Source organism: Salvelinus fontinalis, chromosome 2 (assembly GCF_029448725.1).
Source record: "Salvelinus fontinalis isolate EN_2023a chromosome 2, ASM2944872v1, whole genome shotgun sequence".
Taxonomy (NCBI): domain Eukaryota; kingdom Metazoa; phylum Chordata; class Actinopteri; order Salmoniformes; family Salmonidae; genus Salvelinus; species Salvelinus fontinalis.
In genome coordinates, this window is record NC_074666.1 from 26,981,593 (window position 1) to 27,045,631 (window position 64,039).

A 64,039-nucleotide genomic window follows, 5' to 3' on the forward strand; every position below is an offset into this window, starting at 1 on the left:
TCAAGGCTGTAATGAACTGAAAGGCCTATGACCGGATCACTGTAAATGGACTTACAAAACTATTAAAGGGGCAATCTACTTTTCAATTAACTATATACAGCCATTGATTATTGAAAGATATACTGTAACTTGAAAATGCTGCATGAGCTTATTTTAATGGTCTAACCCCATCAGAACCCAAAATAGAAATGCTTTTTACTCCATTGTTTGTAAACAATTGCATTGTAAACAAACAATTTACAGATTCAAAACATGGCTCAAACATCCTTATGTAATTTGTGGTCTACATTATTGGGCGAATTCTAATCCATCTGATTATTCTACATCAGAAATAACCTGAATGGCCTTGTACTTTCACCCTCGTATTAAAACATGAATATGCCATTGATATGTGACATAACATAGAGAACGTCATTGACATAATCTAGCCGTCTGGGATGCCCTACTGGATATTTATAGAACCAGACCTTCTGTATTTCTTATTCAGGGGGGTAGCAGGTAGCCTAGTGGTTAGAGCATAGGGTCAATAACCGAAAGGTTGCTGGATTGAAATCCCGAGCTGACACGGTAAAAATCTGTCGGCAGAGCCTCACCTGGCTAAAGCACCACACTTTTAGGTTTAAAAAAATGATATATACAGTATATATATGTACATACACATACAGTTGAAGTCGGAAGTTAACATACACCTTAGCCAAATATATTTAAACTCAGTTTCTCACAATTCCTGACATTTAATCCTAGTAAAAATTCCCTGTCTTAGGTCAGTTAGAATCACCACTTTTTTTTAAGAATGTGAAATGTCAGAATAATAGTAGAGAGAATTATTTATTTCAGCTTTTATTTCTTTCATCACATTCCCAGTGGGTCAGAAGTTCACATACACTCAATTAGTATTTGGTAACATTGCCTTTAAATTGTTTCAACTTGGGTCAAACATTTCAGGTAGCCTTCCACAAGCTTCCCACAATAAATTGGGTGAATTTTGGCCCATTCCTCCTGACAGAGCTGGTGTAACTGAATCAGGTTTGTAGGCCTCCTCGCTCATACACGCTTTTCAATTCTGCCCACAGACTTTCTATGGCATTGAGTTCAGGGCTTTGTGATGGCCACTCCAATACCTTGACTTTGTTGTCCTTAAGCCATTTTGCCACAACTTTAAAAGTATGCTTGGGCTCATTGTCCATTTGGAAGACCCATTTGTGACCAAGATTTAACTTCCTGACTGATGTCTTGAGATGTTGCTTCAATATATCCACATAATTTTCCTACCTCATGATGCCATCTATTTTGTGAAGTGCACCAGTCCCTCCTGCAGAAAAGTACCCCCACAACATGATGCTGCCACGCCCGTGCTTCAAGGTTAGGATGGTGTTCTTCGGCTTGCAAGCATCCCCCTTTTTCCTCCAAACATAAGGATGGTCATTATGACCAAACAGTTCTATTTTTGTTTCATCAGACCAGAGGACATTTCTCCAAAAAATATGAACTTTGTCCCCATGTGCAGTTGCAAACCGTAGACTGGCTTTTTTATGGCGGTTTTAGAGCAGTGGCTTCTTCCTTGCTGAGTGGCCTTTCCGGTTATGTCGATATAGGACTCGTTTTACTGTGGATATAGATACTTTTGTACCTGTTTCCTCCAGCATCTTCAAGGTCCTTTGCTGTTGTTCTGGGATTGATTTGCACTTTTCGCATCAAAGTACGTTCATCTCTAGGAGACAGAACGCATCTCCTTCCTGAGCGGTATGGCGGCTGCGTGTTCCCATGGTGTTTATACTTGCGTACTATTGTTTGTACAGATGAATGTGGTACCTTCAGGCGTTTAGAAATTGCCCCCATTGCCCCCAAGGATGAACCAGACTTGTGGAGGTCTCCATTTTTTTTAAGGTTTATTTTGATTTTCCCATGATGTCAAGCACAGAGGCACTGAGTTTGAAGGTAGGCCTTGAAATACATCCACAGGTACACCTCCAATTGACTCAAATGATGTCACTTAGCCTATCAAAAGCTTCTAAAGCCATGATATCATTTTCTGGAATTTTCCAAGCTGTTTAAAGGCACAATCAACTTAGTGTATGTTAACTTCTGACCCACTGGAATTGTGATACAATGAATTATAAGTGAAATAATCTGTCTGTAAACAATTGTTGGAAAAATTACTTGTGTCATGCACAATGTAGATGTCCTAACTGACTTGCCAAAACTATAGTTCGATAACAAGAAATTTGTGGAATGGTTGAAAAACGGGTTTTAATGACTCCAACCTAAGTGTATGTAAACTTCCGACTTCAACTGTATATACAGTTATAGAGTTATATTAGAAGTGCCCATCCAAGATGGCTGAAAGTCATTGGCCACAGATAAAATGACATCAAATCACGTTATATCTACAGCAGCTTTGATTGGACTGACGGACATTTTATTTCCAAAATCTTAGCTAGCAGTCATCATCAGTTGTCATCAAGTCGACAATCTACTGGCAAATCCTATTTAATCCTTGTCATATGAAGAGAAATGATGAAGAGAAATTATAGATAAAACTTATTGGTGCTCATCGGCCAATGTACACAAAGATTACACAAGTTGGAAATCGCAATTTCAAAAATGAGTTGTTTGGAAGGAATCTGTGGCTAACTGCAAGCGTTGCAAAGAATCTACTAACGTTAGCCTGCTATTCAATGGAGTGCCTGTGTTTTTTAATCCAGAGAATGCCAGACTTTGATGACAAAGTTTGATGACAACATTTTCCAATAATGGACTGCTGCTCCACCTTCACAAGGAGAGTCCAAAAATGTATTGTATGCTGCTGCATAAGTGATGTAGTGTGCAAGAGAGAAATGTATACTGTAGCTAAGAAAGTAATACTAAGTGTAGTGTTGTGTAGCTGTTAGTATCCCATGTGCATCACCCTAATAATTTGCTCTATTTTCACCAACGTGGTATTGTAAACACATCGTTCGTGGCCCGGAGTGTGCTGGTTTGGCTACTTTATTTTGTGCAGCTTTGACAGTGCTACTGATAGTAGTTGTGGTGCTTGGCTTGCACGTACAAATTCAGAACACACAACATTCTAGAATATAATTGGTTTTAGACGTGTCAAATTAAAAGCTTATTTAACACATCAAATAGTGTTATGACGTGTCTATTTTGACATGCAAAGACCCAAACGGTGTTCAATGTGCCTCACCCTAATAATTTGATCTATTTTCACCTCTTCATTTCGCCTACTGTTCTAACTTGGTGGTGCACAAATAGCCTATAATCTGTTTTAGAGAAATGTAATCATTGAATATTGTAAAAGCTTTCATTGTCTGTTTATATGCCCCATTTATTTATCCTACGGTTCGGATGTGTACAGGGAGTACACTGTAAGAACGGACCATGTTCTGAATTCTTTCACTGTACATTTCAAAGGTGCTGAACATATAGCTATATTGACTACGTCCGTCGTTGCTCATTAATGTCTTAAAAATTACGGATTGCCTCTTATCCGCGTGTCGTCACCTTATGCCATCGTTTGTACATCTCAATTGTCAGTAGAAACCACATTTGTTTAAGCAAGTCTGCCATATCAGCTATGTTTTTATGTGTATTGGCTTTGCTGGCATGCATGAGACTTTTTTGTTGTTGTTTGCCCCAACAAGATTTACAGGTTAAAATCGCCAATGTGAGGGATTAGTCCTTCTTCCTGCCTTGACAGACAGACAGGGGTTCCAGGAAAAGGTGACACTTACTCATCTATTCTTCAACTTAATCTGGCTCTCACATAACCATTCACTCTCACTATCTCCATACACCACTATTGTTTTCACACTAGAGGTAAAACTAAGGTCATGCAGTTCAGAAGCAGAAAATCTTGTAGAAGTAATATACCATTGAAATTGAAGTAGAAACTAAGCAAATTAAGTAGCTGGTGACTTCCACATTTTGGGAAGTAGCAACATAGTCATTTTAGACAGTATTTCTAATCTACCCCTGCTGCTGTTGTACTTTACAACAGAATATATTACAGAGGGACGCTAAAAATGGTTATGAACAGAGAGAGAGGGTGCCTGACCAGAACAAGAGGCCGGAAGAACGACTTGACTGTTCTCTAAAGGGGATCAAGTGAGCCCAAAATACAGTGGGGGGCTAATCCACTCTCCTTGGCAGTTGGGAGTCTGTAAAAGTCACAAGCTGGTTGATCCTAAAAAGTCTGGTGTGCCTCATCGCCTGCCCAATCCTCTGTCCCAAAACACAGGCTGCATTATCCATAAACTCTGTGACGGAGAACAGACAAACGCAAAGGACAAAACACTGAACAGTTGAATGGTGATATTTATAGCCCAGACATTGGGAAATAAAATGGAGATGGCTAACGCATTACACTGTAGCCTTAATCTTATAGCTAGGGGAATATGAAATGATAAGAAAGACCAAACCCAGGGACAGATGGTTCGGTCAAGGAGGGATGGCCTCTTACCAACTAATACAGCAAGCTTCCTTAATATTGCCAGCAGCATACCACCCTGCATCCCACTGCTGGTTTGCTTCTGAAGCTAAGTAGGGTTGGTCCTGTTCAGTCCCTGGATGGGAGACCAGATGCTGCTGGAAGTGGTTTTGGAGGGCCAGTAGGAGGCACCCTTTCCTTGGGTCTAACAAAAATATCCCAGGGCAATGATTTGGGATATTGCCCTGTGTAGGCTACTGTCTTTCAGATGGGATGTTAAATGGGTGTCCTGACTCTCTCTGTAGTCACTAAAGATCCCATGGCATTTATTGTAAGAGTAGGGGTGGTAACCCTGGTGGCTTGGCTAAATTCCCAGTCTGACCATCATGGTCACCTAATCATCCCCAGCTTACAGTTGGCTCATTCCTTTCCTCTGTAACTTTTCCCCAGCTTGTTGCTGTAAATGAGAATGTGTTCTCAGTCAACTTAGCTGGTAAAATAAGTGATAAATGAAGAATTGTACAGTAGGCCTACCCTTGTCATGGCCATTACAGAAAGCAAAACAGGGTACTTTGTTTGTCTGGCGGTCTGTTTAATGCACTTGTTTGTTATGGGATGGATACATTTACCTGAAAATGGGCAATTCTGTTTTAAATGCCATGAAAACAATTATTTATTACAGCTTAACCTGATCCAACAGAAAGAAAACGAAATGCTTTTAAGAGCCTTAGAGAAATTTAAATATAAGCTTTACTGAAGCTCTTGGGAACCAAGAACACTTGAGGGTAATATCCTATGAAAATTGTGGGGGGGGGGGGGGGGATTCAGAAAGCCTGCAGATCCACAAAGGCAGAGAGGAGTGAGTGGTGTGCTGCTGTCCTCATCATGCTGACAGTCCACAGAGGGGTGACTGAGCCTCCTCTTTCTACATTACCTTTCACCACTTCCTCAACTCCACATCCAGACACAAAGCAGCATCCCTGCAGCCCCTCAGCAGAAACAGCTCTGTCAAACTCAGTTAGCCTACCGCCTCAGAGGAGGGCTGCTTCTGCCTGCCTCTCCCTCCCTCCCGCAGCAACCAAGGAGCTTTTCACATCAAGCCATGCCAGTTCAGACGCCCCGGCCGTCAATCCACACAGCAACAAAGGTAAACAGCCTGCCGTCTCACAAACAGAGGCCTTCGGCAGTTTGATTACACTGTGAGTGTCTGGGGGCTGAGGAGGGCCGGAGGGAGGCAGGGAAGGCGACCCAGCCACAGGACTGGGAGAGCTTCATTAACAGAAGGTAATTGCACTGGAGCCATGTGGCAGGCAGGAAGAAACACTTTGTGTTGAGATCTTCAGGCATCTTAAAACCCTTGAGGGTTGTTGTTTACTCTCAAAATGAAGGTGACTATAAAGGAGTTGTATTTGGCCGATAGCAGTAAACAAAAAGTGAACGCGTCATCCCCAAGCTGGAGAGGTCAAAGGGAGCATCAGGCTCTGTGCTGAGTGCAGACACGGTTGTGCATGACGAGCCGTGAAATGACCCAGAGCAGGGGCAGTAAGCTGGATGACAGGCGTGACCATGGAGAGATCCACTTCAGACAACATGTTCACAACCTCCACCTCCCTAAGGGAAGATGAGTCCGCAAGGTATGACCTGTACCACACAATCTCTCTTTCGCTCTCTCCCTTTCTCCTCTCTCACTCACTATCTCCTCTCACTCTCCCTCTTGCTTCACTCTCTCTCTTTCTTCCTCCAATTCACTCTCTTTCTCTGTCAAATTGTTTAGAAACTGCCACCTCGGACACACCGAAGTGTGATTCCTACCATGAAAATACAAGGCACACCTCCACTACTGTAATCTTATTACAGAGGTTATACTCCAGTTGGTGTTTCTATGTTTCTGCTGCTTCTATGGTGTGTGTGTTTGGAGTGCTGTGCGAAATCCGGTGCTTTTATGGTAAATAAATAGCACAACAAAAAAATGATATCACTTGACAGAATCCCCCTTTCCTGGCCCTGTCTTTTGGAGGAATGATAAGAGACCGGCCTTGTTTATTTGAGTCTCTGCACCTGGACCATTATCTCTTGGCCTCTCCACACACCACACACTGACAGACAACTGTGATAGCAGCCCTTTGTTCTGATGAAAGGAGAGGGAGGAGGAAAGGGACGTTTTACGGGGAAATACAGCAAATTGTGCAAATTCAGGAAGCATATGAGAAAAAATGGATTGCGACATCAAGGACGTCTGCTCAAAGGATGCCTTCAGATGATCTTGGGCACGGTATTCGTTCCTATGTCCCTCAGCCAGTCTGATATAAACATCTGGGCTCCCCATATTAGCAGTTGTTTCAAAGAACTGTCTGCGAACAGGCACAGGAGATGTGTCTGATGCTACTGATGTAAGTGGTGAAAGGCATAACAGGGCAAAGACGGTACCATCTGCTAGACAAGCACATTTTTCATTTGTCTTCTTTGTCTGAGTGCTTGTTAAAACAACCAAGAGCAATTATTGTACATACTGCGTTTCTGGGCTGATATGATATGCATTTTGGGGCACCGGCATAGTCCATTAAAATGCTGTCTAAAATCCCTACTTTCCCCACCATTGACATAAAATGACTCACAATGTGACATTATGATGGATTTGAATTGAGACATGTCTCAATGGTAGGCAATTGTTTGTATTTACCTGACTCCCAATTGTAACGGCAAATCAGAGAAATAAAGCTTGTTAATTTCTCAAACAGGCAGACAAGAAAATAAGCATCATGCTATTTACCCCATACAGCCAGAGTGTGTTGTGTGTGAACCATGGGCTGCCCACTCACCAGCCCTGGCTAGGATCATCTCCTCTTTCTCTGTTTGCCTCCATAATCCAGATTTAATCCTGAGATGTACACACAGCTAAGGCTCATGGGCAGAACAGAGACTCCTGTATGGCTCAGTTTGTCCTGAATTGCAGTGGTTCTGCATGGTGCAATTGGTAGAGCATGGTGCTTGTAGCCAATGTTCCCTCTAAACTGCACACGTGCGCGCTTGCACAGTTCTTCCAGGACTGCCTCACAGAAATATTCGCCCCACAGAAATATCAGCCCTCAGAGAGAACCATGAGATTGAACTTCACTCAACTTTCTAGAGCAGTGGTCACCGGTCAATCGCCAAACATTTCGGTAAAAAAACAAATGATAAAGCCTTGTGTTCCTTTTTTTGTTGTCTCAGGCTGTTTGCGGTAGGTGCACCCGATTTAGGCAAAATGTTGCAATTTTCAACCATTTCATATGTCTGAAGGTACAAACACTGCCTTCCCGCTGGGCCCAGATGTTTAAGTTCTTACACTTTGTATTCAACACATTTATAAGCCATAAAATGGGTGTTCTTCCTATTTCCACTCAGCGCCACAACAAGCAGTGCAGCAGTAATGAACGAATAGGAAAGTCTATCTATAGGCTTGCGTTGTTGTTGTTATTATTAGCGGCTTGGGTCTTTTTTAATAGAGAAGATGATTTTACTTTCTCTGTTCATAGGAGTAACAATACGAATTTGTGCATGATGCAGAAATAATGCAGTGCAACTCGAGTTTTGCCATCAGCTGGAAGACAGTGTCCCTTTTTGGTCAGTGTCAGTGGAGGAAAGGGAGAGCGGAGGGATATTGAGAAGCGGACCCAGTAAAAAATGTTTTTAAAGCAAATTCTTTAAACGTTTTCTCACTCAGCTGTGCTTCACAAATAATACAACAATGGATCTAATACCGGTGTCATCATATGGCCTACCTCAAATTTTGAAATATATATATTTTTTAAGTGGCCTGAGCAATTCAAGAAAATACTAAATGTGGTGATAATGTAATGTGTAGCGTACTGCACAAACCTCATTGATACGGTACTGTTTTTCATTGGTTAATGTTGCATAGGTTTACGTTTTTTAAGTCATGTTAATAAAAATATGAGTGGTAGATCTCAGCATTCATTTTGACTCAAGGTGATCTTGACTCAAAGGTTGGTGACCACTGGTCTAGAGTTCTCCCTGTTAACACTATCAACATTTCCCTTTACTGTGGTCAAATCAATGCAATATATGCCACTTTCAATGCTACGTACCAAAACAAAACGATCTATGCAAGAGATTTTGTTGTACGCAGAACACATTGGAGTAGGGTTCTATTACATTGACACACACTACTCAGCCTGTCTCAGCCTGTACTCTACACAGACCGGTGTGGCAGTAGGCCTATATGCAAATAGACGATTGCCATATATGGATCTGTGCCATTTACTTTTAACTGGACTGTGTTTAGAGCATGAACGGTCGGGAGTAGCTGCGCTTGTTTTGAGATCAAAACAAGAACTGTGTCGTGTCTTTGGCTATGCCAGATTAATTGCTATGACATGCTATTCTATAAAATAATTTCTCCGTAATTAATATTACCTGATTGAACTAATCATGTAAATGTAATTAACTAGAGAGGGACACCACGAAAGAATATTTATAGAGCTGTTATCTTCCGAATAAACTCTTAAAGATTTAGTAATATTTTACATCCATAGCAGTCACATTAATCGTCATTTTATTCAGTCTCATCTGAAAGTGGTAAATCCTTGGTTATCTGCAATAATCCTGGCTAACAAGTTGAATCAGCAATACAAAATTGGGTTTAATAATTTATTTACTAAATACCTAACTAATTACACAGAATCACACATACACAATTAAATCATAACTTGATTACAAATTGCCGTCATACAGAAAAACGTCCCTAGCGGGCGGAATAGATATGACAGCTTGTTACACAAAGGGAAGGGGCTGAGTTTTAGTGAAAGCGCGGGAGACTGGGACAGAGGCGAAGCTGTACTATCGTAAATACAGTATCTTATGCATTCTAAATTACCGCCCATTTAGAAAAGGAAAATGCAATAAACATTTACTCTGAGCTGCGCTTCAGTAGGTTGGTGGTAGATGGAAGACCGTCTTGCCAACCCGAGTCCTCTGTCCTTTGAAGAATGTCTCTGGTGGTCACTGGATACGTTGGAGTAGCATCGATGTGTAGTAGACGGGATACTCTGACTGTCCTTCCTAACCTGCGTTTGTAGCAGCTGTTGCTAACTCAACGGCTAGGAGGTATCACTTCTGTAGTGAATACGAGTTCAAAGTTCATACCATTTGCAACCAAAGTCCATGCTGATGTTGGCTTAGTTCTGTAGTTATTATCTGAACCATTCTGACATCGGATCGTCATCCGGATGTACCCGGAACAGGAAGTTATATTTTTGTCAATGGCTTTTATAGTGGAGGGAGAGGGGAAAAGTTTGCCTGAAAAGTTTGTAACCCATGTCTCTTCACAGGGGCGGGCCACTGGTTGAGCAGAGGCCAAACTTATGAAAACCCAAATCTCTCATTTGGAAGCTAAAATTACATTTCATCTCTTCACAAATAATTTCGTATTCAAACATTTGAATTAAACAAAAATTCCATGTGAATCCGATACCTCTGACGTTTAGACTTTCCACAGTAGAGTTTATGTCATTCTATCATTGATGAGAATGTGTCAGAGGGCAACCGAACTGACATAAATTACCTTAAGTACCACCGCATATGTTCAGTTGGTCGGATTACCAGAATATAGTTCATTTCCTCCCAACTTCTGATGTTCCCAGAATCTCTATGTTAACCAATGGGTTTTCTTATGTCACATCAGTTATAGTAGGGAGAGGGAAAAAGGGGGAAAGAGGTATTTATGACTGTCATAAACCTACCCCCAGGCCAACGTCATGACAACTGCTTGTAGCCACATGTGCACATTTTGTTCATATCCTGTGCTAGTTAGTGAGTTATTAGCCCTGTGATGGCTTCCTACAAGAGCACAAGACACATTGTGTACATTTCTAGTACATTTCTAGAAATCTTTGAAGCGGCAGTGTTGTATTTTGAGGCAGGCTTGAATTAGATAAATAGCCAATAGGAAGAGGGTAGCATAATTTGTCTGATTCTCTGTAATAATGGTATGGGAATAATAAAGCATTTTATTTTGTAAAGTGGTTTCTTGCATCAAACAACACAACAACATTTTCAGTCACCTTCTTGTCTGAAGGACATGTGGATAAACAGGTTAATGTCAAGCCCTGCATGTAGGCCTACATTGAAGACCACATATTGGCTGCTACTGTAGGCTGAATGATAGAACAGCTATTTCCTTGTTAAAATGTTATGGGATGCATTTTCTGCATTGTTTTTGATGGTTGGCCACTCTGATAGGGCTACATTATGATTGAATAGCCACAGTAGCCTACTTGTCCACTGTTATAAGTGTAGCTTAAAGCGGGTACAGCCTCAGTGTTCACAGTAAACACAAGCTGGAAGTTACACAGAATTTTCACAAAGTTGAAGTTTGCACTCAGCAGACCTGAAATTTGCTCAGTGGCAAAAAATTGTTTTTGATAGAACATTGCTTGTAATGTCAGAATTGTGGGTTTGATTCCCAGGGCCCACACGTAAAATGTATAACCTCATGTATGACCTCATGACTGTAAGTCGCTTTGTATAAAAGCATCTGTTAAATGGTATATATTATTATTATAGACTCCTAAGACACACTCACCTTGTAACTCTCAATACTCCCCAGTCCCCACTATCCTCCTTTCTCAGCACAATGTTCTCTTATACTCATCTTGGGAAGAGAACAGCTCAGTGTTGCAATCTGTGTTCCCTTCACATTACTATAATAGACCTTTCATCATGATAAATAAACTGACACAAAAAGTGACAGTGATTTTAATGAAGTCCCCATTGTTGTGGTTCCTCGTAGGGTGAGCCTCTATCCTCTTCCTCACTAATCACCACTCCCAAACACAGACTAAGGGCTCTATTCAATCTGTAACGATGAAGATTCGCTTTAAAGCACGATAGGCAATTAAAGGCCGCGGAGACTGCATTCACGGATTCACGGTAAACGCTGCGTATGTCGGCTCAATCAGAAATTACCTTTACATTTCAACGTGAATCTAACTAACAAACTTTTCAGCGTTGGTATAGAATAACTATCTTAAAAGTAATGACTTGGGACGTCGGTTATAAGATGAAAGCTTCTTTTGGTAATAATACTTGTTCACGTTGCATTTTATCACTTAATAACAAATAATAAACAAAGTTGCTAGTGAAAACCAGGCTAATCATTTAACACGTGTTCATAACTGGTGCATTCTCATTCTCTCTTTCCACTTCCTGTTGCAAAGCATTCTGGGGCTTTCAGTCAATATCGTAATCCAATACTAACCAATGCAACAGAAATGTACATTATACTCTTAATCTTCATCACATGAATTCTAATACAATTACTCTTGTACATGTAAATCACTGTAAATAATGTTTAGATATATCTCAATTAATTAACTCTGTAACCCATTAAAGTTACAACAGTTGGGTTGGACCAGTAGATTGCAGTATTCTGTTTTTCTGTGCTCTGCCAGTCTGACTGCTAAGTGTTACTGTAACAGGCCTGTAGTCGAATGGAAGAGACTATAAAACTGTCCCACCCTGATCTGTTTCACCTGTCTGTGATTGTCTCTACCCCCATCCAGGTGTCACCCATCTTCCCCATTATCCCCTGTGTATTTATACCTGTGTTTCTGTCTGTCTGTGCCAGTTCGTCTGGTTCGTCAAGTCAACCAGTGTTTTGTGTTTCAGCTCCTGTTTTTTCCAGGCTCTCTTCTCTCGCCCTCCTGGTTTTGACCTTAGCCTGTCCTGACTCCGAGCCCACCTGCCTGAACACTCTGCCTGCCCCTTACCTTGAGCCTGCCTGCCGACCTGTACCTTTCCCCCCCCCCCCTGGATTATTGACCTCTGCTTACCTTGAGCCTGCCTGCCGACCTGTACCTTTGCCCCCCCCTGGATTATTGACCTCTGCTTACCTTGAGCCTGCCTGCCGACCTGTACCTTTGCCCCCCCCTGGATTATTGACCTCTGCTTACCTTGAGCCTGCCTGCCGACCTGTACCTTTGCCCCCCCCTGGATTATTGACCTCTGCTTACCATGAGCCTGCCTGCTGTCCGGTACCGTTGCCCCACCTCTGGTTACTGCTCCCTCCCTGCCTTGACCTATCTATTGCCTGCCCCTGTGGGATTATTAAACTATTCAATGTGGTCTGCATCTGGGTCTTACCTTCATATCTGATAAAGACAGAGTTAGCCAGATGCTACCAAGGTACATCTGGACTATGTCCCAGTGAGCTCAACCATCCAGACCCCACATCTGACTGACCATGACAGCGTCTACCCCTCAGCTCCTCTGATGACCATCCCCTATTTGATTTTGTACTGACACCTTGACCTGCACACAATTTAGGGATGGGTTGACAGAAAATAACAAGCTCACTGACACTTGTTTTTCCCTTTTCACAACAAGACAAACACAAGCTGAATATGCAATCACAGAGCAAAAAAACAAAGTGGGTGTATTTCATCTCGGAAATAGTCAAATAAATAAATAACATGCAAAATGCTCAATCAAGAAAACATTTTGCTTCCACATTTCTCTCCAGACTAAAAGCTGTAATACAAGCTGTCTGGCGTGTGTCTCTCCAGAGGCGGTGGGGCGAGGCCATCTGTGTGATGATTGTCCCTGTTCTCTCTGTGTCTCTCCTAGATGACTCACGGGAGTCATCTGCCATTCAAATGACAGGTCCGAACAGAAGAATAGCTCGTCGGCCAGGAGCCGTTGGTCTGTTCCATTGTGCTGGGGCAGAGGACAGGGGCCTTGTTTGATGTGACAAGATTAGATTTCTGCGACAACACGGTGCAGTCATAGGCCTGGCTACATGGAGAATCAGTCAGAAAACACCCGGGGGCACACACTCACTGCGCTATATGGCTGAAGACCTCCAGCATTCAAACATACATACACACACACTGACCTACACATACTTTTCATCATCTGCAAAAGGCATATGTGTAAACATACAGTATTGCTCTGTATATTGCAATATTTTCTAAACAGTGAATGAAATATGAAAGATACAAAATGAAGATGCAAGAGTACAAGATTACCCACATGGTCAGGCTTGTTGGATACAGTGATGTTCTAGTCTTTACTTTAGGAAATCACACTTCACTTCAAATAAATTGCAGACTAAATTGTATTCAATGAATTATTGACAAGGTCTACAGCTAATAATAACTGCTCAAACAAGCACATTAAAACCAATGATCTATGAAGATTTATGATTACAAAATGTGAAGGTGTAGCCTGAGTGGTTGTCTGTAGTGGCCTGCTTCACACACACCAAACAGATAACCTAACTTCTATGTTATTTGGGTGTGGAGGCGGAGATAGGGAAAATAACACACTCGCATATCATTGAATACCCAAAGCACAGTGGCTCAAGGACGAGTGAAAGGCAATAAAACAAACTAATCTCTCCAAGCCGTTTTCCTTCCCCTCTATTTTCTTCCCGTGAATCATTTAGCTTGAGAAAATAAAAACACAAACTCGGAGAGCCATCCACTCAAAGCCACGTCCAAGTGAAGTAGGCCGATCAAATTCACCTACAAACGAGAGCAGATAAATAAATAATAAATACACATGGCAGGAGAGAAGAATACTATTCCGCATACGCTATAATCACATCAGGAAGGCAGCTCTTCCTCTGTTTTCCAAAACATTGGCAATGGAGAGAGAGGGAGGTTCAGCACATAGACATTTAGAGCTGTTTATCTCATTGTTCGTCAGAGCAGTGGCACAGGGAGCTGCTGGCGCTGGCTGAGCAGGATGGCTATACTACACCAGGCTCTCATCTCACCACATAGATACAATCCTATCAACTGCAGTGGTCGCTCTACAAAAATCTAGACTGTGGATGTCCTGGGAGTGTGTAGTTTTGTTTTTGTTTTTGGATGTTGTTTTGGATGCAGCAGTACCACAGACAGACAGCTTTGGGCCAAACAGACCAATCAATATAATGGTCTAACAGCCTAACAGAGATCAAGGTCCACTGCTAACTAATCAATTTCCAGAGAGGTGCGTCCTTATTACGGGCCACTCACTGAACCGTCTGCACAGTCTGCACTGACAGAACAGAACAGGCATGGTGGATGGTGCGCTCTGCATGAGGCAGAGGGTCTTCCTCCTTCCTGAACTGTTATCTAATGACTGACTGGAAAAGACAAGACAACTAGGCTGCCCCACGGTTACCCTGAACGACAATGTTCAATATTTCTGACATGGCAGCAGATGTGAGAACTTCTCAATTATACATGCATCTGGGATCATGGTTAAATACCTCTAAACACAGGAATGACAGGCTCACAACCACACCCACATCACAGCCCTGTTGGTAAGGAGAGAGCTAGGAGGTAAATAGCAGGAGCGGCGTGGCACTGTCCCGTAATGGAAAAGACCAGCAAACCTACAGTGGGGGCAACAACACATTTAAGAGATGTGTGGCTGGAAGAAGTGTGACGTAGGAAATAAACAAAAACATTTTATTTTCTTAAAATGATTGGATGGATAAACATCCACAGGACTGCCTGCTACTCAGGTAAGAAAACGATTCAACGGTCAGTTAGAGATAACACCCGGAATTGTGTTGTACTTCCACAGCAATATCTATAAAAACAAATATTCTGCTTTATCTGATTGCAATTGTTGTCTGAATGTGTACCTGTGCAAGTGTGTGTGCATGTGTATGTATGTGTGTTTATGTGAAATTGGGTGTTTCTAAATTAGCAGAACTGCCTCCAAAACACACAACATAGATTATCCTCAAATGTAATCAGTTTTGTGAGGGGGGAGTGATTGAAGTGAGAATTTTACTAGTCGATAAAAAACTAATCTGCCATCTGAAAAAAAAGCAGTTGTATAAGTCAGACACATTACCAATCCTAATGTTTGTGTTTGGCGTTTGCCAATTTTCAATTACTTGTAAAGCTGCTATCCCCTTCCTTGATCTATCCACAACATCATTATCTTACTCTGCTACTTAGAATATGTTTACCCTTCCTGATGAATTCAATTACATCTTTTCAGAGGAAGTTACTGTGGTGGTGGCCCTGCCTGGCTGAGGTCAACGCTGGCTGTGAATACTAAAGCTACTCCTCCAAACACATTACACAGGCTATTACCTGTTGCCTTCCACATGGCTCTACCCGACCCAGCTGGGGCCTCTGTGCCGACCCAGATTAAGTGCTTTCTAGATGGGATCTGGCGTTCAGAACAGGGGAAAGAGCTGCAGCTGTCCCTGTGCTTAATCGTTTCAGAGAACCAGCTCCTCTGCACACGCCACTCCTGATTAGAGAGGTGTGTACGCAGCCTGGCAGAGCGTGAACACTGGGGAGGCTCACCACACTGACTGTTTTTTAGTGGGAGAGTGGTAGTAGGATCGATAAGGCAACAGGCCTAAGGGACAACAGCTGGAAACTCAGCCCATTCTGCGCTGCGTTGACAAAGTAGCAGCAGGCATCTGAGGGAGGTCAGATGTCAAATGGAGGTGGACATGAGAGGCAGAGAGGGAGGGAGAATCCACTTAATCTTTTTCAATCCCTGACCCTCTCTTAACTGCTTCTTTCCCCAGTCCTCTCTGTTGAGAGTGATATATCATAAAAGGATTGGCTGTGAGTGATGGCATCTGCTCCTGAAGAGATTTTTTAGTTCCTCCACTGCACGCACACCACTTGTGAAAAGGGCTGCGGTCGGTGTGAACCCTTCTAAATGTGCTTCATCCCACTGGAGATAACTAGGAGAGCGATGAGAGGAACCATCACAATCTGAAAATGGATTATAAGTCCTCCTGAAGAACCTGCTCATCAAATCCGTATCTATCACCAGAGAGCCATACCCAGGGCCACTTAGACTGAAGGAATGGTAAACATCCATAAAAGGTTCCATTGTCACGTGTGCTCCTTCTCCGGCCTCTAGGTCACCAGGCTGCTCATTATGGCAAACACCCTTCACCATCGTTACGCACAACTGCGCGTCAGACTCACCTGGACTCCATCACCTCCTTGATTACCTGCCCTATATATGTCACTCCCTTCGGTTCCTTCCCCAGGTGTCATTGTTTCGGTTCCTGTGTCATGTCTGTGCGTTGTTCATGTTTCTTATTTTGTATTATGTTGTTTACTTATTAAAACACTCACTCCTTGAACTTGTTTCCCGACTCTCAGCGCACATCGTTACATCCATGCTCCTCTCTAGGCTAAGGTTTTGACTACAAAGCCACCCCTTATTTAGCTGTACAAGAGAAACTGAATTCATTTTACATTGAAAAAATACAGCAACAAAATGTCCAAGTGACAGAATCATTGCAGTGTAAAAAAAAGATTCAGTAAACAAGATATTTACAGAATAGTTTCCACAGAAACATAAACCTCTCAATCCACATTTAAAAAGATGATGACTCACATTAGAGTGCACATGACATACATTGAGAGCAGAAAGCATTTGCACATGGCGAGCTGAAAATGCCAGCATTTAGCCAGGCTGTATGCTCCACCTGGGAGGCCGAGAGAGGCAGAGAGGCAGAGAGGCAGGGAACGGCTCTGTCAGGTGCCAAGCCCGGAAAACGGGGCATTCTGGCATAATGACTCTCATTTACAATTGACAAGCTGAAGGAAAGCGAAACTAATTATGACAGCGTGCAGATGCTGAATAGCCCTTGATGAAGTTAATCACCAGTAATTCAAAAAACAGGTGTTGAACATTTTCTATCCCCTCCTATGAAATTACAGGATGATCAGAATTCAAGAGTGTGCAGTTTAATTGAATGGGACGTCCGCTGCATCCTCTTCCTCCCCCTCCCTAAAAAACACTGTGAGGAAACGATTACTGTGGATCACCTTGAATGACAAGCTTTCTCTCCTCGCTTTGAGATGAGGTGCGGGTGTCAACCGTTTATCTAAAATGCTCTATCCGTGATTATATTCATGGTGTCTTTATGTCTTTTTGAGGCTATAGAATGCACGACTGCATGCTGTCATTTTAAAGTACATCAACCTAAATTAGCTTGGAATTCTCTTAGGATGAGAAATTGACAATATTTCACTTTCTCAGTTGCTTTCTACATTTGGTTTTGTTTGTTGTCTGCAGTACATCGATCTGAAAGTGGAACTAGCTGCCCCCACCCAGTCTCAATATCAAGCTCCCACAAAACTGGGGGTGGATATCTGTGTCCCCAAAGGCCAAAAATGAAAGATGGACTTTGAGTGAAAACCTCTGTCGTACAATCTAAATGGATTTGAGTGAAAACCTCTGTCGTACAATCTAAATGGACTTTGAGTGAAAACCTCTGTCGTACAATCTAAATGGACTTTGAGTGAAAACCTCTGTCGTACAATCTAAATGGATTTGAGTGAAAACCTCTGTCGTACAATCTAAATGGATTTGAGTGAAAACCTCTGTCGTACAATCTAAATGGATTTGAGTGAAAACCTCTGTCGTACAATCTAAATGGATTTGAGTGAAAACCTCTGTCGTACAATCTAAATGGATTTGAGTGAAAACCTCTGTCGTACAATCTAAATGGATTTGAACTCTTTAGAGTAATAAGTACCCGTTTCCAGGCGTATTGCAGCCGCTGAGCCCACATCCAGCACGTGGGTAATACTCCTCCATTCTTCCACAACGAGGCTTCCATAGCTCATTATTCTAATCACAGGCTTTCATCTTTAGTACAACGTTCAAACCAACAGTGGCGTGTCAAGGACAGCTCCATCAACCAGGAGGGGCTCGTAATTCATTTAATGAGCTGCAGGATACATAATACAACCCCAAACCCAATCTTCTAGATCCCATACCACACATGTTACAGTAAAACACTCAGATAATGTGGAACACTGTTACAAAGATAATGTATCTGAATTACTGTGAAAATGTTGGAAACACAAATGTGTGTGCCTGCGCGCGCCTGTGTATTATAAAGAGCATGAATGGCATTCATGTTCGCCTCTCTTTAAAGACAAAGAAGAAAGGTGAAAGGTCAGTCCATACAATAGCTTAAGATAGATGCTGATCACTGAGCAGTAATCACACCATTGTAATTCAAGGTGTTAGGCAATTTGTCTCTAACCAAATCTTTGAATCCAGGCTGACTTCAACCATACAAAGTAATGCACAAGGCTTGGTTTTCTGCTCCTTGAAAGTCAGAAGCATTAAAAGCACTGCTCAAGTTTACACATAAAAAACACAGCATGCGCATGTATTCTGCTTATTGTTATCATTGAATAGCTGCAGCCCTGAATGCACTAATGGAAACTGCCAAAGGTTACTTTGCTTTAAAAATACTGTGTGCATTTTGTTCCCTCTCCCTGTAGTGTCAAGTAGTGAGCAAGTGATGCTGCTGTGTTTATGGGTCGTTCCATTTGGCACCCCTTTCGATTCGAACGAAACCTTCCCTACATGTTTGCACATTGTAGAAACGACAAGATGGTAACTTTTTGGGCCTGTAAGCCTAAACATTCAGGAGATATAGGTGCTCAAAGTTGACCCATTTAGCATACCCCTCCCTACCAAGAGACACCATGTCTTCATTACTGAAAAGATACATAGTTGAGTTTGATATCATTTGAACGCTTACAAACAGGGCTGTCAAAATGTTTTTAAAAAGCTGTACTTTTTTTTTAACCTTTATTAATGACAATCATCTAAAAATGCATAAACTCCAATTTTGGTTATGTTAATGTTAAGTAAGATCATTGCACTGTGTAAATGGGTAGAGAGGCGCTTCCCGCAGTACCAATCAACTATGTCAAACAGTTCGGTCAGTAATCTTCAGCGATTCTTAGATAAGCATGCCCCGTTCAAAAAATGCAGAACTAAGAACAGATATAGCCCTAGGTTCACTCCAGACCTGACTGCCCTCGACCAGCACAAAAACATCCTGTGGCAAACTGCAATAGCATCGAATAGTCCCCGCGATATGCAACTGTTCAGGGAAGTCAGGAACCAATACACGCAGTCAGTCAGGAAAGCAAAGGCTAGCTTTTTCAAGCAGAAATTTGCATCCTGTAGCTCTAACTCCAAAACGTTCTGGGACACTGTAAAGTCCATGGAGAACAAGAGCACCTCCTCCCAGCTGCCCACTGCACTGAGGCTAGGAAACACGGTTACCACCGATAAATCCATGATAATCGAAAACTTCAAGAAGCATTTCTCAACGGCTGGCCATGCCTTCCACCTGGCTACTCCAACCTCGGCCAACAGCTGCCCTGCCCTGCCTATCTAAGGGCTTCGAAAGCCAAGTTAATGAACAGATCACTGACCACCGAATCCCACCGTACCTACTCCGCTGTGTAATCCGGTTTCCGAGCCGGTCACGGGTGCACCTCAGCCACGCTCAAGGTACTAAATGATATCATAACCGCCATCGATAAAAGACAGTACTGTGCAGCCGTCTTCATCGACCTGGCCAAGGCTTTCGACTCTGTCAATCGCCATATTCTTATCGGCAGACTCAGTAGCCTCGGTTTTTCTGATGACTGCCTTGCCTGGTTCACCAACTACTTTGCAGACAGAGTTCAGTGTGTCAAATCGGAGGGCATGTTGTCCGGTCCTCTGGCAGTCTCTATGGGGGTACCACAGGGTTCAATTCTCAGGCCGACTCTTTTCTCTGAATATATCAATGATGTTGCTCTTGCTGCGGGCGATTCCCTGATCCACCTCTACGCAGACGACACCATTCTGTATACTTCTGGCCCTTCCTTGGACACTGTGCTATCTAACCTCCAAACGAGCTTCAATGCCATACAACACTCCTTCCGTGGCCTCCAACTGCTCTTAAACGCTAGTAAAACCAAATGCATGCTTTTCAACCGTTCGCTGCCTGCACCCGCCCGCCCGACTAGCATCACCACCCTGGACGGTTCCGACCTAGAATATGTGGACATCTATAAATACCTAGGTGTCTGGCTAGACTGTAAACTCTCCTTCCAGACTTATATTAAACATCTTCAATCCAAAATCAAATCAAGAATTGGCTTTCTATTTCGCAACAAAGCCTCCTTCACTCACGCCGTCAAACTTACCCTAGTAAAACTATCCTGGGGACAACCCTACCGATCCTCGACTTCGGCGATGTCATCTACAAAATAGCTTCCAATACTCTACTCAGCAAATTAGATGCAGTTTATCATAGTGCCATCCGTTTTGTTACTAAAACACCTTATACCACCCACCACTGCGACCTGTATGCTCTAGTCGGCTGGCCCTCGCTACATATTCGTCGCCAGACCCACTGGCTCCAGGTCATCTATAAGTTCATGCTAGGTAAAGCTCTGCCTTATCACAGTTCACTGGTCACGATAACAACACCCACCCGTAGCACGCACTCCAGCAGGTATATCTCACTGATCATCCCAAAAGCCAACACCTCATTTGGCCGCCTTTCCTTCCAGTTCTCTGCTGCCTGTGACTGGAACGAATTGCAAAAATCGCTGAAGTTGGAGACTTTTACTTCCCTCACCAACTTTAAACATCTGCTATCTGAGCAGCTAACCGATCGCTGCAGCTGTACATAGTCCATCTGTAAACAGCCCACCCAATTTACCTACCTCATCCCCTTACTGTTTTTATTTATTTACTTTTCTGCTCTTTTGCTCACCAGTAACTCTACTTGCACATTGATCATCTGATGATTTATCACTCCAGTGTTAATCTGCTAAATTGTAATTATTCACTCCTATGGCCTATTTATTGCCTACCTCCTCATGCCCTTTGCACACAATGTATATAGACTCATTTTTTTCCTACTGTGTTATTGACTTGTTTATTGTTTACTCCATGTGTAACTCTGTGTTGTTGCCTGTTCACACTGCTATGCTTTATCTTGGCCAGGTCGCAGTTGTAATCAACTAGCCTACCTGGTTAAATAAAGGTGTGGAAAAAAGAAAAAAAATCCTGAGGATTAGTCTCTCGTTACTGTCTGCCACATGGACCCTCTCACACACAAACAATAAAGGTCTGCTCACCCCCGTGTTGCGTACATTTTAGTTTTAGGCGACTCCTAATTGTTTGCTATGTTATTTGATCGAATTTGATTTTTCATTGATGTTTTCTTAATCAGAATGGCAGTATTATATTTCCATTAATATTATATTCCATTCCATTACAGTTGCATTGAAAACCCTCTGATTCAGGTTGCCAAAAACCAAAACAAACTTGTTGTGATAGTAAGTAGGTTAAGTACTTTACTCCTAAAATGTGTTTTACAAGACCCTTTTCCATTTTATTTGAATCAAGCAAGATGATGATTAACTATGTTAACAGAGTGTATTTTATGTTTGGTATTATATGTCTATGTAATTATCTTTAATAGTTTATATTACATTTTTAAAGGGCTTGCTTAACTTTTGGTCGAAGAGTTTATTATGACTAGCTCTAGCTTGATTCAATTGATACAATGATGCAAACATATTCGAGTCTGAAATAGCAAAACATTACGTAATGCCTTGAAAGTATGTAAGTAACCTAAGATATGTTAGGATGCGACTTTTTATTTCTGCTTCCCTCAAGTGCTTTGGGCTTTTTGGTATTTTTATTTATTGTAGACAGACAACGGTGCATGTGAGGATATCGGGCAGAATAGAGGGAGTGATACCCTTAATGGACTTATTTATATAAATATATAACTACTGAAAGCACAAACACACTTGTAGATCTGGTTTCAGGAGCTGTGTGGCATGGTACAGTACGCGGAGCCGTACGGGCTGAGATCACAAATAGACTACTATGACTGACATTAAAAACTCCACGTAGGACTGAATATATGTCTTACCTTGTCCATGTGTGTTTGTCACCGCAGCAGCGAGAACCAACACCGTAACGATGACGTGTAATTGGTAGTCTCTTCTCATACACATGTCTACTGAAGTCGAAGTCCCTCTCTGATCACAGAATACGTCCTTGCATTAAATACTTTCCGGAGCAAAATAAGCAAACGAATAATAAAACGTTCGTGAGGTCTGTGAAACACAGAGAAAGCCGTGCTGCTTTTGCACTTATTTAGCAAGTCGAGCAATGAGCAGATCTGACAAGAATCAACTGAAACGCAGAGCCCGTTTAATTGTAACGCTCAGTAAGCGGATTGCTGTCTCTCTGTGCTGTCAGCACCTTCAGGACAACTAGCACGACGCGGAAGCTTCAGCACCATGGACAGCTCCTAGCGTCAGCAAACGGTACAACTTCCGCTCCATGGAAAAGTTACCACTCCGTATTTGGACAGTGCATTTGTGATGAGCAACAAATCACATGCCTTTTTGTGGTTAGATATTTCAAAATGTTAAATAATTATAGGATATATGGATGCATGTTATAGCTATAATTTTGAGAACGCGAAGATCAGTCTATAATCAAAACTAAAAAGTGAGCAATAGCTACATGTGTTATAATTTCAATCATAGTAAGGGTGAAGTGTTTTATATAACGCATATAATAACTCATATTTTGCTCTGTAATATTTGACTTGTCTGTCATCATCCATTCACTGAATACTTAAAAGGGCAACAAATAATAAAGAGCAACGTTCATACACTGGATTCGGGAAAGCATTCCTACCACTTGACTTTTTCCACATTTTGTTACATTACAGCCTTTCCCTCATCAATCTACACACAATACCCCATAATGACGAAGTGAAAACAGGTTTTTAGATTTTTTTGCAAATGTATAAAAATATATATTAGAAAAATATCATGACATAAGTATTCAGACCGTTTACTCAGTACTTTGTTGAAGCACCATTGGCAGCGATTTCAGCCTTGAGACTACTTGGGTATGACACACCTGTATTTGAGGATTTTCTTCCATTCTTCTCTGCAGATCCTCTCAAGCTCTGTCAGGTTGGATGGGGAGTGTCGCTGCACAGCTATTTTCCGGTCTTTTCAAAGATGTTCGATCGGATTCAAGTCCGGGCTCTGGCTGGGCCACACAAGGACATTCAGAGACTTGTCCCAAAGCCACTCATGCGTTGTCTTGGCTGTGTGTTAAGGGTCATTGTCGTGTTGGAAGGTGAACCTTCACCCCATTCTGAAGTCCTGGGCGCTCTGGAGAAGGTTTTCATCAAAGATCTCTCTGTACTTTGCTTCGTTCATCTTTCCCTCAATCCTGACTACTCTCCCAGTCGCTGCCGCTGAAAAACATCCCCACAGCAGGATGCTGCCACCACCATGCTTCACTGCAGGAATGGTGCCAGGTTTCCTCCAGACGTGACGCTTGGCATCTGGCCAAGAGTTCAACCTTGGTTTCCATCTGGCACTCTGCCTTAAAGGCCTGATTGGGGGATTGCTGCACAAATGGTTATCTTTCTGGAATGTTCTCCCATCTCCACAGAGGAATTCTGGAGCTCTGTCAGTGTGACCATTGGTTTCTTGGTCATCTCCCTGACCAAGGCCCTTCTCACCCAATTGCTCAGTTTAGCCAGGCGGCCAGCTCTAGGAAGAGTCTCGGTGGTTCTAAACTTCTTCAATTTAAGAATGATGGAGGCCACTGTGTTTGTTGGGGACTTTCAATGCTGCAGACATTTTTTGGCACCCTTCCCCAGATCCCCAGAAATAAAACAAACTCTGCAGGGATTTTTCTGCTGACCTACAATTGAGAAATGTATGAACTGAGTCAGAGGAATAAGGACCATTGTTAACTTTCAGTAAAGTAATTTTGACTTCTGAAAAAAACCTATCTTGTCTCGGAGCTCTACGGACAATTCCTTCGACCTCATGGCTTGGTTTTTGCTCTGACATGCACTGTCAACTTTGAGACCTTATATAGACAGGTGTGTGCCTTTCCAAATCATGTCCAATCAATTGAATTTTCCACAGGTGGACTCCAATCAAGTAGAAACATCTCAAGTATGATCAATGGAAACAGGATGCACCTGAGCTCAGTTTAAAGTCTCATAGCAAAGGGTCTGAATACATATGTAAATAAGGTATTTCTGTAAAGCTTGTCGTCTGGAGGAGAAGAAGAGGACCAAGGTGCAGCGTGGTAAGTGTTCATATTTTTTTATTAAAATACGTAAAACTAAACCAAAACAACAAACACGACAACCGAACAGTCGAGAAAGGTGAAACAAACACTAAACCGGAAACAACCACCCACAAACACAGGTGGGAACAGGCTACCTAAATATGATTCTCAATCAGAGACAAAAAATTAGAAAACAATTAATTTAATCCATTTTAGAATACGGCTGTAACGTAACAACATGTGGAAAAAGTCAAGGGGTCTGAACACTTTCCAAATGCACTGTATATGAAGTAGAACATGTGTTTAAAAAATATATATTTAACCTTTATTTAACCAGGTAGGCAAGTTGAGAACAAGTTCTCATTTGCAACTGAGACCTGGCCAAGATAAAGCATAGCAATTTGACACATACAACAACACAGAGTTACACTTGGAATAAACAAAACATACAGTCAATAATACAGTAGAAAAATAAGTCTATATACAATGTGAGCAAATGAGGTGAGATAAGGGAGGTAAGGGCAAAAAAAGGCCATGGTGGCGTGGTAAATACAATATAGCAAGTAAAACACTGGAATGGTAGATTTGCAGTGGAATAATGTGCAAAGTAGAAATAGAAATAATGGGGTGCAAAGGAGCAAAATAAATAAATAAATACAGTAGGGGAAGAGGTAGTTGTTTGGGCTAAATTATAGATAGGCTATGTACAGGTGCAGTAATCTGTGAGCTGCTCTGACAGCTGGTGCTTAAAGCTAATGAGGGAGATACATGTTTCCAGCTTCAGAGATTTTTGCAGTTCGTTCCAGTCATTGGCAGCAGGGAACTGGAAGGAAAGACGACCAAAGGAGGAATTGGCTTTGGGGGTGACCAGTGAGATATACCTGCTGGAGCGCGTGCTACGAGTGGGTGCTGCTATGGTGACCAGTGAGCTGAGATAAGGCGGGGCTTTACCTAGCAGAGACTTGTAGATAACCTGTAGCCAGTGGATTTGGCGACGAGTATGAAGCGAGGGCCAACCAACGAGAGCGTACAGGTCGCAATGGTGGGTAGTGTATGGGGCTTTGGTGACAAAACGGATGGCACTGTGATTGACTGCCTCCAGTTTGTTGAGTAGAGTGTTGGAGGCTATTTTATAGATGACATCACCGAAGTCAAGGATCGGTAGGATGGTCAGTTTTACGAGGGTATGTTTGGCAGCATGAGTGAAGGATGCTTTGTTGCGATATAGGAAGCCGATTCTAGATTTCATTTTGGATTGGAGATGCTTAATGTGAGCCTGGAAGGAGAGTTTACAGTCTAACCAGACACCTAGGTATTTGTAGTTGTCCACGTATTCTAAGTCAGAGCCGTCCAGAGTAGTGATGCTGGACGGGCGTGCAGTTGCAGGCAGTGATCGGTTGAATAGCATGCATTTAGTATGTGTAGCCTTCAAGCAGTTTTTTTATCAATGTTAATGTATTATTGTTGGTTAGCCTCTTGTCTTGATGCATTTTAACTTGCCTGAGCCTCATTTGCCCTGTGTTATTGAATGTAGTCATAGCCTTCATACAGAAGTTCACTAGGTTCTTCTTTTCATGCTCCTTTGGTGAGGTGGATTTATTTTTCTGTCTGTTTATAGCACCTCTGCTCTGACTCTGGTCTATAAGCTGAATGGCTTAACACATCGATCGGAGTGTGAATCTCACCTTGGTAGTATTGAGCTCTGACACCACATGGATGGCATCATTACACTGCATATGATATGCTCATTCAGCCTCAATGCTCCCTCCTAAAGTAACAGTAACCATGTGTTGGCAGATAAAGTAGTGCAGGAACTGAAATGGTGTACAGGCAGCTACAGATGTAGGTTCTAATTTGATGAACCTGTTGCAGTTGAACTTTCCTGAAATGCATGACATTTACAGTTGCACTATGCAGAAACCATTCCTGGTTGCTAAACCTCTAATACTTTGTACAATTTCAGTTTATGTGGCAAAATAAGATAGTATAGTTTAGAGAACCATTGTACCATCTAAACCGCTGTGAAATATATTTTCTATAACCAAAAATATTGTTGTTGAAGCTGATTGACAAAACCGAAAGTAAAAGGCCCTAAAACAAAACTTAAGAACGGAAGTATAGAAATAGTGCACATAGTACATATCTACCACTTCTTAGCTTTCTTTCAAGTAGAATGATAGATCTATAACTCACATTTCTATGTGAATTTGGTCAGGTCGCCCAAAAATGTACATACAGTATTGCCACTGTATTTGAGGATGAAAAAGGCTACTAAAGTTTGTAATTTCCACTTTAACAATTCAGACTTGTAGCGGTTGATACAAAAAATGTATCAACTCCAACAAAAACATCCATTAATTATAATCCACTTGTAATTAATTAGAATCCAATTATAATTCATAATTTCCTGTTGCTACAGGAATATTTTCCTGCTGTAGCAAACTGGCTCAAAGTAAGATCCTACATCTGTACAGGTAGTCCATCATGCAAGATAGAACAGGAGAAAATCAATTCACAAGAAAAAATAAAAGGAGAGTAAGACAAGACTTGGAAGCATGAACTACAGGATAACAGTAAGTCCCATCGTATCTAATGTACCAGGAATGCAAGATACCCTAGTGTTATTTCATCATCATGCCTAACTGGAGACATAGTAGTCCTTTCCTGCAGTCAAATGACCTAGTGGCCTCGTGTGGAATGTGTTAATATGTTTCATCATTTCCGTCATTTCTATGTCAAACTGCTTTGTTATATTTCAGTCTTCTGTGATGTATATCAAGTGTAAAATTGGGATGCAAACTCTCTATATCTGACATGGTACAGGTGTCTTCTTTTTTTAAGCCTATAACCATGTGTGAGGTGTATACTTTTGATTCAAAGACTACCAAGAAAACACTGTGTGACCCTGATTTAGCCCACTGCAGTAAAAGGTTCAAACAAATTGATCCATAATGTACATGGAGCTACATGTTTTTACTCTTTCTGCTAGCTGCTCCACAACCATTTGTTTTAGACGTTCCAGTCATTCTCTTGTATAAGTAAAGGTGGGATGTGTCATGGTGACTAGTCGGCGCCTGCCTACACCGTCACACCACTTGAAGAGATGTCTCCACTTAAATCAAATCAAATGATAGGTGTAGACTAACAGTGAAATGCTTACTTACAGGCCCTTCCCAACAATGAAAAAAAGGAGAAATAATAGAAAAGTATAACACGTTATAATAAAAGTTAAAATAAATGCACAATGAGTAACTTGGCTACATACACGGGGTACCAGTACCAAGTCGATGTGCAGGGGTACGAGGTAATTGACGTCGATATGTACATATACAGTAACTAGGAATACAGTGACAGATAATAAACAGTAACATCAGCGTATGTGATGAGACAAAAAAGTTAGTGCAAAAAGAGCCAAAGAGTATTTAACTAACTATTGATCAGTCTTATGGCTTGGGATAGAAGCTGTTCAGGGTCCTGTTTGTTCCAGACTTGGTGCATCGGTACCGCTTGCAGTGCGATAGCAGAGAGAACAGTCTCTGACTTGGGTGGCTGGAGTCTTTGACAATTTTTAGGGACTTCCTCTGACACCGCCTGCTATAGTGGTCCTGGATGGCAGGGAGCTCTGCCCCAGTGATGTACTGGGCCGTATGCATTACACTCTGTAGCGCCTTGCGGTCGGTTGCCAAGCAGTTGCCGTACCAAGCGGTGATGCTACCAGTAAAGACGCTCACAATGGTGCAGCTGTTGAACCTTTTGAGGATCTGAGGGCCCATGCAAAATAATTTCCGAATCCTGATGGGGAAGAGGCGTTGTCGTGCCCTCTTCACGACTGTGTTGGTGTATGTGGACCATGATAAGATCCTTAGTGATGTGGACACCGATGTGGACACTCACTAAGACCTCACTGGTTGGGAGTCTCTGCTGGGACTTATTGTATGTCTATTACATTTCCTGTGGCTGTGTGACTGTAATGTGTGTAAATTGAATGTCACGGTCATCGCAGAGATACCCCTCTGTCACTTTCTCACTCCATTTGTTTGACTCTGTCTCTCTCGGTTTGTCTCTTTCTCTCTCTCTTTGTCGCTCTCTCTCTCACCCACCCACTTTCCCCCTTTCCGGCTGAGTCAGGCTTTCATTTGGAGTGTGTGGTACCCCGTCAGTGAAGCTCACTGGCCCAGTTAAGCAAGCCAGAGGTCTTGCTTGGAGCCAGACATTTGCAGCCAAGCCTTAATGTAGTTAGTGGGCAGGCGGTCAAGGCAGCTGATGAAAACTAAGCCTGTGAAATGAAATGACCAATGTCTCAAGGTAATGAGCCACATCAGTGGTGTGCTGTTACAAGCATTAAGGTCATCTTAGATGGCAGGATGTTAAAAGCATTTATCATATTGTTAAGGGCTCACCGTGTTTCATGTCACGTGCAACTGACAAACAAAAGATGGAAACTGGATGCAATGTTTTAGATGTTTATTTGTCCTGTTAGGCTTTCAGCCAAACAAGAAAACACGATGTCACATGGTATCAGAGGGCCTGTTACTTACCCACACAGAGTAGAATTAGAGACCTCCAGTCAGTGCTGTAGCAACACCAGGGCCAGGGGATTCTTTAAAGCATGCTGTGGTAATCAGCTCCCATCACAATTCAAGTTTCAAGTTTATTTTTATATAGCCCTTCGTACATCAGCTAATATCTCGAAGTGCTGTACAGAAACCCAGCCTAAAACCCCAAACAGCAAGCAATGCAGGTGTAGAAGCACGGTGGCTAGGAAAAACTCCCTAGAAAGGCCAAAACCTAGGAAGAAACCTAGAGAGGAACCAGGCTATGAGGGGTGGCCAGTCCTCTTCTGGCTGTGCCGGGTGGAGATTATAACAGAACATGGCCAAGATATTCAAAATGTTCATAAATGACAAGCATGGTCAAATAGTAATCAGGAATAAATGTCAGTTGTCTTTTCATAGCCGATCATTAAGAGTTGAAAACAGCAGGTCTGGGACAGGTAGGGGTTCCATAACCGCAGGCAGAACAGTTGAAACTGGAACAGCAGCAAGGCCAGGTGGACTGGGGACAGCAAGGAGTCATCATGCCCGGTAGTCCTGACGTATGGTCCTAGGGCTCAGGTCCTCCGAGAGAGAGAAAGAAAGAGAGAAGGAGAGAATTAGAAAGAGCCAAGATGTTCAAAATGTTCATAAATGACAAGCATGGTCAAATAATAATCAGGAATAAATGTCAGTTGGCTTTTCATAGCCGATCATTAAGGGTTGAAAACAGCAGGTCTGGGACAGGTAGGGGTTCCATAACCGCAGGCAGAACAGTTGAAACTGGAACAGCAGCAAGGCCAGGTGGACTGGGGACAGCAAGAAGTCATCATGCCCGGTAGTCCTGACGTATGGTCCTAGGGCTCAGGTCCTCCGAGAGAGAGAAAGAAAGAGAGAAGGAGAGAATTAGAGAGAGCATACTTAAATTCACACAGGACACCGGATAAGACAGGAGAAGTACTCCAGGTATAACCAACTGACCCTAGCCCCCCGACACATAAACTACTGCAGCATAAATACTGGAGGCTGAGACAGGAGGGGTCAGGAGACACTGTGGCCCCATCCGATGATACCCCCGGACAGGGCCAAACAGGAAGGATATAACCCCACCCACTTTGCCAAAGCACAGCCCCCGCACCACTAGAGGGATATCTTCAACCACCAACTAACAATCCTGAGACAAGGCCGATTATAGCCCACAAAGATCTCCACCACAGCACAAACCAAGGGGGAGCGCCAACCCAACAATCATACCATATAGCTGTCCTACTGCAACCCCTTCTAGTTACACTTCCACTGAACAATCATCAGCCATTAGGGCATTGTGCAGAAATCTATTAGCTCTAATTGAACAACCATGCATACAAATGTTCTCTATTCTGACTTTTGATATCATTAGCTTTGAACTAATTTGCTGTATTATTCCATATGTTCCTTACATCAGCAAGGTAGAGGAGATGTTTTTTCCGCCCAGTCCAGGGTTAAAAACTGCTGTGCGTCATGGAGTAGCGTTAAATGCATTGACTTTCTCCAGCTGTACAATATAAATGGGAACCGAGTCATCCTGAATAAGGCTAGATTAAAACAGCAGGTTACCCAACACTTCCCCATAATTCAGATGGGATGAGAAGTGAGAACACTCAGACTTGGGAAGTAAGAAGAAAGTTTTTCTGCCTTTCCTCCTATACATTCCAAATGAGGCCTACTGTACTCCAGTCTGCAGGGTCTAGAGCTCCAGGCCCCCCAGCAGCAGCTTATGCGCCCTTCCTCAGCTGCCAGCCATATTTATCTCAATAAGCAAGGAGTGCCCTCACAGAGCCCCTATTTAAGATCCCTTTCCCCCTGAATACATGTCCATTTGCCACGCAGGATAGTAGCTTCCTGATGAAGTCCTTCTAGCTGCACGGACCATCTGGCAGAACAAAGGAATTGAATAATATTACCCCCAAAAATGCAATCTATTTGCGATGCTATTCAGCAAGCACCACCACAGATTAGTTCACCCATTCCTTGGGGTAGTGTTTGTGCCCCAGTTATGGGGTTTGTGTGATCTGGTTCTGGGGCCTTTTCCTGCGTTACCTTTTCCTGAACAGGGATGAACTTAGTGAAGGTATTTATAGAGATCACACTGTGGGTTTAATGGCATGAATCATCATGGAGCTGTATACAGTGCCAATGAAGGCAGTGTGAATTGAGAGGAGGGGAGAATTTTAACCCAAGCCTACGCACAATATGGCTCCAGCAGGTTGAACAATAAGCCTCTGTTAATGGTTCTCAGTCGTTTTTAGCCAAAGACTGACTCGTAACCTGGGACAGCTGATGCACTGAATAAACACAACCTAATCAAACAGCACTCCCATCTTGGATAGGGGGAGTCAATATGAAAAGACGTTGCATACTGCACTTAGGAAGCGCTGCTACTCTCAAATAACTTTTTTTTTATTTCCACAGCAGAGGGCTGTGAGATGTACTGCCCAGCTGCCCAGTCAGAGCTGATCATTGCCTCTGACTGACAGCTATATGGTGAGCAGTGTCTGCCCAGTCATGTGGAGCACAGCCAATAGATTCAGCAGACTATGCTAAATGAAAGCTGTATCCCCAAGCTCAGCAGTGTCAAGTTGACAACTCCAAAATGAACATTGATTTGAAATTCCTTTAACACCATGTTAATAACATTTGAAATTCCTTTAACACCATGTTAATAACATTTGAAATTCCTTTAACACCATGTTAATAACATTTGAAATTCCTTTATCACCATGTTAATAACATTTGAAATGGAACGTTGGTGAATTGCATGATCCACTCATGTTTTTTGTAATGCAATTACTTGTAAGTTAATATAAACTCTCTCACCAGAAGCATTCGTCATAATGTAGCAGGTAAAACATGATTTTGCATGTCAGAAATGTACAGTATGAAATGAAAATTGAGTTTAAAACTCAATCCCATGTATCGTATGAAATACTGACCGAACAGACATATTGTTTGTATTTACAAAGAGGTATTTGAAGCAGAAACACATTAGTGGAAACACAGGCTGTTCTCAGGGAAGGCCTGGCTGTAGCTGGATGTGTTTGACTCACGTCAGGGACAATTTTAGCATTTTAGCTCATCCTAACCCTTTTCCAAACCTCAACCTAATTCTCCTAACCTGCCACATTCATTTTCCTGATCTGTTCTCTCTACCTGCTACAAAAAGTAACTTCTGCTAGTCAAAACCAGCTGGCCTGCCCTGAGAACAGTCTAGGTTCCGAATAACAAAATACTCTGTCTTTGAAGCAGGGCAGTCAGCTGTCCATGGCAATCCATGGTATATCTCAGAGCCTCTTTATGATGGAACACCCGGCCATACACACACACAGCCTTCGTGCCTTTGACAGGCTGATTACAGAGCAAGCACATAAACATGTGCCCATGCGCCCACGCGCACACACACACACACACACACACACACACACACACACACACACACACACACACACACACACACACACACACACACACACACGCAGCAGTACTTGGGTAAAATCACAGGGGAAGCAAAGCCAGGAATAAAATGCAATATTACAACCTACAGTATGTGCTGTGATAATTGCGTTGTTTGCTCTATAACCTGTTAGTTCCTATGCCTTGACATTGTCATGTATAGACCTAAGGCCAAGACAATTAGAAGACACAGTGACAGAATACATTCGGCCACACCTTTGTTTCATCACAAAACCGGAGAGCAACCTCTGTCCAGTGAAGTCCACAAAGCATATTGCATGTCACAAAGAATTACATGACCTACAGCATGGTCAAGAAAGTTTCTGACTACTAAACAACTATTGATTTAGAACCATGGAGAGTTACCGCAAGTTGCAAAGAAAGCAGGAGTTGCCTCCACTATTCCAGCACCATTTCAACTTCAACATCATCAAATGACCTATGCTTGTCTGTGTGCTTTGTTTGTGTGTGTGTGTGTGTGTGTGTGTGTGTGTGTGTGTGTGTGTGTGCGTGCGTGCGTGCGTGCGTGCGTGCGTGCGTGCGCGTAGAAAAAACATGTCAACCCTACTTGTGGAAAAGCGCCAACCATGTTGACAAAACGGTCTATAACTCTATCATACAGTAAATGCTTTTATTTTTTGTTGTCCTAGGCTACTTGGATAAAATGCTTGCTCGCTAGCCTTACATTGTTTCAAGGGCAACGATTAGCCAGATAGTTAACATTAGCTACTACATCTAGCTACATATTGAACTTCCATCCTCTCAGGCCAGGGACACAATGTATGACTTTATGGTTGGATCAGAATCGCCGTTATAATCATTGGCCAGTTACTTAGAATTAAGTAAAACTATGAGTTCAAATCCCTCAGTTTAGCTTAAATAAAGGTTAAATCATTAAAGCTCAATGCTGATTGGCTATTATTGTATAAAATATATATATATAAAGGGAGGCCATATGCCGCTGGTTTCCCTTGCATTCAATATCATACCCTTTTTGACCAGACAGTATCATATGGATGGGCTACACATACAGAGACAGAGGGGCGCTGTTTCACTCGCTCTGAGGTTTTCTCCTGTGAGATACATTCAGCCTCTTGAGAATTGAAGGATAGTTATGAAACACAGAGAGACGAAAGATTATTTACATTATTTTACATGTTTTTTTGTTGGCAATTTTTTTTGAGAAGCCTGACTTCCCTTGGCATCCACACACACCCACACACACACAACCATTGGGATAGTCAGTGACCTGACATCTTGTCCTTTACTATTATTTTCTACTTCGTTCTAATATTGACATTTTCACACTCTCATGGTGCTCCACTCCTCCACCTCCTACTGGGCTTTCTCTTTGCATCAGTCAAACAGTGTCTCATGGCATTAAACATGCTGAGACAGAACACGGCTCCAAGGCTGCAGCTTTTAATCAATGTGATCACTCTCTGACATCAGCTGAGCATCTCAAGGCCAGTGGCCACTGTACCTGACAGGTGACAATAGCCTTACAGCTACACAGCACCCCATCTTTTCATAGTCTGATATACAGCGTATCTGTTGGATCCCAATGTGTTTCCTCACGTCATTCTGTATCAGATGATCAACCCAGAAATATCCACAGCTCCTAATTAGATGCTAAGTTGAAGCAGCCTGGGGCAGTGAGAGGCTGACACACACTGACCGTAGAGTACGTCTGACGGCCTTCAGGACAACTCATATGTATGGGATCAGAGAAATGAAGGCTCTGACTCACTCAGACAAATGCAGCTCACGCCGCGTTTAATTTCCCCTGCTCACCTTACATCTCTGCCAAGTGCTCTCTTCACCTTTCTCAATTCAACAGCTGTTTTCCACAGAGGGGCCCGACTGCCTTTTGAGCAGCGGAGCTCTAGTCTGAATCACTGGTCTACTCTCAGACACAGGTTTCCTTTATTAGTAACACTAAGATGTGTACATTATGAAGTCTTTTTTAAGTGATCCAGACCTCACAAGCATGGTATTAATGATTTATTACGTACCATAAAACACCTATATCACAGCTACTGTGGTACCATCTCCTTTTAATGTCTTCCCTTCCTGCCTGCACTCCCCCTGACCCAAACCCAGCCCACAAACATATGCATGTACACACACACACACTGACCATGACATCTATTCCTGAAAACTTCTATTAGTTGGTAAATAGAGTGAGAGACCCTCTAAACTTCCCAGGGGCTTGTTGATGACTGTTATCTGGACTGAGTCATTGTAGTGTAAATTATAGTGCAATATGTGTAGCCCTGACAGTCTGCATGGAGGTTCCACATATTGATTCCACACTGCTGGAGTGCTTGCTTCTCAGTGCCCTACACGTCCTTCAGAGTATCCATCCATCCAACCTCAGCCACACAAAAAGCACCATAACTTCTCACCCATGCGCAGCTCCCTATTTTAACACACAGTTCTGTGAACATTCACAGTGCCTCACTGTTTTGCATACATAGAGGCAATTACATTTCCAACGACCCCCCCATGGCCCTCACTGGCCCTAACACAGGGTACAACAGCAGCAATGCCGGCTGCCCTGTACTGTACCAGCACCATGCAGAGACGGGCTGAGACAGAACACTGCATCCATCCACTGTTATTGGAGCTGAGACACAGACAGGGAGGTGATGATAGCAGATGCATGTGACCAGCTCTGAGAGGAGGCCTTATTTCTATCTGCCTATGAATATGTCAGTCAGCAGCAGTGTGTGTTATTACAGCTCCAGCCTGCGCCTCCACTTCCCTTGACTACATGTGGCAGGGAATACTGTACTCCCACGATTACTCCTACAGTTAACACAGTTCACTGGAGGGAGGTGGAATCGTAATCATAGGGATATTACATCAATCACTGCAGATGTTTTCATAAAACACATTTTACCCTTCAATGTGTTGTGTTATTAAAATATCAGTGGTTAATCATGTTTACGTAATCAACGCAACAATTCAAATGATGGATTATGTGTCAAATCCACTAACATGGACCGGTTTAATAACATACAGAATAATTATGCTAAGACAGATAGTATCAACAACTTAAGAAAGTAAACATGGATAGCAAAGGTACTTCTCCTAACACCCTCTGCTGCAGTGATACAGGAATACTCTACAAGAACACCTGATACTGTAGATACTCAGTGTTGATATGACAACCTAGGGCTCAGTAAAGCAAAGCCGCTCAACTGAACTAACTGATAAGCCAGATAAAGATCCCGTCACCCTGCTCCCTGGCCTAACAAACAAGGTATTTCAGAGGTGCAGCTTCTTCAGCCATTGTCTCATTTGCCAATTAGAATGTGTATAGGTTGGGTCAGGCAGTCCTACCCTGCTGGGAGTGCATGCCTTCACATACTGTAGTTAGGCAGCATGGACAAATGGACACATCAATGCACAATTTAAATATTGTGGGATGCTGTACATTTCAATATACTGTACTTCAAATATTGTTGGATGCTGTATATTTCAATATATTGGATTTAAATTGCCTATAGGATTGTATGAAAAAAATGTGTTTTTATATGCTTTGGAATATATGTGATTTGCATTGCATTACTACATTTGCCGACACTAAATGTGTCTTGATATCCAGTTAGTTTTAATACAAGTAGGATAACTACCATAACTCCAATTGTAGTTAGCAAATCACAAGGGATATTCGTATGCCAATTGTGGATCTCATCATTTACACATAATGATTATAGAACAACACATGCTAAACCACTTTCCATGCCTGGACAACAACATCCATAATCACTCTGACAAAGGACTCAGATGGAGCATACACAGGAGCCAAACACACGTAGGATGCTCATGGAAAGAAAGAGACCAAAGTTTAAAATACATCAGGTAGATACATGGTGCCTTTTAAATACAATGATAATAGACACATTTTAGCTTAATTTATAATGACATTTAAAACAGGCATTTTAAAACTTCCTCCAGTACAGTATGTCCCTGTCTCAATATGTCAAACCCTGACTGTGTAAACGCTCTCAATACTGACTGTGTAAAAGTGCAAAAAGCCAGAGTAGATAGTGAATTGTGATCTCTGGAGTCACCTTCCACAAGCTGACACCATGGACACCTTAGACACCAGACACAGCCAGACACACACAGCCAGACACACACAGCCAGACACACACAGCCAGACACACACAGCCAGACACACACAGCCAGACACACACAGCCAGACACACACAGCCAGACACACACAGCCAGACACACACAGCCAGACACACACAGCCAGACACACACAGCCAGATACACACAGCCAGACACACACAGCCAGACACACACAGCCAGACACACACAGCCAGACACACACAGCCAGACACACACAGCCAGGCAGACCCAACGCTGGTAACAAACACGCAGGCCCATCCATTATTCATCAGCCTTTAGTTATTCATCAGACAAATATTAACCTGTGTGCAAGCAAGGGAGGTACATGAATATTCAACAGGCAGGGCTTATATTTAAACATGAACACAAATAAATAGCGTGACTCGTAAATGTCAGGTAATTAAGTCACTTTTGGTTGGTTGAGCTGGAGCTCTCTGTGTTGTGTTTAATAACACATGGGGACATGGATTAACATTACATTTCCCCTGGTACGTATACGCCCCTGTTAAGATTTTTTTATCAAATCCTCTATCTATAGGAAATTAGCTATTATTTCATATGAGCTGTTATGTGCATCTTAACATTTCCCAGATCATACCATCACTCTCCCAGCCAGATGCAGAAAAACTCATCCACGCCTTCATTTTCTCTTGGATCGACTACGGCAATGCGCAGTTTGGGGGCCTCCCAGCCAAATCACTACAAAGGCTCCAACTAATCCAGAACAGTGCTGCCAGGGTCCTGACCAGGACCAAGAAGTCAGACCACATCACCCCGATCCTGTCCCAACTCCAATGGCTACCAGTCATCTACAGGATCGACTTCAGAACCGTTATGCTTGTGTTTAATTAAAACATTGAATGGATTGAACCACACCGACAACAGCAACCTCATCTCAATTAGCGAGCCACCTCACATTCTCCGCTCTAGCCACTCCCTGCTGCTTCAAGTCCTCAAGACACGTCTCTGAACTATGGGGGACCGACCCTTCTGGTCCCTAGCCCTTCGCCAGTGGAATGCTCTCCCTGACCATCTGAGAGCTGCACCATCACCATCACCATCACAAAACAGGTCCTAGTCCTAATCTAAAATGTATTTAGCACCAAGCCCACTAGTTGCTATCGTACCTGCCTTGATTCTAAACGTGTTGTTTTTATTGCTTTGAGAAAACTCTGTAATGAAAAGCGCTATACAAATGAAATGTATTATTATTGTGATTATTATTTCATTATTCCAACTGACCACTATGAGGTTGGCATTTACATGTTAGAACAGTGATTTGTTTTTCTCCAAAGTCTACAGATGAGCTGGGTAAAATGTATTTATAACAGCCAATCAAATGACTGACTGAAGGAGGGTTTTTATTTGATTGCAGGCATTGGACAGTATAGGAGTTCCCAGAGACATACAGTATGTGCAGGGACAAAACTAATCTGGTGTAGCTATACCACTAAATAAAGAATCTGGGAAACATGCAGTCATATATTGCAACCCATTCACTTGAATGGATCATGTATTTTATAAATAGGTTTAGCTGAGCACTGACGTATCTGCAGCACACATGGAAATATCTTGAAGACAAACATTTATGTTGTAGCCTCTCAAATGCATACAGTGTTGAGCAGTTCTCTGGGGAAACCCTGACTCAGTATATTTCACAGAGCTACCCTTTAAAACTGCATCATCTCAGATGGTGAGGTAAAACCCATAGAGTGGGAGAGTGAGCGGGCATACTACCAGCCTGCATAGAACGCTCTCAGGGAGTCAACATTCAGCTGGCAGATGGTGATTTTGGAGTAGCTGCAGGGGAACTCCGCTCCTTAAGCACACCCTTGAGGTGTGTGAGTAGGCACACGCGTGTGTGCAAATACAGTGCCTTCAGAAAGTATTCACACCTCTTGACTTTTTCCACATGTTGTTGTGTTACAGATTGAATTTTAAGTTGATTCAATTTAGATTGTGTGTCCCTGGCCTACACACAATACCCCATAATGTCAAAGGTGAATTAAAAAAATATATATAATATGAATTAATAAAAAATGAAAAACTGAACTGGCATGTTCATTATCATTATTATCATTCCATGTGATAATCAAAAAGCTGTGGTCCTTTGTTTTTGCCTGTTTTCCTCTACCTCTAACCAAATTAGATATCAAAAAGAGCTTTTTGGAAACACAGGCTGTGATCACCCAATCACTCCCACGTTCGGTGGTGTAAAGTAATACTTAAGTCATTTTTAGGGGTGCATTCGGAAAGTATTCAGACCCCTTGACTTTTTCCACATTTTGTTACGTTACAGCCTTATTCTAAAATGTATTAAATCGTTTTTTTCCCCTCATCAATCTACACACAACACCCAATAATGACAGCAAAAACTGTTTTTTTTTACATTTTTGCAAATGTATATAAAAAAAATATTTTAAGAAATCACATTTACATAAGTATTCCCGACCCTTTACTCAGTACTTTGCTGAAGCACATTTGGCAGCAATTACAATCTCGAGTATTCTTGGGTATAACGCTATGAACCTACAAGTTTATTCTCTGCTGACTCTCTCAAGCTCTGTCAGGTTGATGGGGAGTGTCGCTGCACAACTATTGTCAGGTCTCTCCAGAGATGTTGATCGGGTTTAGGTCCGGAATTTGGCTGGGCCCCTCAAGAACATTCAGAGACTTGTCCCAAAGCCACTCCTGCATTGTCTTGGCTGTGTGCTTAGGGTCGTTGTCCTGTTGGAAGGTGAACATTCGCCCCAGTCTAAGGTCCTGAGCACCCTGGAGCAGGCTTTCATCAAGGATCTCTCTGTACTTTGCTCTGATTGATCTTTCCCTCGCTCCTGACTAGTCTCCCAGTCCCTGCCACTGACAAACATCCCCACAGCATGATGATGCCACCACCATGCTTCACCGTAGGGATGGTGCCAGGTTTCGTCCAGAAGCTAAGCTTGGCATTCAGGCCAAAGAGTTCAATCTTTCATCAGACCAGAGAATCTTGTTTCTCATGGTCTGAGAGTCCTTTAGGTGCCTTTTGGAAAACTCCAAGTGGACTGTCATGTGCCTTTTACTGAGGAGAGACCTCCGTCTGCCCACTCTACCATAAAGACCTGATTGGTGGAGTGCTGCAGAGATGATTGTCTTTCTGGAATGTTCTCCCATCTCCACAGAGGAACTCTGGAGCTCTGTCAGAATGACCATCGGGTTCTTGTTCACCTCCCTGACCAAGGCCCTTCTCCCCCGATTGCTCAGTTTGGCCCGCGGGCCAGCTCAAGGAAGAGTCTTGGGGGTTCCAAACTTCTTCCATTTAAGAATAATGGAGGCCACTGTGTTCTTGGGGACCTTCAATGCTGCAGACATTTTTGGTACCCTTCCCCAGATCTGTGCCTCGACCACAATCCTGTCTCAGAGCTCTTACGGACAATTAATTCGACCTCATGGCATGGTTTTTGCTCTGACATGCACTGTCAACTGTGGGACCTTATATAGACAGGTGTGTGCCTTTCCAAATCATGTCCAATCAATTGAATTTACCACAGGTGGACTCCAATCAAGTTGTAGAAACATGTCAAGGATGATCAATGGAAACAGGATGCACATTAGTTAAATTTCGAGTCTCATAGCAAAGGGTCTGAGTACTTATGTAAATAAGGTGTACTTTACTATTTATATTTTTGACAACTTTTACTTCACTACATTACTAAAGAAAATAATGTACTTTTTACTCCATACATTTTCCCTGACACCGAAAAGTACTTGTTACATTTTGAATAGATGTTTGTATATTATGTCTTAGTGTTGGAGTGTGCCCCTGGCTATCCGTAAATAAAAATACAACAATAAAATTGTGCCATCTGGTGAAAGGATTTATACTTTTACTTTTGATACTTAAGTATATTTTAGCAATTACCTTTACTTTTGATACCTAAGTATATGTAAAATCAAATACTTTCAGACTTTTACTCAGGCAGTATTTTACTGGGTGACTTTCATTTTTACTTGAGTCATTTTCTATTAAGGTATCTTTACTTTTACACTGCCCACATTACAATGAAACTGCAATCAAGCAAACATTGGGAAAAACACTTGAGAGTTTGCAACTGGGTAGTTTGTTGTGAGAGTAAAGCCAGCCAGCCAACACTCTACCAGTTATTCCCCTCTATGATGAATACTTAGATGTGGAACTAATTGGAATGCCTGAGTGTCATATCAGTGTGAGTGTGTGTGTGTTTGTGCGTGCACGCGCGTGCGTGCGTATGATTGATGATGGAGCCAATGTGTGAAAACCTTGCAATTTGCACAGGGGAACAACAACAGCACTAAACAACAACAACCAAAGTGTCTAGTAATGTCTCATGAATAAATCAAAGTGAATCTGCATGCTGACACAGCTGTATCACCGGTTTGATTTGGTTTCTTTATGTGCTGACTGTAAATGTGTATGGTGCAAATCTCAATGTTATGATGATGGTAAACATGCTGACTGTGTGTTGTAGCTTTAATGCTGTGAGAAGGGTGATTGTAAGTTCATACTATATCTCATCAATAAAGCTGTGTATCTATGCCTATTTGGAAACTAATATCAGTGCCCTTTTGAATATAAATCATTGTGACGCTCAAGCAATGGGTGTGAAATAACATCACTGTTTTGAAGATATAAGAGAATTGAGAATCACAGTTAGCATTATTGTCTTTTGATAAATCAGCTATGTCAGAGAGAGACGGCCTCTTAAAAGGAGCTGCCACATAACATATGTAGTTCGAATCAGTTCTTCACAAAGATGAGATAAATGTTCACGGTGTCATATCATATTCTCCAACTATTCTTTATGTTCTGACAGTTTCTTTGCTGCTGAGGTTGTGAGACAGGATCAGATGAATCCAGTCAAATTCCTATATTATAATATCTTCCATACACAATACGTCTATTATATCATCCCCATTGCGTAAATGACCCTCCAATTATCCAGAGTGCTGGGGTGCAAATGGTCAGTCTGACAGGCTCATTTGTAAATAATTTGAGAACTTTGCCCAAAGGATCATGGAGGTGGAGAGGTAAGGTACAGTAGGTGAGTAGAGAGGTAAACACTCATTACAGAGCAGTGTATTGTACCACCACTACCAGATCAGAGACAATGTCAGCTCAGCAGAATTACAACTGTATCATTATAGGAGCAAGGATCCAAGGCTCCTTCACCATGTATCACCTGGCAACAAGAGAACTATTCTGCTGCTGGAGCAGCTCTGTAACTAACTTATTATCCACCCAATGAGGCCAGTCTTGTAGCTGTACAATTGGGACCTGGGTGTTTCTACCAGTAAACTAGTGTATTTAGTCTACAATTGGAACATGTTTGAAGTCAGGTCAAGCGAGACCACAGGTTGGATAGTGATCATCCGCTGAGAGTTAACCCACATACAGTATACCACAAGTTATTTGTAAGGCAGCAGCTATCAATAATTTCTGCAGCTGATGGACAAAATACTTTATCAATGTTGCCATCTGAATGGATAGACAAACAATGGAAGGGGGATGTTCACGCAGGGGAATGGAAGGAGAATGTTCACGCAAGGGAATGGAAGGGGAATGTTCACGCAGGGGAATGGAAGGGGAATGTTCACATAGGGGAATGGAAGGGGAATGTTCACGTAGGGGAATGGAAGGGGAATGTTCACGTCGGGGAATGGAAGGAGGATGTTCACATAGGGGAATGGAAGGGGAATGTTCACATAGGGGAATGGAAGGGGAATGTTCACATAGGGGAATGGAAGGGGAATGTTCACGTAGGGGAATGGAAGGGGAATGTTCACGTCGGGGAATGGAAGGAGGATGTTCACATAGGGGAATGGAAGGGGAATGTTCACATAGGGGAATGGAAGGGGAATGTTCACATAGGGGAATGGAAGGGGAATGTTCACGTAGGGGAATGGAAGGGGAATGTTCACGTCGGGGAATGGAAGGAGGATGTTCACGCAAGGGAATGGAAGGGGAATGTTCACGCAGGGGAATGGAAGGGGAATGTTCACATAGGGGAATGGAAGGGGAATGTTCACGTAGGGGAATGGAAGGAGGATGTTCACGCAAGGGAATGGAAGGGGAATGTTCACGCAGGGGAATGGAAGGGGAATGTTCACATAGGGGAATGGAAGGGGAATGTTCACGCAGGGGAATGGAAGGGGAATGTTCACATAGGGGAATGGAAGGGGAATGTTCACGTAGGGGAATGGAAGGGGAATGTTCACGTCGGGGAATGGAAGGGGAATGTTCACGTACGATAACAGCCAACCCTTCACTGCAGATGGCATAAGGTGGGCCGATGTGTTAAATAAAACAATCTGTGCCTCATAATGGATCATTTGCAAGACAATAACATGCCACATTAATTTCACACTAATTGAATTAGTTACAATTAAAATGGTTTATTGAATTCTATTCTTAATGTCAATGGCCTAATATTTCAACTCACTGTAGTGTGTACACATCTGACCTTGCTCAACTGACAGTAAGAGGCAGTAAGTACATGTTTAATCATTGCAGGATAAGCACAACGCTACAAGACAATATCAGTTTATTAGTGCTAACTTTTCCTCATCACTGGCCATTGAGCACAACAGACAGCAATAGGAACCATACACTGTAATATTGAGCCAATTTTACATTATAGTGTCGTTCTTCAGTTCCTCCTGCCCATAGAGATACTTTTCAATTATGAGAGGGGCTATGTCATAAACCCTCAAAGTTCCAGAACTGGGTGAAAAGGGTGTGTTCGTAAATTCAATCTGGAGTTCCAGATTGCGCTCCGATTGCACTCTGGGCCTTCGTAAATTCAGAGCGTTGTCAGATTGTCAGTTCATGAATTCAGAGTGTTTCGCTCTGGGAGAGTTCAGAGCACAAACTGGACGCTCTGGCCGAGGAGTAGGTTTGATCCGAGCGTTCTGACCTCACAACGGCAGTCAAGCACCAAAGCTAACTGGTTAACGTACTTCAGAACACCCCCGGACACACCTCACTGACCCTTTCACTTGCCCTAGCAGAGCTGGTTAGGCTGTTTTCATGTTATTCAGAGCGCTGGTGACTGTAACTGTGCTACTGGCAACAATCTAATTAATTTTTTTGCCAACGTTTACTGATACCAGCCATATTCAACTGGTGTTGAGCGTTTGTAAATTCATCAGTTACTCTGTGCTCTGGCACATTTCGACAAGTAGATAGCCAGAGAGAATTTACGAACGCACCCATATTGGTCAGGGAGAAATACAAAACCAGTCTAATTGGAATGAATGGCAGTAGAGGCATAATCCTGATTTTACTTATACAGGAAAATAAACGTATATCCACAGACCATAAATGTCTCAATTTTATTTTTCTTGGAAAGTGCTGTTATATGATACAATATCAGTAATTGTTGCATTTACAACTTGTCTAAGTCCTATCATCTACTGATTTCAGCCAGTGTATGGCTGTGGACTGACTGCATCGTTTGAATGCAATGTTGCCATATTTGCAGTTAATTTTTAAAAAAACATATAGAATTGGCTGGCTAGCTAGCTAACAAACATACAGTGCAGATACATTCTTCAAATTCATTATTTTACACATTATCTTACACAATATCTTACAGCACTGGCAAACCATGTTTGACCAACTCCCTGACCAAAATGGTGGACCTTTATCCCATCATAAGAAGGTTCATGTTCATTCTAGTATTCTAAATCCTAATTCTATGCTCCTGCCCCACTCCCGGGGGAGTTCCTTTGGCCAGACCAGGATCATCCGGAAGGCTTGAACAGGAATACACCCGCATGATGGAGGAGTGCTACCAGCTCTGAGCAAAACTTGAGGCCGGGGCTAATATCCCACTGTTCAGGTACACTGCTGCTACTTCATCTTAATGTAGGAAATTATGAAGAAGGAAAAACACATTATACTGGAGAGAGTCAGAAATAAGAGATTGAGGAATTTTTATGTTAGTGTGGGAGAGATTATTGTCTGAGGGGGAAAGAACAGTGAAATAACACGCTACAAAACCGTCAAGAAAAACAATAACATATGCAGTTTGATTTAATAGACTATAGAGGGTCAACTGACTTCCATCCTGCAATTGAACCCCAGCATCATCCTGTATATGCAGTTTAAGGCATATACAGGATGATATAAGGGCTGAGGCGTGGGCCTTAAAGCAGGGATGTCCTTGACCTTTAAAAACCATTGAGACAATGAAAGATAGAGGGGGGGGGGGCTGTGTAAATCTTGGTGAGCGATACCAGTTTCCTGGATTGTATTTCACCGGCCTAATGGATCCTTCAGTGAGGAGGATGGATGAGTGCTTTGCCTGTGGGGGCTGTGGGGCGGAGGCCTGGCTGAGTCTAGCTGAGCCAGCCTGGCTGGGTGCCCTCTGTCAGCCCCCGGACACTGTGCCCATCACTCAGGGCCGGGTGGGCCGCACTGGGGGTGCAGATCATATTTACACCCACCTAGTGGAGCGGGGGTCAGGGAGAGGAGAGGGAAGCTGATGAATGGAGCAGTCTCCTGGATGGGGCGCTGCACATGCATCACAGCGGGCCATCCGCACCGGGTGCACCAGAGAAAACAGCAGTCATACATCGCCCCGGAGACCATCCATCACCCAGACCACTCAATTAGAGGCAGCCTCTCAGAGGGCCTGCAACCCAGCCATCCTGGGTGGCCCAACTGCACATCTCAGTACACTGAGATGCATGATGTACTGTACTGTATGCACAAACTTGTAACAAACTTGCATAAAACACAAACTTGTCAGAAATAAGAGATTGAGGAATTTGGCCAGTGCAGTAATAGTGGTATTGATAGGAAATGAATAGTTCTGTCTGAGCCAAAAGCGCAAAGAGAATTTATGCCATGTCATTATTTTTACTAGGCACTGTAGGCAGGATGCTTTAATAACTGCCTCAGGTAACAGTAAAAATGTTCTCTTGATGATACACAAACATCTACACACTTGAGGACTTCATTTGTTTCTTCCAATCCCACTCCCAGGTGTACTGGTATCCTGGTGAAGAGCTCTGAGGATGACGTGGACTTCCAGCAGCTCAGAAGCACCCTGGAGAGTTCAGTCAAAGAGAGGAACCAGATTCCCACAGAGACCCTGGGACCAGTGGAGGGGGGCCCTCATAGACACACAGCTGGTGTCCTGTATGCAGGCCAGGCCCTCAGAGCAGCAAGGTACAGGAAGGGCCCCTGAAGCAACTTTCGTTCTACACCTAATGACCCTGTAAAGAGGTTCAGATCTCTTGGTGTAATGGATGAGGATTGGACTACATCTTAATTTGATCACACTGATGCAGGATAACTTTCCTGCAATGTGGGACATTTAAAACATAGTATATTTGAGGTTTAAAAACGCTTCTGAAATGTGTAATTTCCACTGAAATTTCAGACTTAATTTTCCTTTACGAAAAATGTATCAACCCCACAAAAATATAATCTACATTTCCTGTTTCTGCAGGATTATTTTCCTGCTATAGGAAACTAACTCAAATTAAGATCCTACATCTGTAACAGTCACAGGGACTCAGGTTAAAATCTTAGTCAGGCTCCTCCATGAATTTGATACAAGCCCATTGGACTGCTAAGGGAAGTAAGAGGATTTTCCCCATATCTCTGCATCTGTCCCATGCATTCCCAGAGACAGTTCCAGAGTCTGGGAGGAGTGTTAAGGATGGTGATAAGGTTACAGAAGTCCAGCCTGGCTCTTCACTCACCGTGATGACAGCAAGTGGGGTCTACGGTCCAGAGAGCCTGGTGATTACAGCTGGGCCCTGGGCCAACACACTGGTGTTCCATACTGGACTACAACTACCACTACAGCTGGGCCCTGGGCCAACACACTGGTGGCCCATACTGGACTACAACAACAACTGGGCATTGGGCCAACACATTGGTGGCCCATACTGGACTACAACTACCACTACAGCTGGGCCCTGGGCCAACACACTGGTGGCCCATACTGGACGACAACAACCACTACAGCTGGGCCCTGGGCCAACACACTGGTGGCCCATACTGGACTACAACAACCACTACAGCTGGGCCCTGGGCCAACACACTGGTGGCCCATACTGGACTACAACAACCACTACAGCTGGGCCCTGGGCCAACACACTGGTGGCCCATACTAGACTACAACAACCACTACAGGTACAGTCACACACATTTTAGACACACGTGCATGCACATGTACGCGCACATACACACGCACATTCGCATACACAAACATTCCACGGTGTGTGTACCACACAACTCAAGGATTTCTGCCAGGTAAGAAGAGCATGATTCTGTACTTTAACTTATTTTTTTATTAAACACCCTCCTGAGGCAATACGCAGTGAGTTATAGCAGTCCGTGTTTTTGACAGACACTGCATAGTCAGACACAGGGCAGTAACATGCTCTGGGGGAGATGGACGTCCATCTGCAGAATAAATAACTCTACTTGTTCTCCCTTACCCTCAGCAGGGCCATGATAGAAAATACTTTCTATATTTCTGTAACTAAGAGGATTTATAATCAAATCTCCCAGGTCTTACTGTGGTAGAGCAGATCCTTTGTCTAGGGAAAACATGAGACAATTAGAGTCACAAGGGCTTGAAAATACAGAGAGGTTGACTACATGAATGTAAACTATGGAATACAAGGCTATAGAAAGACTGCAGGCAAGCTATAGAAAGACTACCAGACAAGCTATAGAAAGACTGCAGGCAAGCTATAGAAAGACTACCAGACAAGCTATAGAAAACCGTAGAAATACCAGTTAACTACAGCACAAGTAACTCCAGAGGAAGCTTATAGGGAGGGTGTGTTCCCTCTGAGGAAGGTCTGTTAAATCTGTCTGCCCCGGGCACATATGGCATCAGCCACTTCCCCTGCTTCGTCCAGATGGGAGCGGAGGGAGCGCATTTCCACTTCTATGGCCTTCTCTCCAATGAGTGCCCAGGCCTGATGAAGGTGAGGAACACTGTGACACGCCCTGGATACAGAAAGTGTCACTTACTGACACTGAATAATGCAGCAACTATTAGTGCCATTTCCCTGGACAAAATAACTGCTGTCCTATGGAGGGGATAGCTTGACAGCACCACTCCTTCACACTGTAATCAGATCCCTATTGTGAGGAGAGAATACACAGAGGATGCTATTTGAGGGTATAGTCTTTCCGATTTAAACACAGTATTGTAGAGAGTGTGAATGACCCTTGTTATCCTCTAAAAGCAAGACATTTTCATCAGAGAAAAATCTCTAAGGATGCACGAGTATTTAAAATTTGCTTTATGCTGTTTATTAATTAAATGGTGCTATCGGCCTTGTGTTCCTCAGAACTGCTATCACATGGGGCAGTGAGATGGAACATAAGGAGAGGGTCAGACAGACGGACAGGACGGACATCCTCCTCCTGTCCCAGTTTGTGTCCCTCTACCTCTCTGGACTGGAGCCAGAACCAGCCCTGGTGGAGAGCTGCCTGTACACAGTCAGACTACTGATGTCCATGTACTAAAGTTAACCAGAGCTCAAATGAACTAACCAATTCACTAGATGGATTAATCCTCATTAATCTAAGTAGAGATTTTGCTGTCTGACTAAATCATCAATATCATTAGTATTGGCTATTTTCAGAGTGCCGAAAACTATTGAATATGTAATTCTAACAGCACTCATGACATTATAATTACAATGTTCTGTTGAGTGACTCAATTGAGCGTGACAAGGGAAAACAACACAAGTTGCATTCAACAATCCAGTTTGGATTCATATAATTAGGATGAGAGCATGTGGCAAACTCTCAGAGAGACTCGAAACAACATCATTGAAGTGAGAACACTGAGGGACACATTTTCAGTATTGGTTTAACAATGTACTTCAACCATAGCCGCGGGAAGATGTTTGGGGTGGGGTTGCTGATACGTTTTTGTCGAGGGGGGAGTGCGGCTGAATACTTTTTGTTGCCCACGCTACAGACGGCTTTATCGGTCCGCTAATACAGGACTAGTAAAGGCCCAGCGCACTACTTTCGTGAGAAAATAAAGGGTGGTGCAGCACCCTCAGCACCCCTACTTCCCGCGGCTATGGCTTAAACAATAACCAGGTTTCCATCCAACCTTTAATTGCAAGTAAAGCAGAGCTTCCAGAAACATGTGGTGAGACAGCATTTTTCCTAGCACTTCACACCACTTTCAAAGCAAAAGCACCGATTAGCCCAGTAACTTTCAGTATAATACTTACCTTCTCTGTCGCAGTCTACCATTGAAAACCATTGAAGACTACACATAGAAAAGTCATGCTATTTGTATTTGAGCAATATGATTGGCCATTAATCAAGCAACACTATGCTTGATACAGATGCACAATCGAGAGCATCCTGTCGGGCTGTATCACCGCCTGGTAGGGCAACTGCTCCGCCCACAACCGTAAGGCTCTCCAGAGGGTAGTGAGGTCTACACAACGCATCACCGGGGGCAAACTACCTGCCCTCCAGGACACCTACACCACCCGATGTCACAGGAAGGCCTTAAAGATCATCAAGGATAACAAACACCCGAGCTACTGCCTGTTCACCCCGCTATCATCCAGAATGCGAGGTCAGTACAGGTGCATCAAAACAGGGACCGAGAGACTGAAAAACAGCTTCTATCTCAAGGCCATCAGACTGATAAACAGCCACCACTAACTAATTGAGTGGCTGCTGCCATACATGTAAAAAATGTATCACTAGCCACTTTAAACAATGCCACTTAATATAATGTTTACATAGCCTACATTACTCATCTCATATGTATATACTGTACTCTATACCACCTACTGCATCTTGCCATCTTTTTGTAATACATGTATCACTAGCCACTTTAAACAATGCCACTTAATATAATGTTTACATACCCTACATTACTCATCTCATATGTATATACTGTACTCGATACCATCTACCGCATCTTGCCTATGCCGTTCTGTACCATCACTCATTCATATATCTTTATGTACATATTCTTCATCCCTTTACACTTGTGTGTATAAGGTAGCGGTTGTGAAATTGTTAGGTTAGATTACTCGTTGGTTATTACTGCATTGTCGGAACTAGAAGCACAAGCATTTCGCTACACTCGCATTAACATCTGCTAACCATGTGTATGTGACAAATAAAATTTGATTTGATTTGTTCCTGTAAGTCACAAAATCTGGAGCAGTACAGAAGTGGATAGCTACATGTACATTGACACAGCACACGCCAGCTGTCCTGAGAAAAAAGAAGCACCCATCAATCTACTTACTGAGCTTATTTATTTACAAAAGTAAACCTTAAATATTGAACATACTAGCAATATGCTGGCTTCTGTTGATAGTAAATAAAATGCACTTTAGCATTTGTCTTGGCTAGCCTAGTCTGCTGTAGCCAGGACAGAGGGCTGATTGGATAATGCTGAGCCGCCGGTCACCGGTCTATGGCGTGTGACGTGAAAGGGTCAAATCTAATAGTAATCTGCGCCGCTCGGTCATGTTGTTAACAAGGCAGCATGGTGCACCATCCAGAAACATTCCAAATCTATTTTCCATAACATTTCCATATATGTAAAGCATTTTTATCAAAAGCAATCACTTTTGCATGTGAAAACTTAGAATCCTACTAATTGAGCAGACACATGGCTTGTGCTGGGGAAAATATAAGCCTACTCTAAAATGTGCATGTGTTTTGTCACACAACACAATGCCTCAGATGTTATTTTGAGGGAGCGTACAATTGGCATGCTGACTGCAAGAATGTCAACCAGAGCTGTTGCCAGATAATTGAATGTTCATTTCTCTACCATATGTTGCCTCCACCGTCATTTTTTAGATGATGGCAGTACGTCCAACCGGCCTCATAACCGCAGACCAGGTGTAACCACGCCAGCCCAGGACCTCCACATCCGGTTTCTTCACCTGCGGGACAGTCTGAGACCAGCCACTCAGACAGCTGATGAAACTGTGGGTTTGCACAACCGAACCAAACCTTCAAAAACCATCTCAGGGAAGCTCATCTGCATGCTCATCGTCCTCACCAGGGTCTTGACCTCACTGCTGTTTGGCATCGTAACCGACTTCAGTAGGCAAATGCTCACCTTCAATGGCCCCTGGCACGTTGGAGATGTGCGCTCTTCACGGGTGAATCGCGGTTTCAACTGTGCCGGGCAGATGGTAGACGTGTGGGCGAGCGGTTTGCTCATGTCAACGTTGAGAACAAAGTGCCCCATGGTGGTGGTGGGGTTGCAGTACGGGCAGGCATAAGGTACGGACAACAAACACAATTGCATTTTATCGATGGCAATTTGAATGCACAGAGATACCGTCCCGAGATCCTGAGGCCCATTGTCGTGCCATTCATCCGTTGCCATTACCTCATTTGACGCAAGGATCTGTTCACAATTCCTGGAAGATGAAAATGTCCTAGTTCTTCCATGGCCTGCATACTCATCTGACATGTCACCCATTGAGCATGTTTGGATGCTCTGGATCGATGTGTACAACAGCGTGTTCCAGGTCCCTCCAATATAGGAGTGGGACAACATTCCACAAGCCACAGTCAACAGCCTGATCAACTCTATGCGAAGGAGATGTGTCGCGCTGCATGAGGCAAATGGTGGTCACACCAGATACTGACTGGTTTTCTGATCCACACCCCTACTTTTTTAAAGGTATATCTGTATTCCCAGTCATGTGAAATCCATAGACTAGGGCCTAATTAAATTATTTCAACTGACTGTAACTCAGTAAAATCTTTGAAAATGTGGAATGTTACATTTATATTTTTGTTCAGTGTATATTAAACAGCTTTTTAATAGATATCATAATAACCAAATATAGCCTATTAAAACTGAGTACACCAATCATTAGGAACACCTTTGCTTAATATTGGAGTCCCATTGTCACGATCGTGTGGCGGATTGACGGACCAAAATGCAGCTTTTGGAAAATAAGCCATCTTCTTTATTAAACACAACGAAGATGAACACGACACAAAAACTCTATAACAAAATAACAAAACAACAAAACGACCGTGAAGCTACAAACGTTGTGCACAAACATACAGGCTACAAACGTTCTTACATAGACAATTACCCACAACCAATGAGAGCCTATGGCTACCCTAAATAAGGCTCCCAATCAGAGACAACCGAAATCAGCTGTCTCTAATTGGGAACTCATTCAGGCAACCATAGACTCTCCTAGATAACTAACCACCATAGACAATGCTAAACATCTACACTCAACACAAAACCATATACTACACCCATTAACCCCTTTACCAAATAAACACCCAAAACAACAAAACATAAACATTCCCCATGTCACACCCTGACCTAACTAAAATAATAAAGAAAACCAATAATACTAAGGCCAGGGCGTGACATAACCCCCCCCTTGAGGCGCGAACTCCGGGCGCACCATACACAGTCTAGGGGAGGGTCTGGGTGGGCTTCCATCCACGGTGGCGGCTCCGGCTCTGGTCGCGGTCCCCACGTCACCACAGTACCTAAACACCTCCTAGGCTTCCTCCAAACGACCCCCCTCCACCTTAACCCCATTGCATTCAGGGGCAGTTCCGGACTAAGGGGCAGCTCCGGACTGAGGAATGGCAGCTCCGGACTGAGGGACTGCAGCTCCGGACTGAAGGACTGCAGCTCCGGACTGAGGGACGGCCCATGGCTGGCTGACAGATCTGGCTGCTCATGGCTGGCTAACGGATCTGGCTGCTCATGGCTGGCTAACTGATCTGGCTGCTCATGGCTGGCTGACTGATCTGGCTGCTCCTGGCTGGCTGACGGATCTGGCTGCTCATGGCTGGCTGACGGATCTGGCTGCTCATGGCTAGCTGACGGATCTGGCTGCTCATGGCTAGCTGACGGATCTGGCTGCTCATGGCTAGCTGACGGATCTGGCTGCTCATGGCTAGCTGACGGATCTGGCTGCTCATGGCTAGCTGACGGATCTGGCTGCTCATGGCTAGCTGACGGATCTGGCTGCTCATGGCTAGCTGACGGATCTGGCTGCTCATGGCTAGCTGACGGATCTGGCTGCTCATGGCTGGCTGACGGATCTGGCTGCTCATGGCTGGCTGACGGATCTGGCTGCTCATGGCTGGCTGACTGATCTGGCTGCTCCTGTCTGGTTGGCGGCTCTGGCAGATCCTGTCTGGTTGGCGGCTCTGGCAGATCCTGTCTGGTTGACGGCTCTGGCAGATCCTGTCTGACGGACGGCTCTAGCGGCTCCTGTCTGGCTGGCGGCTCTAGCGGCTCCTGTCTGGCGGACGGCTCAGTGGGCTCATGGCAGACGGGCGGCTTTGCAGGCTCATGGCAGACGGGCGGCTTTGCAGGCTCATTGCAGACGGATGACTCAGATGGCGCTGGGGAGACGGATGGCTCAGATGGCGCTTGGCAGACGGGCAGTTCAGTCATTGCAGTGCAGACGGCAGACTCCTGCCGGCTGAGGCGCACTGTAGGCCTGGTGCGTGGTGCCGGGACTGGTGGCACCGGGCTGGGGACACGCATCTCAGGGCTAGTGCGGGGAGCAGCAACAGGACGCACAGGACTCTGGGGACACACAGGAGGCTTGGTGCGTGGTTTAGACACTGGTGGTAAAGGGCTGGAGACACGCACCATATAGCTAGTGCGTGGAGGAGGCACTGGTGGTACTGGGTTGGGGCGGGGAGGTGGCGCCGGAAATACCGGACCGTGCAGGCGTACTGGCTCCCTTGAACGCTGAGCCTGCCCAACCTTACCTGGTTCTATGCTCCCCGTCGCCTGACCAGTGCGGGGAGGTGGAATAACCCGCACCGGCCTATGTAGGCGAACCGGGGACACCATGCGTAAGGCTGGTGCCATGTACGCCGGCCCGAGGAGACGCACTGGTGACCAGATGCGTTGGGCCGGCTTCATGACATATGGCTCAACGCTCAGTCTAGCCCGGCCGATACGTGGAGCCGAAATGTACCGAACCGGGCTATGCACGCGTACAGGAGACACCGTGCTCTCTACTGCGTAACACGGTGTCTGCCCGTACTCCCGCTCTCCACGGTAAGTACAGGGAGTAGGCGCAGGTTTCCTACCTGACTTCGCCACACTCCCTTTAAGGCCCCCCCCAAGAAATTTTTGGGGTGTACTCACGGGTCTCCAGCCTTGTCTCCGTGCTGCCTCCTCATATCGCCTCCTCTCGGCTTTCGCTGCCTCCAGCTCTTCACGAGGGAGGCGATATTCTCCAGGTTGATCCCAATGTCCATCTCTTTCCAATTCGTCCTCCCAACTCCAGAGATCCTGTGTAGGAAGGTCCTGTTGCCGCCTTCCATGCCGCTTGGTCCTATGGTGGGTAATTCTGTCACGATCGTGTGGCGGATTGACGGACCAAAATGCAGCTTTTGGAAAATAAGCCATCTTCTTTATTAAACACAACGAAGATGAACACGACACAAAAACTCTATAACAAAATAACAAAACAACAAAACGACCGTGAAGCTACAAACGTTGTGCACAAACATACAGGCTACAAACGTTCTTACATAGACAATTACCCACAACCAATGAGAGCCTATGGCTACCCTAAATAAGGCTCCCAATCAGAGACAACCGAAATCAGCTGTCTCTAATTGGGAACTCATTCAGGCAACCATAGACTCTCCTAGATAACTAACCACCATAGACAATGCTAAACATCTACACTCAACACAAAACCATATACTACACCCATTAACCCCTTTACCAAATAAACACCCAAAACAACAAAACATAAACATTCCCCATGTCACACCCTGACCTAACTAAAATAATAAAGAAAACCAATAATACTAAGGCCAGGGCGTGACACCCATGTTGACTCCAATGCTTCCCACAGTTGTTTCAAGTTGGCTGGCTGTCCTTTGGGTGGTGGACCATTCTTGATACACACGGGAAACTGTTGAGGGTGAAAAACCCAGCTGCGTTGTAGTTCTTGACACAAACCGGTGTGCCTGGCACCTACTACCACCCTCTGAATGTCTTAATTGTCTCAAGGCTTTAAAATCATTCTTTAACCTGTCTCCTTCCCTTCATCTACACTGATTGAAGTGGATTTATTAAATTACATCAATAAGGGATCATAGCTTTCACCTGGATTCACCTGGTCAGTCTATCAATGTCATGAAAAGAGCAGGTGTTCTTAATGTTTTGTATACTCAGTGTAGAGAGAAGGCATGTTAACCTATTGGCCAGCAGTCAGGCCAGGGGTATTCAACTCTTACCCTACAAGGTCCGGAGCCTGTTAGTTTTCTGTTCTACGTGATAATTAATTGCACCCACCTGGTGCCCCAGGTCTAAATCAGTCCCTGATTAGAGGGGACATCTATGCATAGTCCCTTTACCCCTACCTACATGTTCAAATTACCTCGACTAACCTGTACGCCCACACATTGACTCAGTACCAGTATCCCCTGAATATAGCCTGGTTATCGTTAATGTTATTTTATTGTTACTTTTTATTTTATTTTATACTTTAATTTATTTAGTAAATATTTTCTTAACAATATTTATTGAACTGCACTGTTGATAAGTAAAAGCATTGGAACTGGCTTCAAGGTTCAGAGTTGAATTTGAGGGTTATAGGTCCTGCATGACCCCAATGCATTTAAAAACTACACCATGTCCAGGCCAGTATAAATTCTGTGCTGGCCAGTAGATTAGCTAATGTTAGACCCTTTCATAGCCTATGAATAGGGCCAAGACTTTTACTTGACCCGGTCATATGATCAGGAAAAGCTCCAGGCCTCAGAAAGACACAAATTTTTCCACACCACTTCTGTACCTGTGGCACCACATCTGGAGTACAGTACATGTCTGATAAAAAATGTCAGGACAGGCCTGATGGAAACAACTAATTTGACAGTAAACTTTCCAAAAGTTGACAAAACATGCTTGACAAGGTTGGATCTTTTTGTGTCGGTAAAATGTATTATGCGAGAAATGGCGGTGGGAAAGGCTGTATGCGCAAATATCGCTATAATAACCATCAATATATTAACCATCAATGTAATAACCATCGCTATAATAACCATCAACATATTAACCATCTGTCACGGCTGTCGTAAGAACGGGACCAAGGCGCAGCGGATGTTGAGTTCCACATATTTAATTCAAAGAGAAACTTAAACAAAACAAAAATATCAATCAACGAACAACTAAATGTGACTACGTGGTGCACATGCACAAACACAAACAATATCCCACAAACACAGGTGGGAAAAATAGCTACTTAAATATGATCCCCAATTAGAGACAACGATACCAGCTACCTCTAATTGGGAATCATACAAAACACCAAAACATAGAAAATATAAACTAGAACACAACATAGAAATTATAAACTAGAATACCCCCTAGTCACGCCCTGACCTACTACACCATAGAGAAACAAGGGCTCTCTATGGTCAGGGCGTGACACCATCAATATAATAACCATTAATATATTAACCATCAATATAATAACCATCGCTATAATAACCATCAATATATTAACCATCAATATAATAACCATCATAATATTAACCATCAATATATTAACCATCAATATAATAACCATCAATATAATAACCATCAATATATTAACCATCAATATAATAACCATCAATATATTAACCATCAATATAATAACCATCAATATATTAACCATCAATATAATAACCATAAATATATTAACCATCAATATAATAACCATCAATATATTAACCATCAATATAATAACCATCAATATAATAACCATCAATATATTAACCATCAATATAATAACCATCAATATATTAACCATCAATATAATAACCATCAATATAATAACCATCAATATATTAACCATCAATATAATAACCATCAATATATTAACCATCAATTTAATAACCTTCGATATATTAACCATCAATATAATAACCATCGATATAATAACCATCACCAGTCACGTAACGATGTGGTGTGTGGTCCTCCCACTACGACTCAGGAAAGCATGCAGTTTATTAGGCAACAGATTAAATAAATGATGATGAACTTCACAGTGTAGTCAGTGAAAGTGCATGGGTATGACCTTAATGTTCCTTTACAATAAATATTGTGCAAGCTGTTGGTTAGAGCACATGTGCCAAGACCAGAGTGGGTGCATTCACTATATAACCAAACATTTGAGAATGCGATGGAAACCCATTTAACTTGGGGGGGGTTTCAGTACATGGGAATTTAAATGCAGAAGTTATTTTCATGTGCACTATGTCATCAGGCACAGCATTTTAATCTGGTGGGATATTGTTTTTATGCAGATTTTATAATATTCACGTGAAAATCTGTCGCCAATTGGAATGGAAACCGAGCTATTGACTCATAATTTTCTTGATTTACGCTTGTAGATAAAATGAAGATAAATACACTGTACACAAGGTACTTTAAGGTACTAAGGAGACTTTAACAGGAGTATGCATGCTCTCTGATTGCCTGCAGGTTACACCAGACCATCACTTTGTTCTAGATCGCCACCCTCACCACGGCAACATCGTAATCAGAGCAGGATTCTTATGTATGTTCACAGGAGTCCCTATTCACCTCTCGTTGTCATGGTACTGTGTTCTTGCATCCCTCTACAATATCTATTTGCACATTCCAGCACTGAGAAACCATATCAAAACCTACAGCCAAATGGCCACCCTGCTGAAAGACAGTTTTGTAGCCTGGCTGCGTGCGTCCCTTTGGATAACGGCAAAGTGTAATAATCCAAACTTAAAGCCCATTGACTCAGACCAGGAGGGACTTCCCAGAATTTCTTCCATCTGTTCAACGGCTTCTACTAATGAATTCTGGATTAAACATGTAATTAATTTCTGCTCTTAAAGGTCCAATTCAACCGTTTTTATCTCAATATCAAATCATTTCTGGGTAACAATTAAGTACCTTACTGTGATTGTTTTCAATTAAAATGGTCAAGAAAAAACAAAGATTGCTTCTTAGCAAAGAGCAATTTCTCAAGAATTTTTTTTGCTAGGACTGTCTGGGAGTGGTCTGAGTGGGTAGGGGAAAACTGAAAACTATTAACTCTGTTATTGGCAGAGAGTTATAGAATTATCTTTCTTGTTGGTCTGTTATCTAATGTATACCCTGTTGATATCACCAGGCAGGCCAAAACTCCATCTCACGAAAACAGGCTGAAATTTAAGGTGGTCTTTTCAAAACAGCTCTTACACGAAAAGGCATTATCATCATTTTCACAATTTCACAGTATTATTCCAACATCATAGTGTGGAAATATATATAAAACACAGGTAAATCACGATTTTGACTGCACTGGGCCTTTAATCAATTTATAGCTCTGACCCGTGCAACTTGGGGGTTAGGAACTCCACCAAGCTCTGCCACAGTCCTGGCGTGTTGCCAAAGCTATTAATCTTGCGATGCATTGTCTTACATGTGATAACACAACTGGAGAAAGACTTTGCTGTCTGCTAGACTGAGCATGCTCTATTGTTCTTTCAGCCCCCTCATATTATGGTGGTTCATGATTTATTACAAGCATTCTAGTAGTAAGGCATTCAGAGCAACGGACAGGGTCACCATTTATAACTGTTAATTAGTTTGATTTTCTTATGCCACCCACATGTTGTTTACCATGTTGCCAGGATAATACTCTCCTACTGCACTTAACCAGTTATTATTTCCCTGACACCCACCATCTCAGATTGTTCTGAAATTGTTTCTGTAGTTATAAACAGGTAATAATGGCTTTCCTGAAACATTATTTTGTTGAAATGTAATTTTATCTTGGAGAAATTAAAGGGATACTTTTGGATTTTGGCAACGAGGCCATTTATCTACTTCCCCAGACTCAGATTAATTAATGGATACCATTTTTATGTCTCTGTGTCTAGAATGAAGGAAGTTAGAGGTAGTTTCACGAACCAATGCTAACTAGTGTTAGCACAATGTTAGTTAGTTTCAAATCCCTTTTTTGTGCTTTTTGAGGTGGAACGACCCTGTATTTATCTAAAAGATATACAGTATTTGGGGGTTTCTCCCATTGTTCTCTGCATATCCTCTCAAGCTCTGTCAGATTGGATGGGGATTGTCTCTGCAGAGCTATATTCAGGTCTCTCCATATATGTTCAATCGGGATCAAGCCCGGGCTCTGGGTGGGCCACTCAATGACATTCAGAGACTTGTCCCGAAGCCACTCTTGCGTTGTCTTGGCTGTTTCCTGTTGGAAGGTGAACCTTTGCCCCAAGGTCCTAAGCTCTCTGGAGCAGGTTTTCATTAAGGATTTCTCTGTACATTGCTCCGTTCTTCTTTCCCTCGATCCTGTCTAGTCTCCCAGTATAAAAATATCCCAACAGCATGATGCTGCCACCACCATGCTTCACCGTAGCATGGTTTCTTCCAGACGCGAAGCTTGGCATTCAGGCCAAAGAGTTCAATCTTGATTTCATCAGACCAGAGCATATTGTTTCTCATGGTCTGAGAGTCCTTTAGGTGCCTTCTGGAAAACTCTAAGTGAGCTGTCATGTGTCTTTTACTGAGGAGAGGCTTCCGTCTGGTCACTCTGTCATAAAGACCTGATTGGTGGAGTGCTGCAGAGATGGTTGTCTTTCTTGAAGGTTCTCCCATCACCACAGAGCAACTCTGGAGCTCTGTCAGAGTGACCATTGAGTCCTTGGTCACATCCCTGACCAAGGTCCTTCTCCCCCAATTGCTCAGTTTGGCCGGGCGGGTAACTCTAGCAAGAGTCTTGGGGGTTCCAAACTTCTTCCATTTAAGAATGATGGAGGCCACTGTGTTCTTGGGGACCATCAATGCTGCAAAACATTTTTGGTTCACTTCCCCAGATCTGTGCCTCGACACAATCCTGTCTCGGAGCTCTACGGACAATTCCTTCGACCCCATGGCTTGGTTTTTGAGCTGAGATGCACTGTCAACTTTGGGACCTTATATAGACAGGTGTGTTCCTTTCCAAATCATGTCCAATCAATTGAATTTACCATAGGTGGACTCCAATCAAATTCTAAAAACATCTCAAGGAAAATCAATGGAAACAGGATGCACCTGAGCTCAATTCCGAGTCTCATAGCAAAGGATCTGAATACTTATGTAAATAAGATATTTCTGTTTTTTATTTTTTATAAATTTGCACAAAAATATTAAAACCTGTTTTCACTTTGTCATTATGAGATATTGTGTGTAGATTGACGAGGAAAATGTCTTATATAATACATTTTAGAATAAGGCTGTAACGTAACAAAATGTAGAAAAGGTGAAGTGGTCTGAATACTTTCCGAATACACTGTAAATCTAACATCACTGATAGCAGGGCTGAATAGTAATGAATCCGTCAGGATCAGACAAAAGAGATTCTCCTAGCACTATTTTGTGCGCTTCTCATTCTCTCGTTGTACCCTCTATCCCTCCCTCCCTATCTCTTTGTGACACTTTATGCTTGTCACGGCCGGGACCTGTTCCCTTAGGTCTGCAGTTGACCTCCTCTCACCTCAATAATATTAATGTCTTTTGGGCAGACAGCACAATGACTTTTTGAGTGGTCCTCTCATCCCCTCACCTTCCAAACGCCTCTGTCCTCTCATCTGCTTGGACAGCTATACTTAGAGAAAAGTGAGAGACAGAAAAAAGTGAAAAATTGATTGAGGTGAAGTTATGAAAAAAGACTGATTATAGTTATTAAGCAAATCAAGGTCTCCCACATCCTCCATAATGTGCTCATTCTGTAGACCCTTTTGTTTGTAAATTACATACTCTTAATTTTACACAGATTTTTCTTTAGTCACTATTGTATGCACATTTTGGACTGACATACTGTAAGGTTACCGAAATCTTTATTTCCCCAGGTCATGGTTTCAAGTTTGGCCTAGTTGTTGGGAAGGTACTGTGTAAGCTGAGCCATGGAGAGATGACCTCTCACCTTTCAAAATCCAGTGGTTCCAGTCCAACCACAAATCCTCTTTATAGAACTAATCACAAAGGGGGGAATTCCGACCCAAGTTAAGCTTGCATAAATGGAACGTATTTCCCTTTTTTTGCACATTTGTCTCTGCGTATTCTGGCCTTGAACTTAAGCATGAGAATAGCATGCTATTCACCCGCTATTCCTTTGGGGTGGAGATCAAAGAAATGAAGATATGGCGGAGGTGTGTTCCTTTTCCATAGTGAAGAAAGCTATAAATAAATAGCTGTTCCGTTATTCAGAATTGTATTGTATGCCTCATTATTTGTAGGGATGAAATTTGGAGACCTGGGCTTTTCTCCATTTTATTTAACAATTTTTGTCATGTTAAATATTAGCCATTATGATGATTCATTTTCAAATCATATGAGCAAAAAATATTTTGCTTTATCTGGGACGCTAAACCAGACAAAATAAAACGAGCCTATAATGAATATGAATTGGGTGGGTTGAGATTGTTAAATATAAAAGCACTAAACCTCTCTCTAAAAGCTTCACTCATTCAAAAGTTATATTTGAACCCTAAATGGTTCTCAAGTAGATTAATAAGAAAAGCTCACACATTGTTTCAATGTGCAGATTTTTTTTTTCTTTGTGCAGATTGCCATGTCTCATTTTCGATTAATTGAAAATGATACTTTTTTCAAAGTATCTGTCTTTTTCAAACAAGCATTGCAGAGCTGGCTACAATTTCAATTTCATCCCCCTGAAAAGATAGAACAAATATTATAACAAATATTATGGCTGAACTCAAATGTGTTGGTTGATAAAATACCTGTATTTATGGGAAAGACGTTTGAAAAGGGTATTTTGTTCTTAAATGATATTGTAAATTGTAATGGTACAGTTATGTCCTTCATGGAGTTATCAGAATTGTACGGGAAGGTCTGCTCAATCCAAGAGTACAACCAATTGATTACAGCATTGCCCCAAAAATGGAGGAGGCAGGTGGCAGCGGGAGGAGGTAGGGAACTGGTCTGTCTGATCAATATAAAGGATCAAAACTGACGGAGGAATAAAAATAGCATAAATAGGAAAGTATACCAGTTTCATTTGAGGACCAGGATGTTAACAACTGTGCCATACAAATGGAAACATGGTTGGGAAGAGATTTTTGATGTACCAATTCTATGGTACAGGGTGTATGAGTTGATATATAAAACAGCCAACATAGGAGCCACCTTCAGTAATACCCACATACATTTATAACTGTCAAATTAGTGTTATTTCCTTTCCTTTCCAAATTAGTGTTATTTCCTGTAGCCTACATTTTGCATCATTCCATTCCGTTTACCTTAGTTTCCTCTGTCATGTCCATGTAAATTGCTAATTGGGGTCGCTAGCAATAGTGGATCATATTAAGCTAACATTGTGCAGTAATTTGGGACATGTAGCCTATTTGAATCAGTATGGAACTCAGACCACACGTAGCAGTTTAAACCTGGAGCCAGGTGCATGGTTCACGATGACTGGACTGCTGTCATACAGTTCAATGATTAGTGAGGATTAGGGTAGATTTATAGGACTATTGTTCAACCCCTATTGAACACTTTTCCCACCTAACAATATTTCATACATTGAAATGAATATGGCAACTTTCAGGATGAATCAAACCACTGTATGTTGTGCGTAAAGGCTCTCCAACCCTATTTTCTATGATTCATGCATACTTTCCTAACCCTAAAATTTGTTTAAATAATCTACAAGATCAGAGCATTTTAAAATGGTGCTAAAACAGAGACAAATTTGCATATATTTAGATGGCTTTCTTTCATTGATCCCTACATTCAGAACCTGTAACAATTCTAATTTAAGGTACACCGTATTTAAAGCGATGATTTATGATAAATGTACTGAAAACCCTATTGAATGCACACTACCAGAAAGTCTGTTGACTAGCAAGTGGGAGGGTTTTCAGCAGTTTCATTTAATTTATTCAGCTCACGAAAGGGAATCCCGCCTGCAAAGCCCGTTACACACATACATAAGGTAAGTCTGAATACAAACTACTGGGAAGTGTGTAGGAAAGGCATGTATGAAAGGCGTGCGTAGGAAAGGTGTTTTTTAGTGGAGTTTTCATTCAATAGGATTTTCAGTACATTCATCTAAAGCCGTCCCTTTAAATTTGGTGCACCTTCAATTTGGTGTACCTTTAATTAGAATTTTGTAGACATACTCTGGAATATATAGAGTCAACGGTTCAGAATATTAGGGATCAGTGAAAGAAAGCTATGTAATCCTAAATAGCAGAATAGCAGAATGGCACCGGAGGAGATGGCTACTGTTTTACGGTCTCCTAACCAATTATTGTGTGTGTTTTTTTGTATAATTTGTAACTTATTTTGTACATAATGTTTCTGCCACCGTCTCTTATGCCAGAAAAGAGCTTCTAGATATCAGGACAGCGATTACTCACCTTGTACTGGACAAAGATGTTTTCTTTAACAAGTCGGATGCAAAGGATTTACTTCAGACACCTGACAAGGTTCACATCCCGTCATTGGCAGGAGAAAGCGACGGAGATATCGGGGACGGAGGTTGGGGTGCCTTGTAAGGATCCAATGGCGAGTGGGAAATCTGCCTCTACAATCAGTCCTATTAGCCAACGTACAAACATAGGATAACAAAATAGACGAGCTACGATCATGAATATCCTACCAACAGGACATTAAAAACTGTAATATCTTATGTTTCACCGAGTCGTAGCTGAACGACGACATGAATAACATGCAGCTGGCGGGGTTTACGGTCCATCGGCAAGATAGAACAGCCGCCTCCGGTAAGACTTGGGGGTGGCTGTCTGTGTATATTTGTAAACAACAGCTGGTGCACGAAATCTAATATTTAGGAAGTCTCAAGGTTTTGCTCGCCTGAGGTAGAGTATCTCATGATAAGCTGTAGACCACACTATTTACCAAGAGAGTTTATCTATATTTTTCGTGGCTGTCTATTTACCACCACAGACCGATGTTGGCACTAAAACCGCACTCAATGAGCTGTATAAGGCCATAAGAAAACAGGAATACGCTCATCCTGAGGTGGCGCTCCTAGTGGCCAGGGACTTGAATGCAGGGAAACTTAACTCCGTTTTACCTAAATGTTAAATGTGCAACAAGATGAAAAAAAACTGTAGACCACCTTTACTCCACACACAAAGACGTGTAGAAAGCTCTCCCTCGCCCTCCATTTGTCAAATCTGACCATAATTATATCCTCCTGATTCCTGCTTTCAAGCAAAAACTAAAGCAGGAAGCACCAGTGACTCGGTCAATAAAGAAGTGGTCAGATGACGCAGATGCTAAGCTACAGGACTGTTTTGCTAGCACAGACTGGAATATGTTCCGGGATTCTTCTGATGGCATTGAGGAGTACACCACATCAGTTACTGGCTTCATCAATTAGTGCATCGATGACGTTGTCCCCACAGTGACTGTACGTACATACCCCAACCAGAAGCCATGGATTACAGACAACATCCGCACTGAGCTAAAGGGCAGAGCTGCCGCTTTCAAGGAGT

The 64,039-nt window shown here is 42.8% G+C and overlaps 1 protein-coding gene and 1 pseudogene across 1 annotated transcript in view; one reads left to right on the forward strand and one right to left on the reverse strand.

Annotated features, from left to right (window-relative positions):
* The window catches only part of LOC129815392 (seizure protein 6 homolog), a gene marked incomplete in the record, with an annotated part of 245,557 nt that extends 223,012 nt beyond the window's left edge, over positions 1–22,545 (reverse strand). Inside the window, 1 exon segment of the mRNA XM_055869177.1 lies at positions 22,173–22,545. Coding sequence (XP_055725152.1) covers positions 22,173–22,257 — 85 coding nt within the window.
* A 22,266-nt stretch (positions 22,546–44,811) lies between these two features.
* LOC129866885 (peroxisomal sarcosine oxidase-like) lies at positions 44,812–60,527 on the forward strand (annotated as a pseudogene).
* Positions 60,528–64,039: the final 3,512 nt, after the last annotated feature.